The sequence below is a fragment of the Thunnus thynnus genome, chromosome 7 (assembly GCF_963924715.1).
Source record: "Thunnus thynnus chromosome 7, fThuThy2.1, whole genome shotgun sequence".
In the NCBI taxonomy this organism is placed as follows: Eukaryota; Metazoa; Chordata; class Actinopteri; order Scombriformes; family Scombridae; genus Thunnus; species Thunnus thynnus.
In genome coordinates, this window is record NC_089523.1 from 34,236,437 (window position 1) to 34,306,535 (window position 70,099).

At 41.7% G+C, this 70,099-nt stretch overlaps 6 protein-coding genes across 13 annotated transcripts in view; 4 read left to right on the forward strand and 2 right to left on the reverse strand.

Moving 5' to 3' along the window:
- Positions 1-19,950: 19,950 nt before the first annotated feature.
- mmp23bb (matrix metallopeptidase 23bb) lies at positions 19,951-32,349 on the forward strand. Its single transcript, XM_067595651.1, has 8 exons — positions 19,951-20,390; positions 23,365-23,486; positions 24,291-24,430; positions 24,534-24,701; positions 27,997-28,161; positions 29,556-29,666; positions 29,898-30,024; positions 30,530-32,349. Exons 1-8 carry the CDS (start codon positions 20,304-20,306, stop codon positions 30,720-30,722), a joined length of 1,113 nt encoding a protein of 370 aa, XP_067451752.1. The 5' UTR covers positions 19,951-20,303; the 3' UTR covers positions 30,723-32,349.
- A 1,670-nt stretch (positions 32,350-34,019) lies between these two features.
- On the reverse strand, positions 34,020-37,860 carry LOC137186604 (stress-associated endoplasmic reticulum protein 1). Its single transcript, XM_067595653.1, has 3 exons — positions 37,635-37,860; positions 36,165-36,237; positions 34,020-34,696 (listed from the first exon to the last, which is right to left on the reverse strand). Exons 1-3 carry the CDS (start codon positions 37,716-37,718, stop codon positions 34,656-34,658), a joined length of 198 nt encoding a protein of 65 aa, XP_067451754.1. The 5' UTR covers positions 37,719-37,860; the 3' UTR covers positions 34,020-34,655.
- Positions 37,861-39,666: 1,806 nt separating this feature from the next.
- Positions 39,667-53,372, forward strand: eif2a (eukaryotic translation initiation factor 2A). Of its 3 annotated transcripts, XM_067595654.1 has the most exons (16): positions 39,668-39,773; positions 41,196-41,265; positions 41,626-41,697; positions 41,845-41,963; positions 43,032-43,131; positions 43,425-43,507; positions 45,106-45,179; positions 45,275-45,419; positions 45,495-45,611; positions 46,493-46,649; positions 46,782-46,866; positions 48,836-49,168; positions 49,973-50,086; positions 50,287-50,400; positions 51,119-51,184; positions 52,589-53,372. In XM_067595654.1, exons 1-16 carry the CDS (start codon positions 39,746-39,748, stop codon positions 52,652-52,654), a joined length of 1,743 nt encoding a protein of 580 aa, XP_067451755.1. In that variant the 5' UTR covers positions 39,668-39,745; the 3' UTR covers positions 52,655-53,372. The 3 variants fall into 3 exon arrangements, with proteins under 3 accessions (XP_067451756.1, XP_067451755.1, XP_067451757.1); XM_067595655.1 differs by lacking the exon at positions 52,589-53,372 and having other exon boundaries at positions 39,667-39,773; positions 50,287-50,457; positions 51,119-51,180; XM_067595656.1 differs by lacking the exons at positions 39,668-39,773; positions 41,196-41,265; positions 41,626-41,697; ... (1 more) ...; positions 43,032-43,131; positions 43,425-43,507 and adding an exon at positions 44,086-44,290.
- Positions 53,373-58,122: 4,750 nt separating this feature from the next.
- Positions 58,123-60,030, forward strand: LOC137186816 (olfactory receptor 8U3-like). Its single transcript, XM_067595851.1, has one exon. It carries the CDS (start codon positions 58,415-58,417, stop codon positions 59,345-59,347), a length of 933 nt encoding a protein of 310 aa, XP_067451952.1. The 5' UTR covers positions 58,123-58,414; the 3' UTR covers positions 59,348-60,030.
- Positions 60,031-62,251: 2,221 nt separating this feature from the next.
- tsen34 (TSEN34 tRNA splicing endonuclease subunit) lies at positions 62,252-65,082 on the forward strand. Of its 6 annotated transcripts, none has more exons than XM_067595659.1 (6): positions 62,252-62,467; positions 62,590-62,748; positions 62,955-63,253; positions 63,327-63,474; positions 63,604-63,894; positions 64,148-65,082. In XM_067595659.1, the coding sequence occupies exons 3-6, from the start codon at positions 62,966-62,968 to the stop codon at positions 64,333-64,335; spliced, it is 915 nt and encodes a 304-aa protein (XP_067451760.1). In that variant the 5' UTR covers positions 62,252-62,467; positions 62,590-62,748; positions 62,955-62,965; the 3' UTR covers positions 64,336-65,082. The 6 variants fall into 6 exon arrangements, with proteins under 6 accessions (XP_067451760.1, XP_067451761.1, XP_067451762.1 ...); XM_067595660.1 differs by having other exon boundaries at positions 62,593-62,748; XM_067595661.1 differs by having other exon boundaries at positions 62,596-62,748.
- A 39-nt stretch (positions 65,083-65,121) lies between these two features.
- mindy4b (MINDY family member 4B) overlaps positions 65,122-70,099 on the reverse strand; it is a 7,929-nt gene continuing 2,951 nt past the window's right edge. Inside the window, exons 5-11 of the mRNA XM_067595731.1 lie at positions 69,447-69,612; positions 69,252-69,317; positions 69,014-69,084; positions 68,558-68,630; positions 68,219-68,395; positions 65,491-65,671; positions 65,122-65,415 (exon numbers count right to left, since the gene is read on the reverse strand). Coding sequence (XP_067451832.1) covers positions 65,273-65,415; positions 65,491-65,671; positions 68,219-68,395; positions 68,558-68,630; positions 69,014-69,084; positions 69,252-69,317; positions 69,447-69,612 — 877 coding nt within the window. The 3' untranslated portion in view covers positions 65,122-65,272. The remainder of the gene's footprint in view (positions 65,416-65,490; positions 65,672-68,218; positions 68,396-68,557; positions 68,631-69,013; positions 69,085-69,251; positions 69,318-69,446; positions 69,613-70,099) is intronic.

A 70,099-nucleotide genomic window follows, 5' to 3' on the forward strand; every position in this document is an offset into this window, starting at 1 on the left:
CGACTCGGTGAAGAAGCGTTTCTTCCGTCTCGAGGAGATTGAGGACGCTGGTTGCAGCAGCGGTCTCTCTCAGATCCGGGAATGTGTTCGGGTGAACACGGGCGAAGTCTCGTCTTGTCCGGCGAGGGGAGTCTTCGATGAGGGGAAAACACGTGCGTGGGGTACCCCCTTTAGTCAGCTGACTCACAGAGGAACAGCAGTTACCCCTAGCTCAGTGACATGGGAAAGGCGTGTGCTTCAGGGCCCGTTCAGTTTTTAAAGGGGCGGTGATGTCATGGCTGCGTCATCAGGACGCTCCGCTGTGCAGGAGCGTCTCCGCCAATGAGACTGTATGTTGACTGCTCCCTGCTGATGTGTGAAAATCGCAAAGCATCCTTGGAAATGGAGTTTGCAATGGACTCCCATTGTCTAAGCAGCATTTTTGGCGCTATTCCTTTATCTCGGGGAAAACAAAGGAATAAAGCACCTCGTGGTCAGGCCTCACAGGTTACATGAAGGCCTTCTTTGTGTGACCTCATGGTTTGAGGCCCAACATCCACCCTTTGGTCTGAGGAGTGGGGTGCTGGCCACAATCTTCAGAGCAACCCAAGGGCCGAGCAGTCCCTGTGGGTTAGAAGTAACCTGGTGGTCACACAGTCCATGTGCTCCAGAGATAGGTGGAAGGCTGGAACAGTCCGTAATTCCTGAGAACAAGAAAGGGGTTGAAACAGTCCATACAGTTCACAAAGTTCAGAGTTCAGAGTCTTGTCTGGGCACCTACTGAGGCAAAGTCTGAGGCAAAGTCTGGGGCAAAGTCTGAGGCAAAGTCAGGCTAGTGACAGAGGCAGAGTCTGGGCAGTGTTCTAACAGACCTATGTACGTTCAAGTATTAACCAACACATTCCTTTTGCTGCTCTTTGGTTATCACCACTAAACACAACACAAAGGTCATGAAAGAAAAGAAAAGGAAAAGGGAAAGGTGGTTAAATGAATAGGCTTACTCCTGAAGGAGGCTGGAGTTAGCCAGTGGACTGGCGCAGACTGGCGTGCTGGATGGAAGGAGGGAGTCTAGTCTGGCCTGTGTGTTGAATGTACCTGTACAAGATGTGTGAATCCTAGTTGCAACTGGATTTGAAGTGCAATGCCAAGACTATATGTCAGATGTGTTTGTGAAGGTTGCATAGCAGTAGTAGTAGCAGATCTAAGAACTTAGTCTAACTTACATACTCACCTATGTTATACTTGACCTCAAACCTGACATAATATCTAAGGCATGCAAAGGTTATGGAGAAACAAACTGCAAACTGACGGTAACCATGGTAACGGAGGGAGTGGTAGTAAGCGTTAGTGCATGCTGGGTTGTGGGTACAGTACACTACGCTCCACTGGAGGGGACACTACCACAATGGCTCCACCCCCCTTCGATGTGGAGGCTGCTCCATGCATCTAGGGAGTGCAAATGGCTGAAAAAGCTCAGTCAGGGGGAAGGTCTGGTCATCACCCCTGTGGTTTTGTTTCCCACCCTGCCGGCGAGGTGGTCGGCGCCTGTGAGGTCCTGTTCTGCCATCCGTCTTGGCGCGAGGCATCTTGTTGCCTTCCAGCGCTAGGTTGGCATTTCCTGAGGTGTGGATCCACAGGACTCTGGCGTCGTCTCCTTGCCTTCTAGCAGGGCGCGTGAGGTGAGGTGACTCACCCTGGTAGCGTTCGACTTCCCGGAGATAGTTGTCGATGTCTGAATCTTGACTATCAGAGTCGAAGCGTTCGACGTCGCTTGTGAGGGACTCGAGCTGTCGAGTGCGCAAGCGTTGGCGTCGATGTGGCGGCGGGCTGTCTGCAACATCAGAGACTCCAGAGTCGCTCAGGTCACCAAGGCGATGAGGACGACTTCTTCCTCCTTCTGGTGGGGATGGAGTTCTGCTGAGACAAGGGTGTGAGCTCTGTGGTATGGTCAGCTCACTGGTCAAGGGGGGCCTGGAGGCATTCACGCCACTCTCATCTGTGGGGTGATCCTCCCTCCTTCGATCTGAACATGAAGGGGTGTGGCTGAGGATTGAGAGGGGTGCACCATCGGAGTGAGGGGCACCTGCATCCATCAGGTGGGCTGATGGAGGCACCTGGCAGTCATCTGGACTGTTGAAGTCGGGGACTGCATCACCAGGGGTCACTAGGCTACTAGCTTGCATCTCCTGGTGGACTGGGGTCATCTGCTCCTTTACCTGTAGGGCTTCTTGGGGCAGGCTTTGGCTGGTGGCGCCGGGAGAAGGGACCTCTTCGAGGTCAGGAACATCACTTGGTTCCTGGGTGGCCATGTCGACAGCGGTGCTCGTCTGTCCGGTCTGGCCTTCTTCGCCTCTGTCCTCTGGTCTCATCTGAAGAGACTGGATCTGCGCGCGCAGGGTTCTGTTTGCGTCCTGTAGCCAGATTATCTCAACACCTGAGCGTAGGCGGTCTTGACGCAGCCTGCGGTTCTCCTCTAGTACAGCCTGGTAGCTGTGTTGCAGCTGGCTCCGTTGTGCTTGGCTCTCTGCAGCTAGCAGCTGGGCTCTGCGCTGATGGAGGAGAAACATCTCACCAAACAGGTCCGGGATGCTGCGCCTGGGCTTCTCGGCCGGGTTGTAGGCGTACTCAACTCATTCCTGTAACAAATAATAACAGTCGCTAACACTATAGCAGTTGAGATTCTCTCGCTCCTTTCTGGAGAAGCGGAGGAGGGCAGTGACGACATCCTGCATGTCTTGGTCATCTGGCCTCTGGGGAGCTACGGCTCCGGCCACGTGGGGTACCCGGTGACTCATTTTACTTGTAGTAAATGCACAGTACACAGTACATGGTGGCTCTAACAATTGTTGTGGTAAAACTGCTAATGCTGCACGAATGCACAGGTGAGAGGCAGACCTGTGACTTACACGGTTGATTACTCAAAACTGCAACCTATCTTGTCCTGACAGGACCCTAATGGTGACTCTAGCACCTAGGTGAGCAACAACCAGTTAGTGTCTATGCTAATTACTCTACTACCTATCCTATGAAGGTGTAAGTGAGGTGGCTTCAGCACCTCTGCTCTGGTGAGTAAAAGCTGGTTACTGTGTTAGGGGGGTAAACAACTAGCATGCAAAATGCTAACAACTCTCTGCTAACACAACCACTAATGCACACTGCACACAATACAAGACCACACTGGATATGCTTGGCAGAGCACAAGAGAAGTCAAAATTTCAAAAATTGAAATTTTGGAAAAAAATATTAATAATTCAAAAATTATTAATTATTGATTATTGTGCATAAATATTGCAAAAGGCAGATATCTCAGGAGCCTCACACGGGGCACCATTAATGTTGGGACGGGCAGTAGTTCATTTGGTTATTAGCAATAATTCATAATTATCATAGATAATTATTATCTATAATTATTAATTATAATTATTATTTTCAGAATTCATAATTATCATAGATAATTATGAATTATGAAAATAAGATATTGTTAACCTTAATCAATAATTTGGGCACCAACTGTTGGATCTGTGAGGAACACAGTTGATTATTGGCAATAATCATCAATTATCAAGGATAATTAACTAATTATGACAATTAATACAATTATTAATATGAATTAACAAATACGGGGCACCACCCGGAAACCGGGACCAATAACCAAACAAGGTAGTCTTATAAATGGGAGTTCACCTAGAATGTTAATATCTGAGAGATATCAACATTCAAGGATGAACAAAGAAGGGTGAATTCGAGCTCTGACTCCTTCAATCAGCCACTTTTCACAATATTACACACAATAATGACAGAAGAACTTCTCTTTAAAGATGTAACAGTGTTTATTAAACTTAGCAAAATTAACAAAGTTAACAAATGCTTCATTCAATAAACAACTATCCTAAAATCTAATCCTACCAAACAAACACAACAGCTATGTACAGGGTTGGACACATGCAGGGGAATGCATGTGCGTGCATGTGTGTGTGTGTGAGCGTGCGTGTGACAAGATGGCGACGGGGCCTGACGTGATGACGTCGTCGGTCTGCGACGCGGACGTGACTATGGGAGGAAGTCACGTCGCGCGAGAACCAGATGGCGGAAATGTGGCGGTGTTTTGGTTAGACAGAAGCAAGACGGCGCCGCCTGGTGGACGGCGTCTCGCACTCACCCACTTCTGTGAAAAACACACGTGTCTGATGGCGGATAAGGAAAGACAAAGCGAAGCTTTGTTCGACGTTATCTGACCATCAGATGTGCAAAAGATGTCGGTGCGTGTATGTGTGTGTGCGCGTGCGTGTATGTGTTAGTCGGAAGAGAGAGGGAAGAAGGGAAGAAAACGATCGTGAGAGGATGAGAAGCGGCTTTGTCCACAGACAGTGCGCGTACGGATGGCAGTCTGTAACGCACGTTGTCTGGTTTCTAATCGATAAAGCAACTTACTTTCTGACTCACGATGGCACAAACACAGTGGTAGTCCCAATCAGGACAAACACAAAACAGTCTAGCGTGGTGAACACAACTAAACAGGCAGCAAACTTAAAATACTCCTAAGAGTAAACAGAGAAAAATGGACTCGGCGGTCCGTCAACAGCACAACAAAACAATAGCAATAAAGCTAAAAGCTAAATGCTATACAACAGCAACTGATGCTGATAGAAACACACAATTAACACTGCCTCTGCCCAGACTTATGCCTCTTACTTGGGTCGCTTCAGAAAGCGAGCAGGGTTTGTGTGTAATCCGTCGTTATGTCTGGCTTTGTCCTGGGCTCGGATGCAGACAGTGGCCGTTCTCGCACGGTCGGCGAAAAGCACGGCAGCTGGCTCTCGGCGGCGTGGCGGAGAGAACAGCAGAGTCGACTCGGTGAAGAAGCGTTTCTTCCGTCTCGAGGAAATTGAGGACGCTGGTTGCAGCAGCGGTCTGTCTCGGATCCTTGAATGTGTTCGGGTGAACACGGGTGAAGTCTTGTCTTGTCCGGCGAGGGGAGTCTTCGATGAGGGGAAAACACATGCGTGGGGTACCCCCTTTAGTCAGCTGACTCACAGAGGAACAGGAGTTACCCCTAGCTCAGTGACATGGGAAAGGCGGGTGCTTCAGGACCCGTTCAGTTTTTAAAGGGGCGGTGATGTCAGGGCTGCGTCATCAGGATGCTCCGCTGTGCAGGAGCATCTCCGCCAATGAGATTGTATGCTGACTGCTCCCTGCTGAGGTGTGAAAATCGCAAAGCATCCTTGGAAATGGAGTTTGCAATGGGCTCCCATTGTCTGTAAGCAGCATTTTTGGCGCTATTCCTTTATCTCGGGGAAAACAAAGGAATAAAGCACCTCGTGGTCAGGCCTCACAGGTTACATGTAGGCCTTCTTTGTGTGACCTCATGGTTTGAGGCCCAACAATATCCACATACAGATCACATGTTAACAGCAGGTGGGGATGAGTCCTATAATCCACAGAGACAAACATACAGCAGGATGTGTTTCTCCTAAAAAATATTAACTCTGATTGTAAGGAACAGCTTCGTAGAATTAAGAGAATGAGAAAGGTTTCATGATGAGAAAGTGTCTAATTCACATAATACTGCTGTAACTGTGTCCAAAAAACCCATCAGCATGATGACAGTTTGCTTTATCTGTCAGTCACATGATGAAGCAGGTCAGGGTGGTTACTGCTAGCAGCATCCTGTCAGAGAGGTGAGACTGACGTTAGACATAAACACATGAAGCTGATGAAGAGATAAAGGATGGAAAGTAAACACCACATATGAGGGATGCCGTGTAAAGATGACCAGCTGCTGCAGAAGGCTAACAGAAGAATCAGCCTCTTGGATGAAACAGATGGACATTCTCTCATCCTGTTTCATCGACAGCCTCATCAGCCTCTGCCTCTCTAATTGCTAGAGCTTGGAGAGGTACAGGTGAAGGTGAATTTAAGGAGACAAACAGTAGAGAGAACAAAATTTCAGTCTATCAAACCCACAGTCAAATATGGTGGTGGGAATATTCAAGTCTGGGGGGGGGGGGTTTGTCTACTCTGGAGTTGGACACCTGCAGTGACCTGACTCCACCCTGACCGAGGAGAAGTAGCTCTCCATTCCTCAGACATGCTGGACCCTGTAGGAGAACCAGTGCCGTACCTTAATTTTCAACTGCTAATTCCTATGAAAGCCAAGGAAGGTCCAGGCTCAATCAACGATAACCTCGAACTTCAAGAATATGGATGTATATTCAACTTCAGTTTGGAAATTCCTTCAAAGGTAAACTGAGAGTCCTGTCTCAACATTAATGTGTCAGTTTTGACTCTTCCCAGGATAATCCCCTCCCATCCTACCTCCAGAGACCTCCCAAGTGAGATTTATGACGGACTAAAAGAGTAGTTACATTCGTCATCAACTCCTCAAGTCAGAAACACTGGATTAAAAGAGAGAGACTGTTTTACAACAATTTAATCTCTCTCTCACACACACACACACACATACACACACACACACACACAAACACAAACACACACACACATACAAACACACACATACAAACACACACACATACACACACAAACACACACACACACACACACACATACAAACACACACACACACACACACACACAAACACACACACACACACACACACACTTATTCTTCCCCATTTGTTTGTCTCTCCAGTGTGACTTCAGATAAAAACATTTGCCAGACGCCAGTCATTAATCAAGGGAAGGTTTGGCTTGAGTTTCTTGTGCTTCTTCAGCCAAAGTTTGATTCAGTGTGTATTAAGGATATAACCGTCTTGTAACTTATATATTATTGGTCAAAGTAACGCTGATTAAAATGGTCTAACTCTGTATTTTCTGTGATAAAATATAGCTAAGATACTCATGTTTAGATTAAATTATCACTCATTACGTTTACCAACACTGCCCCCCAGTGGTCAAATTTTAGCAAACCTTTGAACACTGAAGCCTCTTCAATAAAAATACAAGACTTTCTGGTAGGGATGCACGATATCATCAGCACGTCATCGGTATCGGCCGATAAAAGCTCTAAAATTAAATATCGGCATCAGCAAATTCTGCAGATTATGGGAGGCCGATATGTCGCCTTCCCCTCCGCCGCCTGACTGTGCTTCCCTCGATGGACTGTTTCTCCCTGACGGTCCCGGTGTTTCCTCCGCAGGCTGCACTTCACTCAGCTGCCCGTCAGACCCGCTGCTTCTTCCCACTTTAACCTGAATAACAAACCGCTGCTCGGTCCTCCGGTCGGATCCACATGGAGAGCCGGGACTAACGTTAGCTGAGAGGCTAGCGGAGGGTTAGGGTGGATCCAACCGGAGCACTGAGCCCCGGTTTATTACCTGACTCCACCCTGACCGAGGAGAAGTAGCTCTCCATTCCTCAGACATGCTGGACCCTGTAGGAGAACCAGTGCCGTACCTTAATTTTCAACTGCTAATTCCTATGAAAGCCAAGGAAGGTCCAGGCTCAATCAACGATAACCTCGAACTTCAAGAATATGGATGTATATTCAACTTCAGTTTGGAAATTCCTTCAAAGGTAAACTGAGAGTCCTGTCTCAACATTAATGTGTCAGTTTTGACTCTTCCCAGGATAATCCCCTCCCATCCTACCTCCAGAGACCTCCCAAGTGAGATTTATGACGGACTAAAAGAGTAGTTACATTCGTCATCAACTCCTCAAGTCAGAAACACTGGATTAAAAGAGAGAGACTGTTTTACAACAATTTAATCTCTCTCTCACACACACACACACACATACACACACACACACACAAACACAAACACACACACACATACAAACACACACATACAAACACACACACATACACACACAAACACACACACACACACACACACATACAAACACACACACACACACACACACACAAACACACACACACACACACACACACTTATTCTTCCCCATTTGTTTGTCTCTCCAGTGTGACTTCAGATAAAAACATTTGCCAGACGCCAGTCATTAATCAAGGGAAGGTTTGGCTTGAGTTTCTTGTGCTTCTTCAGCCAAAGTTTGATTCAGTGTGTATTAAGGATATAACCGTCTTGTAACTTATATATTATTGGTCAAAGTAACGCTGATTAAAATGGTCTAACTCTGTATTTTCTGTGATAAAATATAGCTAAGATACTCATGTTTAGATTAAATTATCACTCATTACGTTTACCAACACTGCCCCCCAGTGGTCAAATTTTAGCAAACCTTTGAACACTGAAGCCTCTTCAATAAAAATACAAGACTTTCTGGTAGGGATGCACGATATCATCAGCACGTCATCGGTATCGGCCGATAAAAGCTCTAAAATTAAATATCGGCATCAGCAAATTCTGCAGATTATGGGAGGCCGATATGTCGCCTTCCCCTCCGCCGCCTGACTGTGCTTCCCTCGATGGACTGTTTCTCCCTGACGGTCCCGGTGTTTCCTCCGCAGGCTGCACTTCACTCAGCTGCCCGTCAGACCCGCTGCTTCTTCCCACTTTAACCTGAATAACAAACCGCTGCTCGGTCCTCCGGTCGGATCCACATGGAGAGCCGGGACTAACGTTAGCTGAGAGGCTAGCGGAGGGTTAGGGTGGATCCAACCGGAGCACTGAGCCCCGGTTTATTACCTGACTCCACCCTGACTGAGCCCCGGTTTATTATTCAGGTTAAAGTGGGAAGAAGCAGCGGGTCAGACAGATGCTTCTAGACAGGAGGTGAGTTTGGAGGAGGTAACAGACTTTAACACACTAAAAGGTACTCTGGGATTATGACAGTTTTTGTCCCTGGCATTTCTGACAGCCAGTTGGTATTTATCCAAGAGATCCTACAGAATTTTGAAATGAGATCTGCAGTTTATCCCGTTTCCAACTCTGCTCTGCTCTTCTGCATGCTCTCCTTATTTCTCTACTATTACTGTTATTAAGCCATGGTGAGGCCAAAGCCTTTCGTATTTTAGTTTTGACTGATGCGACAGAGTCAAGGGTGGCTGAGACAGTGCTCTTAAAAAGTGAGACAAGCTCCTCTGTGCTCACATGGGATGGTGCAGTCATGATACTGGTGGTGATGGGAGCATCTCTATAGGCTTCTGCAAACCTAGTGGCAGTGGTATAATTTAGGATGTGGGAGCGTAGAAGCACAGGGCGGACAGGAGAAGCGTGTGGCATATTGAGATCAATAATGATCGCCCTTTGATCAGATTGGTGAAAATCTTCTATCACAGGGTTGGAGATAGAGAGACCTGAGGAAAGAACTAAATCTAGGGTGTGTCCTTTAACATGGGTTGGGCTGTTTGCAGTTTGTTGAAGATCAAAGGATTTAAGTAAATTTATAAAATCACAGGTCATGGCTTCAGAGGGACAGCAAATGTGGATGTCGAAATCTCAGAGAAGGAGAATATTGTCGTATTTCGGAGCATTGTGGGGGATCAGAAAATTCACCGATAAAGTCACTATTGGGTTTAGGAGGTCTGTGTACTAGAAGGGAAAAGACTGGTGAGGTGCTATCTATCACAAAAGCCAGAAATTCAAAATATGAAAAAGGGGCTGATGGAGATAATGGAGCACTTGATGGCATTTTTGTGAATTTCAGCAACCTCGCCACCTCATGCATGTGACCTGGGTTGATGAAAGTGAGAGCAGCCTGAAGGACTGGCTTCAGTGAGAGGAGAGAAGTCATCAGGGCTCAGCCATGACTCAGTGATGAAAAAACAGTTTACATTTTGGGATATGACACAATCTTGATAAATGACTTGTTGACAGCGATCTCACATTCGGCAGACCAAATTTGGAGGGAGGTGGCAGCGAGGGTGGAATCATAATGTGTTTAATGGTGGTAAGATTGTCTACCAGTAGATTTACGGTGGCAGTGGTTAACCAGCGCATAGTCAATGTTTGCAGAGAGCAGCCTTGCCCCGTGTAGGTTGAGATGAAGTCTGTCGGTCTGTACAGTTGGCTGTGGTTACAGAACCCTTGGCCATTTTCACCTCAGTTCGGTGCTTTTGGTAGCCATCCACAAGCTTCTGGTTGAATCTTTGACCACTCCACTTGATAGAACAGTTCAACACAGTCCACATGTTCTCAATGGGGTTTAAGTCAGGACTTTAGAGTTAGCCGTTCCTTTACCACTACTGATGTGTGTTTAGGGTCATTGTCCTGTTAGAACACCCAACTGCGTCCAAGACCCAACCTTCTGGCTGATGATTTCAGGTTTTCCTGAAGAATTTGGAGATAATCTTCCTTCTTCATTATTCCATTTACTTTCTTCAAAGCACTGGCAGCAAAACAGCCCCAGAGCGTAACACTAGAACCACCATGCCTGACGGTGTTCTTGATGTTAAAGGCCTCGCCTTCTCTCCTCCAAACATAGTTCTGGTCATTGTGGCCAAAAAGCCCAAATTTTGTTTCATCTGACCACAGAACTTTCCTCCAGAAGGCCTTTTCTTTGTCCATGTGATCAGCAGAAAGTTATTAACAAAATATAAACACGCTGATTTGCCATCCTTGAAAAATGTAACATAAATGGACTCAATTTTTTTTCCCCAAAAAGTCTCTGCACACCTGACAGGTGCATCGGAGGAAGGTGCAACTTGAAATCAAGTGTACCTGATAAAGGTCGGATGGACCGAAACGCTGTGATCTAATAATATTCCAGCAGTAAGCGAGACGGTGTGCAGGAATCACAATCATTGTTTTCAACATGAATAGACTCAAAAACAGTTTGACTTTAGAATTTTACAGTTCTTTTGGTGGTTAATCTGCAGGAAGTCACAGTTAATAGTTTGAGTCTCTGTTGTGTTTTGAAACATCAGTAGCGATCTGGAGGACATTTTCTTTTTGGGAGGGGGGGACTGCCAGTGGTTGCCGTGACGACCTGCAGCCTGTAAAAACAGACAGTGAGCGGTTTCTTTTCAGAGCTCCGCAAAAAACAAGACGAGGTGACTTTCTCTGAGATGTGGGAAACTGCTGCTGAGCGACCAGTGTGTGTGTGTGTGTGTGTGTGTGTGTGTGTGTGTGTGTGTGTGTGTGTGTGTGTGTTCAGTGTGTTATGTGTGTGTGTGTGTGTGTGTGTGTGTGTGTGTGTGTGTGTGTGTGTGTTCAGTGTGTTATGTGTGTGTGTGTGTGTGTGTGTGTTCAGTGTGTGTGTGTGTGTGTGTGTGTGTTCAATGTGTGTGTGTGTGTGTGTGTGTGTGTGTTCAGTGTGTGTGTGTATGTGTGTGTGTGTGTGTGTGTGTGTGTGTGTGTGTGTGTGTTCAGTGTGTGTGTGTGTGTGTGTGTGTGTGTGTGTGTGTGGATGGACAGATGAATGGACAGAGGTGTAATTAAATCCTCATCCTTCAGCTCCGTCTGAAAGTCCATCTCCTCCCTCCGTCTCGGGGGTGACACGCCGCCCGGAGCCCGACGCTCCGTCCTGAAGGTCGGCTGGACGGCTGCCAAGAGGCCCCTGGGAGCCCCGGCCAGAAACCCTGAGGCATGATGGGATACAAAGAGCAACTTCTACAGGAGGTGAAAGGTCACAGAGACGTCAATCACAGACATGAGTCAGGTAGTTCTGAGTTCTCACAGTGTCTTAAATCAGCCGTCTGGAAACCATGTTGGAATCAGAAATGAGGCTTTTTCATCCTTTTCGTCTGTCCGACAGACAGACCAGGTCAGCCTCTGTCTCTGTGACCAAATCACTTGTGATTTTGATTTGTTTACACATATGCAAAAGATACAAATTGATATACACAGAAACAACAGAAGAATGAGATGGAGAGGTGTGATTGTCCAGTGCAACTTAATTAGAAAAGGAGAAGAAATATTAAAAAGGGAAAGAGAGACAACAAAAGATAAAACTGAGCACAGTAGCAGTCATCCATATATACAAATACACAAAGTAAATTAAATTAAAATGACTTATTATTGGTTGGCAGTTTACAAAGATAGCCCATAAGGATAACACTGCAGAGATCAAATAAACCTTTTATGGCTTTTTTTAAATTGTGCAGGTGTTAAGTGTGAAATATGAGATGATTGAACCTCTGCAAATTAAAACAAAGTAAAACTCAAATACACAAAGAATATCCAGAATAAACTGAAGCCACAGACTGATGTACTAACAGATGTTATCTTGTCCTCTGGGTTTTGGATTTTATTTACTTTTTTATTCATTTGTTTTTTTTTTACTGTAAAACACTTTGTAAATTTGTTTTAAAAGGCGTTTTATAAATAAAGTTATTAAAGTGATCATTTTAGAATTATCCAGAAGATAAGATTCTTCAGGTTGTCGACTGAAACTTCCTCGTGTAGGTTTCTAATCGTTTCTGACTCTGTCCTCCACCTCTGAACTAAAGGATATTTGAAGTCAGACTTTTACTTTCTGTCACCATTTTCTTAAACATTTCTTCAAATATGTCCACTGGATTTTCATGAGAAGCTGACAGTAGAGAGCCTCTGCTTCATATTAAAGTCTGGCTTCATATTATAATCTGCTTCATATTAAGATCAGACCTCATCGCTTTAACTTTCTCCACTTCACTTCCTCCTGCTGGTTCTTTCTCTCTGCTGCTCTGACCAGACATACACAGACCAAATTTTATAGTAAATCAATGACGAAAAGTAACCAAACAAAGCAAAATAAATATAAACAAAAAGTAAAACAAGAGAAAACAAAACTTCATAAATCTTCCCTCTGTAGTTATTCGTCATTGTCATTAGAGATTAGAAAGACATTTATTTATTTGAACAATTCAGTATAATCCAGCTTCATCTGACTCTTCCAACGATGGAGGAGAAACCTGAAGTGACTCATCAATACTTTTAATCACTTGTTTCCAAAAAGGAGAAACAAAAGAAAATTCCCGCATTAAATGAAGAAAAGTACCTGCTTCTTTATATAATTACCATCCATGAGTCCCATTCTGTGAAGTTTACCTGATATAACAACATCTGGATTATTTCCAGGCTGGAAACGAGTCTCTAAAGACTCTCCAGCTGGTCCAGAATGCAGCTGCACGTGTTCTGCCTAAACTAGAAAAAAAGACCACATTTCTCCCATTTTAGCTTCACTGCATTGGCTTCCTGTAAAATCCAGAATAGAATTTAAAATCCTTCTCCTAACTTACAAAGCCCTTAATGGTCAGGCACCATCATATCTTGAAGAGCTCATAATACCGTATTATCCCACTAGAACACTGCACTCCCAGTATGCAGCTTACTGGTGGTTCCTACAGTCTTTAAAAGTAGAATGGGAGGCAGAGCCTTCAGCTATCAGGCTCCTCTCCTGTGGAACCATCTTCCAGATTGGGTCCAGGGTGCAGACACCCTCTCTATGTTTAAGAGTAGGCTTAAAACTTTCCTTTTTGATAAAGCTTATAGTTAGGGCCGACCAGGCTCGCCTTGGATCAGCCCTTAGTTATGCTGCTATAGGCCTAGACTGCTGGGGGACTTCCCATGATGCACTGAGCTCCTCTCTCCTCCTCCTCCTCTCCATCTGTATGCATTCATTTACCATTACTGCATGTTACTAACTTGACTTCTTCCCCGGGGTTCTTTGTGCTTTCTCATCCGCAGGAAACTACATAAACTGTGCCGACGTGTTGATGTCCTTCTCCTGCTGTTTGCTGCTGTTTGATGTTGCTAGTCATGTATCTATTGTTATTGTTGTTGTTGTTGTTGTTGTTGTTGTTTCTGCTTCTCTGTGTCCTCTTGAATTGAACCTGTGTATAATTTTGTCCTCTGTAGCCTCCATGTTTTCCATTTATCTTCCTTCAGATCTCACAGTTAGTGAACAGAGTGTTTGCTGTTATATTTTTAAGTGTATTTAAATGTCTTGTGTTTCTTTTACACTTTGTCTTGTAAAAGACAAAATGACGTCATCTGCTAAAATGTCATTATATTGACTATGAATATAATAACACCCATCCTATTTAAATGTTCTCTGTAGTGTGTTGTACCCTGACCCTGATAAAGGTCACAAGACGAAACGTGTTCGTCTCATAATAAAGTTCTTTATACTATAAGTGCTGCTGAAGTCTTGACCCCTTCAGGCTTCTTTCTTTCTTCATGTACCTTGGAAGTAGGTGAAGTTGTGCCAGAAATGCCTACTCTGAAAATAATATCCCTCCCAGTTTAAGTGAAACTGAACAGAGTTGCTGAGAATCCTGAAGCTGAAAAAGTATTTTCTGCTGATGTACATCATGAAATGCTGATGAAGACTGTATACACTAAATTCTGGTTGGCTGATGAAGACCATGTGACATTTACATTCTTTTACATCGGTTTTGTGCTCCAGTTTAATTGTCTGTCTTTGCCTTTTTTAATTTCAGTCAAGAGCTGATTCTCATCCACCAGGTTTTCATGGTGTTTCTTAATGTTATCTGGTTTCAACATTTTAAAGATAAGACAAACGCTGGTCCTCCTGCCTTTCTTTGGGCTTCCAGGTGCAGTGGTTAGTAAGCAAAGTACATTTACTCAAGTACTGTACTGAAGTACAGTTTAGAGGTACTTGTACTTTACTTGAGTATTTCCATGTGATGCTACTTTCTACATTTCAGAGGGAAATATTGTACTTTCTACTCCACTACATTTATTTGACAGCTTTAGTTACTTTTCAGATGAAGATTTGACACAATGGATAATATAACAAGCTTTTAAAATACAACACATTGTTAAAGATGAAACCAGTGGTTTCCAACCTTTTTGGCTTTTGACGTCTTACAAAAAGCAGTGTGTAGTCGGGGTCACATTTCACATGTCTATGAGTTGTTAACAGCTCCACCAAATAGTGATTTTTCCCTCTAAACTTCTCACATGCTTTCATTTCAATAAATGTTCAAATGATCCAATATTTCAGCAAAAATCAAAGATTAGAGAAAAAGTCCAAAAACTGAAAACAGATTTGTGTATCAGAACTTTGTTTTTTCTTCTTTCCTCTCCCATTAATCATCTCACGACCCCTCAGATTTATCTGCTGACCCTTTGGAGGGGCCCGACCCCTAGGTTGGGAACCACTGGACTAAACTAGCTAACTGTATATAAAGTAGTGTAAACTAGCTCCACCTCCAGCAGCTACAACAGTAACATGCTGCTCTAACACTGATGCTTCACTATTAATAATCTAATGATGTCATATATAATAATATATCAGTCAGAGGGACCAAACCACTACTTTTACTGCAATACTTTAACTACATCAAGCTCATAATACTTATGTACTTTTACTGCAATACTTTAACTACATCAAGCTCATAATACTTATGTACTTTTACTGCAATACTTTAACTACATCATGCTCATAATACTTATGTACTTTTATTGTAATAGGATTTTTCATGCAGGGCTTTTACTTGTAATGGAGTATTACTACATTGCTGTACTGGTACTTTTACTGCAATAAAGTATCTGAGTACTTCTTCCACTGCTGTCCTGATGGCAGCCAGCTGCTTTCATTTGTTTTGTTGCACCTGCGTTTGTAGGAGAGGATGACAGTAAAACTTAACTGTGAATCTGGTCTCATATTTCTGTCGAGTTATCGATCTGAGGCTCCGCTCTGCCAACGCACAGAGAGAGTGAGGTCAGAGCATTGTTGCGGTGCATGATGGGAGTCTGCCAGGCTGCTCAGCTGCCAACATTCAAACCTCAGTCAGCACACAATGCAGCTTTAATGAGCGCCGGGCTGCTTAACATGCACCATATGATGACTTCCTCTGAAAGATGCACCACAGGCAGTTTGAGAGTGTGAAGGTGACCGGAGCTGGATGGAGACGCAGAGTGTGGGCGGACAGATAAACAAGGCAACAATACAACAATACAGACAACATAGACAATAAGAAATCTGCCAAGAAAACTGTGGAGGGGGGTGGGTGGGGGGGATCAATGTCACTGATGAGGCTGCAAATAATGATTGTTTTCACATTGATCTTTTGTTGTTTTCTGATTAGTTTAATCTATAAAATGCCCAAAATAAATCTCCATTAGCAGTCTCCAGAGCTTGGTGTTCTCATATTGTACTGGAGAATTTACTTAAAGGGGACTTGTGATGATTTTCTTATTTTATGTCATATATATATAATGTTGCAATGTTGGATGTTCATATTAAACATGGCTAAAGTGTCAAATAATGAGGTAAACATATGCAGCAGTAATCCCTGTTAGCAAAAACCACCGGCTTCAGACTGCTCTCAACACTACTTTCCACTACTTTTCTACTACTTTCAGCCTGAGCCGACGTCGGCTGGTGATGGATTTCTTTATATGGTCATCTGCTCTATGCACAGCGTGCCAGTTTACTGCTCCGGTCCGTTAACATTACAGTGTTTTTCCATGCCGAGCCATGACTCCATTACCCAGCAGCAAAGTAAAATAAGTAGTTAACCTGTTTGAGGTGTGCTGGTCGTCTACAGTTCTTCATCAAACATCATCATCACTGTGACTGTTTCTGCTTGTACTATTCCTCCCTGCATTATTTCCAACTGATCTGCTCAACCAACAGCTCCAAATATGTGTTGTTGTTTCGACTGGTTTTTAGCGCCGCTAACGAAGCTCCACTAATTCAGTGAGGAACAGGTTTAATTTCCTGTAAATTCTTCACAATAAAAGTCTCCTGTTATTTAGTCATTTCAGAGCTTTTATTATGAAGCAGTAAAGCAGGAAATGTTAGGTTTCCATCAATGGTAACTTAACACAACTCTGATACAGCTGCTCCTTGGCAGGCTTCCTGAAGCTGGCCAATCAGAACAGAGTGGGCTCAGCTAAGACTGCCCGTTAGAAACAGAGGCTGAACTGAATGGCTGTATAAAGGGCCAGTATAAGATAAATAAAGAGTTTTTTAAAACTGTGAATCATGCACAGCTGCTCTAGTGGAGTCCCAGAATAAAAATATAGAGCTGCAACTGAGCATAATAGGTCCCTTTTAAAGCTGTACTATTCAATATTTTATATTAACAGTGAATGAAATGACTGTAATTAAAAGAGTATCTGGTAGTGACCATGTCCTGCAGCTCTACGGAGCTTTTTAGCTTCTTTTAGCTCCTCTTTTAGCCAATTTCTGGTCAAGTTCAGTCTCAATGTTTTCTGATAAACTCACTGTACACTACCTGCCCAGCAGCAAACTGCAGACACACAAAGTCAGGGACTAGCTTGTGAAGAAAGACAAACATCAAGCAGCTAAAGAGGCAGATATTTTTCTCAGGAGTTGGTGGAGACCAAATCAGAGCTAAAAGCAGAGAGAACCATTAGGCCACCAATGCCCTCTATAAGCTGATAGAATGCCCCAAAATCTATTAATGTTCCTATGACAAATCAATAATCAAAGTTGTCATTACTAATATTACATTGGCAGGTTAAACAGAAAATGCCAGCTGGTGGAGCGATGTGAAGGAAGAATGAAGGAGGTCCGAGCAGGAGGTCTGGGCTCCTGAATCAGCAAGCAGATACCAGATGGCCAGAAGGACTGCAGCTCCTGTAGTAGGAACAAAAACTAAAGTGGGGAAGGATTTTGGAAGCCATGAATGTTTGGTGGACCTCAAATTGGGTCTGACTAGAGGTCTTCATGGGTCGCCCTAGTTCCTTGCAACCGAGAGTCTGCCAGTCCAAAGGTACCAACCTCCTGATGACATTGAAAAAATGTTTCAACCAAAACAGTCCAACTATTTCAAGAATGTCATCCTGATGCTGTGTTGCAGAGCTTATTGATGACCTCAGTGACCAGAGAGCTGGGTAAAGCTTCCCTAAGTTCTGAGTAAGGCTTCCCTTGAGTCCTGGTTAAGTCTTCCCTCTTTTTTGAAAATTACTTAATGCAAGTCAGGTTTGAGCAGGTTGTCTATGGATCTTCTTCAGATCAGGTCCAACATTTTGGATAACCTAACCTTCTACTTCTACTTCTGAAAAACAGTAAGATTTGGAAATCTGCTTTCCTTGACTGGGGATACTATTGGATGATGAAAGGAACACTTTGAAGAACTCCTGAACCTGACTGATGCTGTCTGTGGAGGAGGCCATGTCGGAGGTTGAGTTGGTCGACTTGCAAGCAGAACATTTAAAGCCAGTTCCCATGCGACACCAAAACATCCAAGAGCACTACTGAGAAACCTGCCGCCACAGGTGGCCGAGGAAGTTGCAGGATTTTTCTTCTGTCACATAATAATTAATTTTTGTTGTATATTGTGAGCTTGCCTATGATGTTGTGTAGCGTTTCCTGTAGTCTGTCTGTATTGATCTGTTTTCCAGGAAGGTTTGTACAAGATTCAGACAGCCTCATAACACTCAAGTTCAGATTCAAGTTCAAAGTGACTCTGAGTCATGTTTTTCTTGTGGGTATGTGAATGCAGATTTGAGCTTAAATGAAACAGATCTGTAGTGCGCCCCAGTAACCTACTGGTAATGACACACGTCACATAACCCCAAAATACACAATTCCATTTTAGCCGCTATTTTAGCCGTTTCATGACGTTACCTGTCTCTCTCCCCTCATATCTTGTTGTGACTCTACTGTTGCTATCTAATAAACAACATACATAAAAAGATACAGGTTTCTGGTGACACCTGCTGGGGAATCTAAAACAGCAGCTGCAGAAATCAGAATCAGGGGCAAGTATATAGCCAAGTAGGTTTACATATACAAGGAATTTGCCTTGGTGTAGTGGCACATAAGAGTCAAAAAACAGGTAGAGAAAAATACCACTACCACAAAGATATAACTTATATAAATTATATAACTGGTGATATAACTATATAAATAAAATATACATAAACTGTATATATATGTCTGTGTGTGTGTAAATAAAATTGTACCATTAAAATGTGAAATATCGTAAATATAGTGAAAATATATTCTAAGTGAGACGAGCTATGAAACTGTACAAGAAATTAAGTGGGAATGTGTAAAAGTTCACAGTATAAAAAAACATCATGTCCATTGTCTTAGAATCGATCCTTGACTGTGTATAAATATGGACGACGCGTCTCCACTTCCTACCGCTACGCAAAATGAAGCCAAAATATTTCCTGGTGTGACGTCATTTGGACCCAGAGTCTTGCGCAGTAAAGTCGGGGTTAAGGCCAGCGGGACACGCCCCCTCAGCCTGACGGAGGTTTGAGAGCGGCTGTCACAGCTGTCAATCATGACATCAAACCCTCTTTTTATATCGTCAAATAACTAATTAAAAACAAACTTATCAGAAAAATCGGCGAGATAAGAACGACCTAAGATGACAGAAACCATCTTTGGGAAAAATGTATTTGACGTGTACTTTGATAGTTTGGCTCATGTCCCATCTGCTAACATGGAGGTGGCGGGACTTATGACGTATGTTATACTAAAGTCAATGTAGAGAAAATGAAAACATACAACAAAAAGTTAGAGATGAAGTAGTTTTGTCTCTACTCTCAGCCTGTTTTTTAGAGTTTCTCTCTTGTTGGTCGACTTTCTCTCTGTGTTCCAGTTGAATCACAGCAACAGGAAGCTGAAGGTGGATGATCTGCAGCGGCGGCTGTTTGGACAGATGGTCTGAACAGAGACAAGACAAACGCTGCACATCTGGACTGCTGTTAGTAGGAAAACACCTCGGGGTGGCCCTACCTGCGGCCCTTAACCCTGAGGGCCCCCAGGCCCTCCAGACCAGGTCTGAGTTTGTTTATCCACAGTTCAGATCCAGAAATAGCCTCAGCTTCAACACAGGAAAAATAAAATATAATAAACAATAAAATAATAAGTTTAGAAACGTTTCTTAGTGGATGTTCTGCTCATAAAATGCTTGTTATATTTGCTGATATTCAGAAGTCAGAGCGCGTGAGTAAACCTGAACCAAAAGGGTTAAAATCCACATTTATAGTCTTTGTGTAAAAGGACACCACTCATACACACACACACACACACACACACACACACACACACACACACACACACACACACACACACACACACACACACACACACACACACACCTGACCCCGCCCCTCCGGACCTGCCCCACTGCAGCAGCGAGCGCACTGTCCGGGAAGTTCCTCAGTTTGTTCCCGAGCCGAGCAGCAGGAGGAACCGGGTCCAGACTCCAGACTGTCCCACCCGGGTCATCCGATCCTGACACAGGGGACAGCGGACTGAGAGGAGACTCACGGTCCGGGTCTTCTCTGGTTCTGGATGATTTTCTCTTTTCATCGCGGTTGGTTTTACGCGTCAGAGTCGGTTTTTTTGGTCCAAGAAGGTGAACAGCTTTGCGCTTAGAGACGCGTCTCTTCTGTTGACGCACAGACTGACTGAGGCTTATTGATCGATCGATTGATTGATTGTCAGGCTGGTTTCGGGGTCATGTGTCGGACTGTGTAGATCTGTGGAGTCCAGCTCTGATCATGGACTCCCCGCTGCTGCTGCTGCCGCTACTGATGGTGATGATGATGATGATGATGAAGGTGAGCGGAGCAGCTCTGAGGCCGCAGGTCAGTGAGTCTGTTGTTCATGACTGAGTTTAATAAACTGTCATTTCATATTATAGTTATGGTCATATCTCTAGTCTCTATTCTATTTTTATTTATGCTGTTTATTTTTTTATATTTGAGTTTAGTTATTGTATATTATTCATTTCTTTTACCAACCTCACTGTTTTATGTCAAGTGACTGTTGTAACTCTTTAATTTCCCCATGAGATTAATAATGTACTCTATCTATCTATCTATCTATCTATCTATCTTTATATCATCTATCCATCCATCTCCAAACAACCCCTGCAGATAACTGTGACAAGACCTAAAAATGTTCTATTAATCTCAGTATTTTATCACTAAAAAATTGAGAGCTTTATAATATTTTAGCCAGGAAATTGTTTGTATTGATTAATTCATGTATTTCTTTATTTTATTAACCTGGAAAAAAAAGCAGATTTTAGAAGTCTTAAAAAAATATTAGCATCAGTCAATAAAAACTCTGCCATGTGTAACTTCAAATTATGACGTACATAAACTGCACTTCAGGTCTTAAAATTCACAGAAAAAATACCAAGGACATGACCTCAGCGGCCTGCTGCAGAGGGTAGACGGGACTACTTTTGTCTCTTTAGTTTTATGTAACTGAATCCCTGAGTTTTCTATTTTCGATGTGTTAAAGCTGCACTGTAGTTTGTTCACTTATTTTAGTTACAATAAATTCATTTGTTTTTTCCTCTGTGGTGTCTGTGTGTTTAGAGACAGGACATGTTCTTTATGTGCTAAGCTCTGTTTTAAATAAAGCTTTATTGTGAGAAACAGTAAACAGTGGACTGTTTAATAAACTTTCTCAGTTCAGATGAGTGAAATCTGCTTTAGTTTTTGTTGGAAGATGGATGTGCGGGAACAGAGGAAGTTCATGGTTGAGTTCACATGTGGGTGACAGATATCTGAGAGCAGGAAAGATAGAAGGATCAAAGGAGGAACACATGAAAGAGAAAGAAAGAAAGAAAGAAAGAAAGAAAGGCAGAAGTGTTTCACATCTGTATGGAATCAGTCCGCTGCCACGTCTCTCTGTAAATCTGCCCCGAAACACTGTTCATGTGTACAAAAGTCTGTTTTTACATTGTTTTTCTAGAACTGTACCACTCTACAGAAACAAACTGCAGCAACTATATCTGCTCCAACATGTCACTGAAACCATGACTCTGACTTTTTGAGACTTTACTGTATAATAAATTGTTATAAAACAGCATATAAAATTTGCAGGAACTACAGTTAATGAGACATGACCAGGCAGTATGCACTGGTTGAGATGCCAGTCTGTGAATCTTTTGTGTTTCTTGTCCTTAATTAGATTCATCCTTGAAAACCTGGACTCTTATATGTATGTTGATCTGCAAATTGTCAAAATGTATATAGCGAGTCTTTTACAGTTTGGATACCGATGGACAGAGTGAAAAATGCACACAGTCTCTCCTCCCTGAACTTGGCTCTCAGGACATCGTTGGTCTGCAGCGGGAACATTTCCAGCTGGAATCTGCCCTCGTCGATTGCAGGCAGCCTTTGCTTCCGCTGGACAGCTCCCGGTGACAGCGACGGCCAACGGGTTGCGTACAAACAGCTGCATTCGCCCGGGTGCTGAAGTTGTCTGCCAGACTTTTCAGCAATAATATCACTGGTGACAGCACAGTGATATTTATAGGACGCAGTTTTTTTCCCTCTATGTCAGCCAGGAATAGGTCCAAATTTACCTGAAAAGCTTTCACCTTTTCACACAACTCTCCCACGTTCGCATCCCCACCTTTGAATTGCAGGTTGAGTTGGTTCAAGTCATCGGTGATGTCACATAGAAACACGACATGGACCGTGGACTCGTGATCTTGCATGAACGTGGACGGCTCCTCCACTTTGTTCGATTTCTGGCCGAAAAGAAATTCTGATACTTCTTTCCGCAGTAACTAGAATCGCTGTAGAACTCTCCTCCTCCTCAACCATCGTTAATCATTACGCTGCAGAAGGTCACAGTGTCGGGCCTCCTGCTCCTGGAGCAACATTTTGAAGCGCCGGTGCTGTAGGGTTGAGATTTCACTGGACAGTTTGGCACATAACACCATTTTTCATTGAATTGCCTGTTTTCATTGTCAACTGTTCGACGTTTGCTGTCCTCACTCATCTTTGCCAAGAGAAAAATCCAGTCAAAGCAGCCCTGTGCAGATCAGTTGTACGTGAACCTTTAGCCGAAATCAAGTGTCACTGCTTCTGCACACTGTACAGATCGCTGATAGGCTAATATGCAACTTCCCAAGTAACAGCCAAAGGACATTATTGAACATTTGGGTATAAAATTTAAAAAAACAAAACCCAGTGTGCCAACTGTGGGAATCACTGTGCTAAAGTAATCACGGGGACACATGATGTCAGTAACACCAACATGTGGTCAGTTATGAAATGTTTTATGTTTTCATATATGTGACGCGTAGAAGAAAAATTCTGGTTTTGGATTCCTTGAATTAAGAAGAGCACATTGATATAAGCCACACTCACTTGCGCCCATAAAATCTTCCATTTTCCCGCCGTACTCAGCTGCTTGGAGTCTGTAGCCTCACCGCTTCATGCCACCAAATCTTACATAGCAGTCCTTTAAATTATGTAACTGGACAAACATAAAAGTATCTTGATTGTTTCAGGTCTTATGTAAGGTCTGTGACAACGGGTAAAAATCTGCCTAAAAAAATAGAGTCAAAACTTGACACTCAGTGTTTTTTCTAGATTTAAATAAAACACTTTCATTTCTCCTCTCGTTTGTTAAGTCAAACACATTTGAGAACAAGCCCAGCGATCTCCTGAGAGCCGAACTTGTTTCCTCTTCACTTCAATTACAGTCAGAGTTTTTATCACAGCAGCATCTAGAGGACATTAGAGGAACTGAACACACCTGGTGGCCCCTGATTGGTTAAAGATCCTGGTTGTTATGTTTCGTCTCTTTCAGCCGTCTGGCAGCAGAGCGACGGAGCTGCTCGCAGATGGTTTGATTCATGGAGGGATGAGACACAAACGCTACGCCATCAACCCTCTGGGTCACAAGTGGACACATCACAACATCACATACAGGTAGAGATGTGCGTCTGTTTATATTCAGGAGACATCGAAGCAGGTAGATCACTTCAGAACATATAAAACTGGGTTCCTCAGTGTAATTGAATTTCAAATTTAATCCCTTACACTACTGTTACTGAAAAAGTAATAATATTACTGTAACATGTGAAGTGAAATAATGCCCTGTTAGCAAGAGAGCTAAGCTAATGGCGTTAGCGAATTGATAAGCCCAGAGAGCTTCGTTTTCCCTTTTCAGTAACCTTTTATCGAATTAAATGATGTGTAATGGTGAGCTAATGTCAGGGGGAAGTAAACAGAACAGTAGAGAGAAAATAGAGAAAAGCTGACTAGCATTAGCGGTTCACCAGCTAGCCCTGTGAATACTTTGAATTAACACATTATGTGTTTTATATGTTCGTATTCTACTGAACACCTGGTGATGAGTCACATAGGTGATTCTAGTTTTTATATCTTTTGTGTATGTGTGTGTGTGTGTGTGTGTGTGTGTGTGTGTGTGTTTTGAATAAAACTGAGAGACACTGAGGCTGAGTGAGCGGCTGTGTTGAATCGAACTGATTGGGCTGAATTGTTCCACTGAATGTTCTCTGATTGGCTTGTCTGCTTTTTAGTTGGAGGTATTTTTTTCCCTGAACTCAGGGATCATCCTCCAAAGACGTTTACCATCAACTCGGGCCCGACCAATAAAACACCTAAGAACAGAGGCGGTCTGTCAAACTCTGTGCAGCCTGAGAGGCTTCACTCAGGGCTACAGAACCCACCAACTAGAGCTTTATTTAACAAACTGTCTTTCTGTCTCAGGATCACAAAGTTTCCAAACACTCTGAACGTTGAAGACACCAGGAAGGCTATCAGCATCGCCTTCACAAAGTGGAGTGACGTTTCTCCACTGACCTTCACCGAGGTCACCGACGGCAATGCCACCGTTGACATCACTATTGGTAGGGGCAGAAGACGAGGGGAGGGGTTTAACTCACCGCCAACAAAAAAAACGAAAAGAAAAAGAGTTTGCCTTGAAAATGTGTGTGTGTGTGTGTGTGTTAGGTTTCTACACCTTCAACCACACTGACTGCTGGTGGTCTCCTCTCCACCCGTGTTTTGATGGACTGAACGGCGAGCTAGCTCACGCCTTCCTGCCACCACGAGGGGAAATCCACTTTGACAACCACGAGTTCTGGATTCTCGGCAAGTCCAGGTTCAGTTGGAAACAAGGTAACAGTACTGCAGTAACTACAAGCAGCAGTACAGGAAGTAGAACTCATTCCTCTGAAACAGACTCCCAGTTAAATTTATGATCTGTAGTCCAATGAGATGATCTGTAGTCCAGCGAGATGGTCTGTAGTCCAGCGAGATGGTCTGTAGTCCACTGAGATGATCTGTAGTCCAGTGAGATGATCTGTAGTCCAGTGAGATGGTCTGTAGTCCAATGAGATGATCTGTAGTCCAATGAGATGATCTGTAGTCCGGTGAGATGATCTGTAGTCTAGCGAGATGGTCTGTAGTCCAGCGAGATGGTCTGTAGTCCACTGAGATGATCTGTAGTCCAGTGAGATGATCTGTAGTCCAGTGAGATGGTCTGTAGTCCAGTGAGATGATCTGTAGTCCAATGAGATGATCTGTAGTCCAGTGAGATGATCTGTAGTCTAATGAGATGGTCTGTAGTCCAGTGAGATGGTCTGTAGTCCAGTGAGATGATCTGTAGTCCAGTGAGATAGTCCGTAGTCCAGTGAGATGATCCGTAGTCCAGTGAGATGGTCTGTAGTCCAGTGAGATGATCTGAAGTCTAATGAGATGATCTGTAGTCCAGTGAGATGATCTGTAGTCCAGTGAGATGATCTGTAGTCTAATGAGATGATCTGTAGTCCAGTGAGATGATCTGTAGTCTAATGAGATGATCTGTAGTCTAATGAGATGATCTGTAGTCCAGTGAGATGGTCTGTAGTCCAGTGAGATGATCTGTAGTCTAATGAGATGATCTGTAGTCCAGTGAGATGGTCTGTAGTCCAGTGAGATGATCTGTAGTCTAATGAGATGATCTGTAGTCCAGTGAGATGGTCTGTTGTCCAGTGAGATGGTCTGTAGTCCAGTGAGATGGTCTGTAGTCCAGTGAGATGGTCTGTAGTCCATGTGTTGGGTGTTCTGTGAGTTTTTTCTCTGTCAGAGTTTAAAACTGATCACTATTGAAAATACAGACATACTGCAGGTGTTGCAGTCGGGGAAACAGATGGACAACAGGATATATCATCATCATACAAATGGCACATGGTTTTATTGCTGCTAAAAAAAGAAGCTTCAATAAACAACATAAAGACAAATTCACACTAAGACTGCCAAAGACTTTTAGTCCATTTCCAATGCAGGAACTTTTCCAAGAACCTAAGTATTTTAGGAACTTCACCTAAGCTTTAAATCACAGGAACCAGGGTCTAAATTTAATATTATTATTAATAATAATAATAATAATAATAATAATAATAATAATATATGCAGCAGCCACACGTGAGACACACATCTCACGCATGGGTGTGTGGCTGCTCTAACCTGTCAACATGGGCGCCGAAATGAAAAGCAAGAGGTTCAGCGACGCAAACACACTGTTCACGCATCCTGTGTGTCCCAGAAGTTAGTTTTGGGGCATAATTGACAAAGGCTGCATTCCTGATTTTCTTTCGGTTGTTGCTGGAATCTCCAATAAACCAGCAGCAGATGACCGCAGTGTGCTTGAGGGCAGATAGTTAAGAAGGGAGTTAGTAATGTAGCTTGGTCATAGCCCATTAAGGGCTTTGTATATAAAAAAGAGGACCTTAAAGTCAGTTCTAAATGTTACAGGAAGCCAGCACAGAGCAGAGAAAACTGGACTAATGTGTTCTCTCCTCTTGGTTCTGGTTAATAGTCGAGCTGCAGAGTTTTGAATGAGCTGAAGTCTCTCAGTGTTTTTTTTCTGGAGGCCAGTAAAAAGTGCATTACAGTAATCAAGTTGGCTTGAAATGAAGTCATGACTCCAGCATTTTCAGCATCTTGTTGATTTATAAATGGTTGTACTTTAGCTGTTTCTAAGGTGGAAAAATGATGTTTTTATCACCTTGTTAATGTGGGACCTGAGGCTTACATCTGAGTCTAAAATAACGCCAAGATTTGTAACCTCAGATTTAATCCAGGGAGTTAATTTCCCCAGATTAACAGCTTTTCTCTTTTTGTTTTGGCGACTAGAAGGATTTCAGTTTTGTCCCTATTTAACTTTAAGAAATGATTTCTCATCCATTTATTTATTGCTAGAAGACAGGTAGTAATGAAATTTATAGCTGGAGCATCATTTGGTTCAGCGGAGATGTACAGTTGTTTGTCATCTGCATAACTATTGAAACTTACATTGTGCTTTTTGATGATGTCACCAAGTGGCAGCATGTATGGTGAGAATTTAGTCAATATATAAAGAAATAAAGTCAATTTAATCAATTTTAAAAATTTAATTTAGTTCCTGGTGCCAAAACAGTTCCTGGTTTAATAGTAGTACCTTCCAATGGCTCAGGAACTATCTGTGCAGAGTTTGCAGTTCTGAACATTGCTGGTCCGACACAAACCTCAGACTGCTATAACTGGTGTATATCTTCAGTATATTCAGTAAACACAGTAAACAGCACTGATATAGCTCTAATAACACCTCTAATATGAACACTGGGACAAGAGACTGTACAGTTGAGGTGACAAAGTCCAGTTTAAGCAGTTAATACCAGAAAGTGGTGCAGCAAAATGAATCCATTCGTCTTTGTGAAATATTTGGTTGTAGAAGTTTGGTGGTTTGGTCACTAACATGCTAGCCAGCCAAGCTAGTGCTAGTCAGTCACAACACCTCTCCAATATCCTCTATATATTCTCTCTACTGTTTACTTCAACCAGATATTTAGTTCTCCATTGTACAGCATTTCATTCAATAAAAATGTATTTAAAAGGGAAGATGAAGCTTGCTATTGCACAGTTGGTTAGCTTAACACGGCAGCTAATGGAACAATACTGTCACAGTTAATTCAAAGACTGTCATCAAACCATGTCTCTGTTGTGGTGTAGTCCAAAGAGGACGTCTTGATAGCGTCTAACTCTTTGCTGCCTCAAAGGTCAGCACAATCAAGATGATTTTTTTATCAGGCGATGGCCTAAATTTACAAGTCAAACTTCACCAAAGTTAAAATCGACATGAAAATTTCTTTCGGATTTACTTGTCTAATGAAAGTTCATCCAGTTTGACAGTGTAGAGCTGAGCCTGACAGTCTGATCCTGAAATGTCCTAAAAAGGCCACAATACAGAGGATAAATTCTTTAGACTTAGGTAACAACATGACCTTTCCTCTGGTGCCACCTTCAGGATGAATTTTACAGTTTTCTCCCCAGTAGTGGTAAAGTCTCTTCATCATAGTTTAGTTTTCTGTTGTGTGATGACCATTACAGCCTCAGGGGGGAGCTGTAGTATTTTAGTCAGTTGTTGTAGACTCTAGACATTGTACCACTGCAGGTGTGTGGCTGAACGACCTTGTCCAGGTGGCGGCTCATGAGATCGGTCACGCTCTCGGTCTGTGGCACTCCAGAGACCCTCAGGCTCTGATGCATCCCAATGCCACCTACACTGGCCAGAGGAACATCGCCCAGGATGACGTCTGGGGTATCCAGAGACTCTACGGTACTTTGTAAACACATGTAATAACCACAGCATTCACAATGTGACTACAAAAACACACTGTCAAGTAAATACTGATAAATTGGACAATATTAAACATCACAGTGGAACAACATCTGATTTAATTTACCAGAAACTACATAAATACATCCAGGAATTGATGATTTATACAGTAGATACTGTAAATCTGGTGACACTGGCAGTGGTGGAAAGAGTATTCAGATCTTTTACTGCAGTAAAAGTGCCAATATAGTGATGTAAAAATACTCTGTTACAAGTAAAACTCCTGCGTGAAAAATCCTACTATAGTAAAAGTACATAAGTATTATGAGCTTGATGTAGTTAGAGTATTGCAGTAAAAGTACATAAGTATTATGAGCTTGATGTAGTTAAAGTATTGCAGTAAAAGTACATAAGTATTATGAGCTTGATGTAGTTAAAGTATTGCAGTAAAAGTAGTGGTTTGGTCCCTCTGACTGATATATTATTATATATGACATCATTAGATTATTAATAGTGAAGCATCAGTGTTAGAGCAGCATGTTACCGTTGTAGCTGCTGGAGGTGGAGCTAGTTTACACTACTTTATATACAGTTAGCTAGTTTAGTCCAGTGGTTCCCAACCTAGGGGTCGGGCCCCTCCAAAGGGTCAGCAGATAAATCTGAGGGGTGGTGAGATGATTAATGGGAGAGGAAAGAAGAAAAAACAAAGTTCTGATACACAAATCTGTTTTCAGTTTTTGGACTTTTTCTCTAATCTTTGATTTTTGCACCAACAATTATTGAAACATTTATTGAAATGAAAGCATGTGAGAAGTTTAGAGGGAAAAATCACTATTTGGTGGAGCTGTTAACAACTCATAAACATGTGAAATGTGACCCCGACTACACACTGCTTTTTGTAAGACGTCAAAAGCCAAAAAGGTTGGAAACCACTGGTTTCATCTTTAACAATGTGTTGTATTTTAAAAGCTTGTTATATTATCCATTGTGTCAAATCTTCATCTGAAAAGTAACTAAAGCTGTCAAATATATGTAGTGGAGTAGAAAGTACAATATTTCCCTCTGAAATGTAGAAAGTAGCATCACATGGAAATACTCAAGTAAAGTACAAGTACCTCAAAACTGTACTTAAGTACAGTACTTGAGTAAATGTACTTAGTTACTTTCTACCACTGCATGCTGGTTAAAATCATGTCAACTACTGACCACAGTGCCGACTGGTTGATTTAGAAGTCGACTACACAACTAGTCGAGTTGTTGGTGAAACAGAGTTTTTATAAACAGAAATCTTTACAAACAACATAAACTGAGTGACGGTGAAGTAAAATAACAAGAAAATGACACAGTAAAGAAAATCCAGAGCTGCTGACGGTTGTTAACCTGTTTTTCTCCAGGTTGTCTGGATAAGAAGCGCGTCTGTGATCCTTGGGCTCGACTCGGCTTCTGTGAGAGGAGGAAGACTTTCATGAAGAAGAACTGTCCTCAGCGCTGTGACCTCTGCTACGGTGAGACAGTTAATAGGTGACCTCTGACCTCTGACACACTGAGACGTGTCATCTAGCATCAGTGGTGGAAGTCAGAAAATAAACACATGGTTGATGTTGGACAGTTGAGTCAGTTCACATGTCTTTTTACTGCTCAAACAGAAACCCGACTCTCTCTCTGAGGTTTGTGGGTTTGTCTAACCGTCTCCGGTATGACACTCATTTCCTGCCCGTCTCTCGTTCCTGCCGCAGAGCCCCTAGAAGCTGTTTCCACACCAACACCGCCTCCCGCCAACGTCAAGATCAAGATGGTTCCCCGAGGGAAGGTGGTGGGTTTCCGCTGTGGAACCAAAAACCCCCGGTCACCGCCCAAAGTCAGGTCAGAACACAGTTGATCAATATATATTGTTATTATCTGCACAGTAGTGGTAATAGCTTCCTGTTTTTGTTCACTCATTGTTTCCTGTTGGTTCTACTTTGCTGTCACATTAAAAGCCAACAAAGAAAGGGAAGGATTAAGGCTTTTAATTTGAAACATCTGTGCAGGAAATGTTGAGTTTTATTGATAATAGCTGAACAGTGATTTAAAAAAACGGCAAAGTAGAAGCAACTGGAATTAATTAGTGAACGAAAACATTACGATTGTTAACCAGAGACATGAGGAGTAAAGGGGGGCTGCTAGCGCCCTCTAGAGGCTGCAGTGTTCATTACAGTCTCAGTAAAAATGTGCTGGATAGAACAAACATCCTGATGATTTATTTATTCTTAGCTTTACCAGTGGTGGAACTAAAAATTGCATTTTAGTAAGGTAAAACAGTAACATTTGTCCTGAAGGTGGCACAAGCCCAAAAATATCTCTTTTCTTTCATCTCTGTTTTCTGCAGCTGGTATAAAGACGGCGAGCAGATCCTGACCTCCATCCCCGGCTACATCGTCATGAAGGACCGAGACCTCCGCATCGTCGCCAACGAGTTCAACGAGGGTGTTTACACCTGCCGCATCCATCGCCGCGGCGACATAGTGTCCGCTAACTCCTGGGCCATCCGACTGAAACCAGAGCAGCCGTCTAACAGCTGAGGACGTCGACAGTGACGGAAAGATGGAGGACAAAACAACACACGATGTGATGACAGGAAAGTGTTTGTTTGTGGAACGACAACCACATGAACTCTGAGTGGATCTGTTCAGGTGCACAAGAACAAAGGTGTTAAACTGTGAAAACAGACTTTAAATGGCGTCATGACAGATCTCCTGACGGGATGACCTGTAGGACGTCATGACCCTGTAGTCATCCCAGCAAAATATGATCAGCTCAATATTATCACAACATGACATGATGCCATGTACCCACAATCCTGTAGAACGTCTTGTATGAATCATGGCCTGATGTCATGTCCTCATAATCCTGTATGGCATGATGATGTCCCCGTAATACACAATAGACCCTTTACTGCAAAAACAACCAGAAACTTGCTTGTTTTTATTTTCAGGTTAATCAGCTGATAAAAGTGTAAACTTTAGGCCTCCTGCTTTGCCAAAAAAAAGATAAATGTGATTAAAAAAACAATGAAATATTATCTCAAAAACAAATGTATTGATCAGACTGTTTGACTTTTCACTGTTTTGGTTACCAGCAGTCACTCAACACTCATCTTTGTGTTTCAGTCATAAAAACAGATCTGATATCTGCTGGTTGTCTGAACACAGATATTCAGATTCTCTGTTTTCAGATTGTCTGTGTTCAGATTTTTCAGATTTCATAGTCTGACTCTGCTGGAGTATTTCAGGAGTATTTCAGGAGAATTTCAGGAGTATTTCAGGAGTATTTCAGGAGTATTTCGGGAGTGTTTCAGGAGTATTTCAGGAGTATTTTGGGAGTACTTCGGGAGTATTTCGGGAGTATTTCGGGAGTACTTCGGGAGTGTTTCGGGAGTGTTTCGGGAGTGTTTCGGGAGTATTCCAGGAGTATTCCAGGAGTATTTCAGGAGTATTTCAGGAGTATTTCAGGTGCTTGTTGACTGTTTTGCTGCTGATTGGACAGAATCTGTGACCTTTTGTTTACAACATACACGTCATTTTCACGTAGTTTTTTTACATTCCACTGTGTTAAAATAAAGTACGCTACAGTACGTTTCAGTACGGTGTGACATAATTCTGTGTAACAGGGGTTGAACTCACTAAACTCAGCAAACCTTTAATCTCTCTTCTCTCTTTGTCACCAGCAAAGATTCATGTAGAAACATTCAGGTAGAAGTTGTGTTGGATTGATCATAACTACGTTTCTGTGTTTGTGTTCAGTTTGTTTTCAGGCTGCAGCTGCTGTTACTATTATTACAAATAATCCAATAAAAACAGCTCAGTCGTTTAGTTTTCCCCTGACTCCAGTATCCAGGAATTACATCCACACTGGACCATTCAGCACCTCATAATTCACGTCGAGACCCGACGTTGTGTGTCGTGTGTTTGTTATGTGAGAGCTGGAAACGGGTTCGTTTGTCTTTTTTATTAACCTCACTGTAGTTAACATGCAGATATTGTAGAAGATGAGAACTTTAAAGATTCACTGGACGTAATCTGGGCTTTTACATCCAAAATCTACCTTCTGTGAAAGGGTTTTACCCATAATGCATCGCTGTTTCTGTCCTCCTGTCTTTTTCTTTAAACACTTTGAGTTTTGTGATACAAATAAAATGATTCTTTTAAATTCTGTGGTTTTAACCTGCACTGATGAAAATGTTTTTGTTTGTTATGATGATTTCTCATTAATGTAATAAATTAATTTTTAAATGATCTTAGAGACAAACAAGTTTGTCGATTTAAATGTTATTTAATTATTTCATTAGTCTTGAAATAGAACTCAAATACATTCATTAAATATATGTTCAAGCTGAATCACATCATATAAAACATGTAACAATGTGAGCGTCTGTTCTGTGGTTTCATGTTATTTCATATGTAGACGTCGATTTTCAAACGCTGTCAAATTAACAAGATAAAGACAAAGAAAAGGTGTTGAAGTGCATCATCATATTAAAACAAAAGATATAATGAAGATAAATGTTTTACAATGAAAAATAATTATAATAAAATATAGATTTAAATTATAAAAATACAGAAATACCAAAAAAAAAAAAAGAATAAAACTAAAATGGGATAAATAATAAATAAAAAAGAGAAGAAGTGTTTGCTGCACAGAGAGCAGATCAAACATCACAGCAGTGAACAGAATGAGACATGATGGAGGGAACACTGATCTTCCTCCAGATGAAGACAAAAGGGAGCAGAACAAAGAGCGGCCTGGTTTTAACCGCTGACCCAGATCTGATGTTTTCTGTCTGACTGCATCCACTGATGTGGGTCAAACCGGCTCCGTCCACACAGGGACTCCAGATCTGGATCCGGTCCAGACTGAAGGACAGCAGAGGACAGAAGAGAGGAGACGGTTTTAAAAAGAAGCACCCGAGGACCTCAGATGAGAGGAAAACAAACTAAATTAATTATAGGAAAGAATATTTAATGAAGGCAATTTTTGTGCCCAAGATGCTTGATATGAAGTGAAATAAAACGTCTCATGTGTAGAATTAGTTATAAATACTTGTCTTCATGAGCTGGAGGAGTCTTTGCTATTTGGAGCTTGTTTGTGAGGATTGTAGACAGAATCTTGGCTCGTAGTTAAGGAGGGAAACTGCTGTGAGGGTCCAGTTTTAACCAAACAAGCGCAGCAGCGAGCGCAGAAAGGCTGAGTGAAGGTGAATATAGATCAGCAGGTGTTGTGATTATTAAATACTCTCTCAACCAATCACATCGCTGCTCTCATGGCTCGAACGGTGGTGTGTAACCGTGCTGCAGATTATCAACACATCAGTCCTGCTGCCTTCAGAGACTCAGCTTCTCATCCAGAATAACCAGCTGTGGACAGAAGATACCGTCAGAATCAACAGACGGTTTCTACAGCAGGAAACTGGTTTATCTTCAACTGGACCAGTATAAAACTGGTTTATCTTCAACTGGACCAGTGTAAAACTGGTTTATATTCAACTGGACCAGTATAAAACTGGTTTATCTTCAACTGGACCAGTATAAAACTGGTTTATCTTCAACTGGACCAGTATAAAACTGGTTTATCTTCAACTGGACCAGTGTAAAACTGGTTTATATTCAACTGGACCAGTATAAAACTGGTTTATCTTCAACTGGACCAGTATAAAACTGGTTTATATTCAACTGGACCAGTATAAAACTGGTTTATCTTCAACTGGACCAGTATAAAACTGGTTTATCTTCAGTTGAGTTCTAATGTAAGACAAACAGATCAGGAACAACAGGTTTGATCAACAATATTCATCTTCAGACATGAAAACACAAACACAAGAGTCCATCTTCAAAATGAAACTTTATTATGTGAACACGATTCTTCAGGCGACGCTGCACACAGTGCAGACACACCTGTCAGCACCTGCAAACCTTCTGATTCAAAAGACCTTCATCTCATCCATCTCATCTCATCTCATCTCATCTCCACAGCGGCGGACAGACTCACATCAGGAATGTGAAGCCAGTAAAGACTCATCAGATATTTAGAAAACCAAGAAAATCAGTTTGGGAACACTGGAGCTGTTTACAGGAGCAGGTTGGACTATGAGCCCCCCCCGCCCCCCTCCTCCTCCTCCTCCTCCTCCTCTCCTGTGTATACTGATAAGGTGTAATCGGTGGGGGCGGGGTTTAGGCACGGCAGGTGAACAGAGAAAGGCACAAGGCCGAGCCGACACGTATGGCTTGTTTACAGGCAGAAACTGTGAGAAGGTCAGCGGGCGGCGACACATTAAATCAACACAGATAAAGGAATAAACGCTGAGGGGGTGGGGGGGGGGGGGTCGTTTCTGGTCAGGAATGTCAGCTGGCAGAGGTCAAAGTTCAGGAATGTTTTGGTTGGTTCAATTTGGGGGCGGGAACACGTCGGTGTGCTGCAGCCACTCACTGTGGTAGCCCCGCCCCCTGCTGGTGACATCACTACATGCCCATCCTGATGCTCTGGATGATCTGGAAGATGGCTGCAAAACCAAAACAAGAAAAGACGAGTGAGAGCAAAGTCAGACAGATGTTTTTATGTTTTTATGTTTCTACTTGTTGCATCTTTTGTACGAGTAAACTTTTATTAACTATTATCATCTTCATCATTTTTATTTTACTCCAAACTCACATATTAAATTAACTATAACATGCTATATTTTTAATCAGTTTGATTAAAAAGTAAATGAATATCGTGCTGAAGCTCAATAATAAACATATTTGACTTATTATGATGCTGCTGAACAGCTGCTTCAGCTGAATATGGATCATAAACGCAGTCGGTCTTCAACTCCTCGTTAACGTCAGCTGTATTTAAATGTTTATGACGTCGTTACAACACGATAATCCTCATGTTTGTAGTCGATGATTGAATCTGTTATCGTCTCTGCTTCTGTTCACTTTTGTCTCCCTTTATGGGATCAATGTTTATCTTATTTTCATAAATCAAACATATAACTTTACATACGTCTTTAGTTCTGATCAATAAAGAAATTAAATGTTTGAATTACAAAATGTAAGAAGTAAATATGAAATGACGTGTTTATGACGGTAAAACAGCAGGAACAAGACGAGTAACTTCAGTTTTCTAACAGGTGAAATAATAACCTGAGCAACAGCTCTTATTGATATTCATAATTAATCAATAAAACATTGATAAACAACTTATTAAGAATTAATAAATAAATCTGTAGTGTTACTCTTTATATTTATTTGTTTATTACTTTGTTTTCACTTTTATATTTTGGATTCATTGAGTTTATTTCTTTAGTGAATCATTTATTATATATATAAATATTATATTATAATAATGTGTAAAGCCTTCATAAAGGTGATGTAATCACGTCTGCTCAATAATTGATCTTTGTCACTCAAACAAAGTCCAGGTTATCTGAAGTCCCCGCCCCCCATCAATCAATCAGTTTGCCAGAGTCAGACTGACATTTAGAGCGGGCAATAAGCCCCGCCCCTTGTCATCTGACGTCATCGGGGGGGCGGGGCTTCTGTTCAAACTCAGAGTATCAAGTTTCACCACATAAACTGGTTTTTCTATCTTTTACATTTGATTTTTCTATTGATTCATTATTGTTTATATATTTATTTTATTTGTTCCTGTTATTTAATTTGGTTATTGATACTTTAATTCTTTAAAAGTTTTAAAATCTCTATTTACAGTAAACATATAAACCTGCTGTAATAATTAGATGATATTACAGATGATATATGAACTAGTTGTGTGCCAGTCAGGAAGTACAACACAAAATATTAAAGAAATAAATACATAAATGTACATTTTAAAATAATTTGATCAAATATTAGATTTAAGCTGTTAAACTGAAGTTTAACAGAACGAAGCAGCAGAGAAGAAGAACGTTGAGTTTTATGGTCGGTGTGTGTTTGTGGACGTTAAAGAAGAAGAAGAAGAAGAAGAAGAAGAAGAGGAAGACTCACCTGATCCACAGACGACGAAGATGAAGAGCGCGAGCAGCCAGGGACCGACGCCTTTCTCCTCCATCACGTTCCTCTGAAACACGCAGTCATAAAACAATCAACGACAGTTCACCAATCTTTGAAAAAATTTGTTTTTTTTTTCTTTTCTTTCATCTCAAACTTTATTATTTCATTTTGTATTTATGTATTTTGAAGTTTTATCTGTAAATTGACTTTTGCTGGACTGTTGAAACAGTGAGAGTTACTGAGTGAATCTAATCAAACTGATTGATCTGTTGAGATGATTATAGATACATTCATTAGTTGGTTTCTATCACAATAAACTGAATATTTTGGGGTTTTTTAAACTGTTGGTTGAACAAAACATTCTCAGATGTTTTATCAAGCAAACAATCAATCAGTTATATGAATTTATAGACAGCAGACTAATCAATAAGGAGGATTTATTTCCTCATTTCTTATGCCTATAAAGTATTAAAAGGTTTATTATTCCCTTCAAACTTTGCTTTTGAGACCAGGACATTAATATTTTCACATTTAACTATTTCTGAAGGGAAAAACAGGTGAATTTGCTCGTTTTCATTCACATAAAGACAGAAAAGCAACACATGAATCAGAAGCAACATGTATTTATACTAAAGTTACACAACAGATTTAGAAGCGAGCGGGTTTTATTCAGATTTACGATGATACTGTGAATCACTTTCATCTCCCATCATTGTATCCGGTGATTCATATGTTGTCTTTTCTGACTTTACGTGAATGAAAATGTGTAAATTTGCCTTTGTCAAAATATCACTGTCCTGGTCACAAGAGCGATTAGAGAATAACATTTACTACCCAGGAACAGCTTCATTAATCTGAATATGAACAGCTTGTTGATCAGATTTGATTGATCTGAATTAGGTCAATATATTGATATTATATGAATGTGGTGATATGAGAGTGTGATGTGGCGTATACGTGTTGTCTGTTCCTGCTTTTAAAGGCTGAAGTGAGACTGGCCTTTAACCTTTTACTCATTATATCCACATTATTGATGATTAGTAATCAAAACAGTCATTTCTACAATATTATCACAGTATTGATATCGAGGTATTTGATCAAATATATGGTGATATTTGATTTTCTCCATATCCACCAGCTCTGGTCTGAATGATTATTGATTAACTGAAAGATTCCTGTCAATCGATCACAGAACATTTAAATATTTAATCGTGAAAACATGTTAATGAACTTTAACTGCTGACTTTCAGCCGATAGTCACCAGTTAACACGGTCGCCCGTTAAACCGAAACACCGGCTCTCTGCGGCTGGTTTCTGGGTTTTCGGGCTTCTAACTGGTCCGGAACGAGAACCAAACCTGCTCAGTTTAACGTGGGTCTCAGCAGGACTCTGAATGTGTCTCTTGATGCTGGTTTGGACAGTTTTCTGCGGGTTTTAAGCAGTAGAGAGAGAAGCAGCTGTTACCGTTGACTTGGCCACGTTCCCCCGCTGAGTGATGTTCTTGCTGTGCTTCTCGTTCGCCATGCGGATCCTCTGTTTGGCCACCATCTTGTCTTCTTCTCTGGAGGGTTTTTATCAGATTTATTTCGCTGGTTGGTCAGTTTGAGGAGAGTTTGAGCGTCTCTCAGATGTTTCCTGTCGGTCTGGCAGCGGCTCTCTCTTGTCTACGTACTCACAAAGATCAAGCCCCGCCCCCCCGACCGCTGCCGGAACTGCCGCATCCCGCGTCAAGTTACCGCGTGTCAAAATAAGACTTCCGGTACGCTCTTTCAAAGTTAAATTTGGTGAAATTCGGGACAGGGGAGTTGGGGGCGTGTTCACGGAGGGCGTGGCTCCCAATACGTAACATTCAGTGTCAATGAACAGTAAAACACGTGAAAGGTAAAACTTTATGCTAAAATGTATTATTTTTGTTCCTGAAGTCAGCTGACTGTCATTAGAAACGCAATGACTCTGTCGGATACATAGACCGTAGCCAGCATGACGTCACCCATTGGTTTGTAGAGTCCCGTTTGGTTTTGAGGCGTCCAGGCATCTTGATCGTCGCCATCTTGTGTTTTTGAAGTGACCATATTTGGATGAGAGCGTGGAGAAGCTCCTCGGGGTCCAACCACAGCACCTGACGCACTGGCATGGTAGCGACTTGTCAATCACAACGTAGCCACACCATAAAGCATACGCTACTTTATCATCTATTGTACACGGAATGGGACCATAATTTGTCAAATAAACATCATGCTGTATTAAAGAAGATTTGAAACTAGCAACTGAGACCATAAACTCATTAGGAAAGTGTTTACTGAGGTAATAAATCCAGTGAGAAGTGAGGTCATTTTCTCATAGACTTCTATACAATCAGACTGCTTTTTGGAGCCAGTGGAGTCGCCCCCTGCTGGAGAGAGAATGAAGGTTTAAGGCACTTCCACGTTGGCTTCACTTTTCAGACCTGGTACTACCCGCTTGGTTGTATGTAACAGTGTGTAAATCATAATCTGTTAAATAAAATTCATTTGATTTTATTCATTTCATCAGGATGGTTTGATTTCCCTCCATAAATGTTTTAATTCAACAACATCATCACTACTGTAGACGGTGAAAAAAACTACAGCACCCATAATTCATGTAAGCTACGGACATGACAGTGTCCGTCTGTGGGCAACACCCAAAGAACGTTTCACAACCATAAGTATTTAATGTTTTATTAAGCTATGACAAATCTTTTATTAACTCCAAAAACTATTTTTGATTGGATTTTACTGTTAGAGCAAATCTGTATATATAAATTAAAAGTTTTGTTTGTTGAAATTGTCTAATTTTAAGGACTCATTGAAAGTAATAACCTGCACAAAACATCACATAACATCTCTGTTGCTCTTTGTTTAGTTTAATTTTATTTATTTATTTATTTGCCAGTTCATTATTATTTGACTTATTCATTATAGTTATTTTTCTACTTTATTATTATTATTATGATTACTACTACTATTTCATTATTATTATTTCATTTGCAGTAGTTTGATTTGTTGTTTTTATTTTGAATTTTATTCTAATATTTAACCCCCTCTATTTTTGTCTCTGCTGTTTTTGTCCTTTTTACTCTTTATTTTCTGTCTGCTGTTTTTATTCTTCAATGTTTTTTGTTGTGTTTTGTTGAGTGAAGTTTTGGGGAATTGAAGGGACACAGAACACAAATCAATATTTAGAGGATTCATTGCCACAACAGGGTTTAATTTGATATTTAATATGAAGATGTGATCTTTATTGATCTGTACACACACTTTGAAAACGGAAGTCTTCTCCCTCAGCGCTGCTCTCCGGCAGCTTGACGCAGCTTTAAAACTCAACTCCAACCTGAAAAATTAATAAAAACAAATTTTATCTTATTTATTGATAATAATACATCCTATTAACAATATAACGACACAGGTAATTTCTGGTTAACGAATTAAACACGTGTCTTTGTTTAAATACGTGGTGAATCAAAGGAGTGTGCTGATGTGGCACTGCACGCCCCGCCTTCCGCTGCCTCGACGCATTTCCGGCCAACTGGATTCCTTCTTCCTGCACACGTAAACATGGCGCCCCCCATCCCGCTGTTAGCAGGTGGGTAATTTCAGAATTGTGTGAACTGTGTTTAAATATTTACATCGACGTGTTACCGACATGTTACCGACCAGCTGCAGCACCGACGGTTAAAAATCCCGCGCTCACCCGTCCGATCGGCTCTAGTTTTGCGCCAAATTCCGTTTAAATCTTCCGATGTTTTGATGATTTGCTTTTAGCAAACACATGTTCATCCATAAAGAAAAATAAATACACACTTGTCTTAAATCAGCAGTTTATTTGTTGATTTTCGGCATAAATTTAAACCGATCAGTGTCTCTCAGGTGAAATTAATCAAGTTGTGAAGCTTGTTCACGCGGTATCAGAGACTCTTTTTCATTGTGGGAATAACTGATGATCCGGTCAGAAACTGTTAAAATGCACCAAGTTAACGGCTGTTTGAGAGATAATATATCAGCCGAACTGCAAAGTGACAGCTGCAGATTCACAAACTGTCTTGAGTATAATAATATGTGCTGAGCTGCTCAACCGGTGAACGTGGACACCTCAAATTCATAGATTTCTCAATGAAGTTTGGCCTCCATCGTCATTGTAAGAGACCTTGATTCAATGTGCCAAACTCAGTTCAAGATCTGGTAATTTCCTGTTGATTTGAATTTGGCAAACTGGTTTAATGTAAAATAAAAAAATTTAAAAAAGCTTCAGATTTAATTCAGAATAGATTTTTGGTTCATTTGGCATAAATAAAACCCACAAGTGTCTCTCCAATAACTGATCAAACCTGCTGTCAACATTTCACGATCATTAAAGTAACTGACGAGCTGAACATGAACGTTCAAAAAACACTGATGTAAGTGTTGAATGAGAAATTACATTTATGCAGAATTAAAAAAGTGACATTTTAGGTGTCACAGGCAGTTTTCAGTATAATTTAATGTGCTGAACTTCTGAGCCGATAAACACAGAAACTTCAAATTAACAGATTTCTTAATGAAATTTGGCCGTCAGATTCCAAATAAGAGCTCTAAGCTTCTCTCTCTGTTAATCTAATATCTTACGTGCTGTGCTCTGCAGTTATGTTGTGTTTTACATTTAAAGTTTTTTTTTTTTTTAACTAATAAAATGTATTGTTATTATTGTTATATTACATGTTGGTAAAAAGATCCAAACCCGCTGAGAGTGAAAGAAGCAGTGATTAACACTGATTGAATTGATGCTGAAATAATGAATTACTCATTTAAGCAGAATATGAATTGATCAGTTTGATAATGAGGTGTTTTATATCACTTCTCCAGTAAAAACTCTGAACTGGTTCCAGTTTTTCCAATGTGATCTGCTGCTTTCCTCTCTTACTAAATTAAACAGTTTGAGTGTTTTGGCCATAAATCTGTAAAAAAAAACAAGATTATTGATCGATTGATGATTATAGAAAATAGAGGATTTACTGTGTGTGTGTTTCAGTGCGTGGATCAGACGGTACGTCTCTGCTCTGCGGTCCTCCAGGCTGTGAACAGCATTCAGCCTTCCAGAGGTAAAACACCTGACGACATCATCATCATCATCATCATCATCATACAGCCTCACAGTAACGTCCCCATAAAGCACATTCATCAGTATGTGTGTGTGTGTGTGTGGTCCAGGTATTCCTGATGTTTTGGGGACTCGCCTCCCTTATGGGGACAAAAAGCAAAAGTTCACTTAATGTAAATCATTAATTTAAGGGTGAAGACTTGGTTAAGTTAAGGTTAGTTTATGGTTATGTTCAGATTAGGGTAAGTCTCCATGAAATGAATGTAAGTCAATGTAATGTCCTCTGAAGTGATGGAAACTGTGTGTGTGTGTGTGTGTGTGTGTGTGTGTGTGTGTGTGTGTGTGTGTGTGTGTGTCTCAGGGACTCTCGGATCAGCAGGTGCGTCACCTTCAGCAGAGATGGGACGCTGTTTGGTTGGTGCAACGGACAGAGGTAATTAATTATTACAAAATCATTAAAGGACCAATTCAAACAAAATTACAAAAACAAACATTCTGTGTTTGTCAGATATCAAATCGGACCTTTACAGACTCGGAGTGTTCTTATGGTTTAAATCTGTCCTCTCTGTCCGTCCATCAGCGTCTCTGTGGTGAAATCTTCAGACGGCTCCATCGTGACGACCCTTGACCTCCCGAAGACGGCTCTGCTGGCGTTCTCTCCTCTCAGCAGCGTTCTGGTCACCTGGCAGCCCTACAGCAGTAAGACCAGAGACTAAACGAGATTAGATAGAAAACACAAGATGAAAGAGAAAAAATAAGATTAGATGGGACGAGATAAGTAACAACGACACAAAATGACGAGATAAAACGAGATGAGATTAGATGAAATTACAGGAGTCAACATGAGATCAAATGAGACTAAATGACACAAGAAAAGATGAGATTAGACAAATTTGTACGAGATAAATTGGGGACGACAAGATAAAATTAGATGAGACAAGACGAGATTTAGTGAAATGACAGGCGACACGAGATTAGCATTGATTAGGATGACAAAAGAAGAAACAAGAATATTAGATGAGATTATCTGGATAAACTGCAAAATGAGCTGGAGAGGAGACGACAAAACAAGAGCTGTGTCTCAAATCACATACTTCTGTTAGTACACTGTGTACACTATATATTACTGGTGTAGTGCGCGAATTTGGACAGGCTAGTGTCGTCTCAAATCAAACACAGCTGTTGTGCACTTACCGGAAATGAGTCGCAAATTGGCATTAGCTAACGTTAGCATTCACGTTATCGTTCGCGCTATCAAATCATTACAGACTGCTAAATTAACCCAAAAAACATACTGATGGCTTATATCTGACAACAGTATAGTGGTGCTTAGTGCTAAAAAAACACACGTATAACTCACATTTATATAATGCGGTGATGTTCACCGTTGTAACAACGTACTCAGCCGCCATTTCCAGTTTGAAAAGTGATCCCTCCCCTTCCGTTTCCGGCCGTTTTGAGTGCACCATCTGGGTTCTCACAGTGCATTTCCCATACTTCTCAGTGTGAACGCACTTATGCACTCAATTGTTAAGTGTAAGTAAAGAAATATGAGATTTGAGACACAGCAAAGATTAGATTTGCAGATATGAGACGAGATAAAATAGAACGACACGAGAAAACACGTTGAGATAAAATGAGATTAGACGACAACTGAAGTTAAATCCTGAGATTCTAAAATCACATTTATTTTATTCTAGAAAATCAAGATGAGCGAGAAGTTAATCTGTGTGTGTGTGTGTGTGTGTGTGTGTGTGTGTGTGTCAGAGTCTCAGGACTGTCCTCAGGGTGAAGCTAACCTCCAGCTGTGGGAGCTGCCGAGCGGCCGGCTGATCAAAGCTTTGTACCAGAAGAAGGTCGACAGCTGGTCAGTTTCAGCTCACAGCAGATCACACGTTAAAAGTCTTAAAAACCACTGAACCCAGTTTCCTCAAAGAAATAAAAGTCCTACATTGAATTATTATGAATTGTTTTTAAACTTGTATTGTGGAACTTTTACATATAAATGAACGTTTGTTACATTCAAACACTAGATGCCACTAAATCCTATAAACTTTTAAAAAGTCTTAAATTAAAGCTTCAGTGTTCAGGTGCTTGTTGTGAAGCTGTCTGTGATTGGCTGCAGGTGCTTGTTGTAAAGCTGTCTGTGATTGGCTGCAGGTGTCCCAGCTGGTCTGAAGACGAGCACATCGCTGTGAGGAGCGTCAACAATGAGCTGCACTTCTTTGAGAAGAACGACTTCAGTAAGAGTTTAAAGTCTGAATTGAGGCTAAATAGCGTTAGCTCAGCTGTTAGCGGGCTTTAGTTAACATGTATTCTACATAAAACTAAGCTGCTGACTGAGTGAAACTTGTTTAAATAAATTATATTAATCTAAATAAGTGATGACAGCAGCATTACATTACATTTAGTGGTGAATCTGCTGCCATAAAGCCATCGGCATCTCAGAGAGCTCTGCTGTTATTTATAAAGCTGCATTCACACTAGTGCTGTAGTCCGCTGGTCGATTAGTTGGTCGATATGCTCTCATCCAACTAAATTCTCATTGGTCGAATAATCTCCGTGTTATTTTCATAAGGAGAAAAGTGCTACATCAACAGCTTTCCATGATTAATCCATTATTTCCTGCGGCGGGGGGGACAGACTAACAAATTGCTTGTGAAAACAACGGGGGTGTATTCAAAACACCCCCGTTGTTTTCACAACTTTGAACTCGCCCAACCTGATGGAGCCTGCTGGGTCTAACTGTACTCAACGTTTACTGAACGGTTACTGAATCTGTGTTTCTCCAGAATGACACAACGAGAACCCCCGCCAGGCCAAAAAATATATTTTTTTAATATTTGATATCCGACAGCGTTTGGGAGTCTCTGAGCAGCGCTGCTCCGGTACGTGAGTCAACCTCTGCGTCGTTGCCTGGGAAACCACTGGTCGCGCGGCTCCGTTAAGGAGTATGTTTGCGTAGCGAGCGGGAAAGAGCGAGGAGCAGAGAAGTGACGGTGGATGCGAGCGGAGCAGAGGAAAAGGTTAGTAGTAAGTTGTCAGTCTGGCAGTAAATGTACAGCACAGACTACAGTGTGTCAGTTAATAAATGCTAAAAAGTCACGTCTGTTGTTTCCCCAAATGCTGGAAAAGTGAAGGAGGTTAGCTCAAAGTTAGCAACAATAGGTTAGCCTAGCCTGAAGATGCTAAACAGAGAAATACAGAACTTCCCTTCCACCTTCCTGCAGGGTTGTGAGGAGATGTCGGTGTGTTATTTTGTGCTTTAGAACGTAACAGCTGTGAAACAATCAGAAAATAATGGTTTATTTATCCGGTTCGCTGCTTTGTTCTCGCTACGCTCCCTCTCTCCATTCACTCTCTAGCTCGCTCGACCACCGCTGCGCTCTCTCTCTCTTTTTCTCTCGTCTTTGTTAAAATGAGTCAGGAAGCCGACAGCAAAGCTTAACTATACTTGTAACGTTAAGAGAAATGTCCTCCCCTTGTGCTAGTGACGTCTTTGTACCGCTGATCGCCGGCTCACGTTATTGGCCACCGCAGTGAGACGTCGGGTTGCGTTTCTGCAAAAGTTGATTCTGGTTCAACTTCTTCCCGCAGGGCCACTGAGGTTTTTTGCAGCACCCTATTCGGTCCACACTCCTGCACCCTTAAACACACTAACCCCCATTCAAATCAATGAGAGGACTGGAATTTTCCCCACAACGCCTGATTGATGTGAATGCAGCTTGAACTTTGTGGATGGTTGCCTCCCCTTCTCCGTTAATATTAAGATCAGATCAGCTGTTATTAGATCTTGTTTGACAGCAGGTATCTGAGGTCCTGAGTGTGTTTCTCTCCTCAGACACCATCGCCAACAAGCTTCACATGCAGAAAGTGTCAGACTTTGCATTGTCACCCGGAGGTCAGCCCAGCAAGGTGAGAAAAAACCAAAAACCTTCAACCAGCAGTGTGTGTGTGAGCTCCGGTTTCTACTCTAGCAAGTCTGTCTCGGTCCTGTTTGTCCCCTGCAGGTAGCCGTCTACGTGCCGGGCAGTAAAGGAGCCCCATCATTCGTCCGTCTGTATCAGTACCCGGTGCTGGGCGGACCCACCGCCGCGCTCGCCAACAAGAGCTTCTTCAAGGCCGACAGAGTCACCATGCAGTGGAACAAGAAAGGTGTGAGAGCCCAGATACGAAGCCGTTTATAATCTCATCAGACGTAAACATTAATCACCTCCTCCTCTCTCACAGCCTCGGCCGTGTTGGTGACGGCGAGCACTGAAGTCGATAAAACCGGAGCTTCATATTATGGCGAGCAGACGCTGCATTACCTGGCGGTTAACGGAGAGACAGCTCTGGTTCAACTGCGTAAGGACCCTTTATTATACATATCACACACTAATGTTTATTATGAAATACATCAGACACGAGGAGAGGCATTAAAACTATAGTTGCTCTATGCTGTTTGAACAATGTGGTGTTGAAATTAAGACGAATAAACCAGAAATTAAAGTGTGGATTCCACAACTTTAGTCTGTTTGACCAGAACAGGTTTGTTCTTCACAAACCCACATTTCAGTCAAACAGAATCGGTGTGTTGATGCCGTTTCCCCCTCAGATACAATCCTTAACAGCGTTTTAAATCTGTTTTATTCTGAAATGAATGAGAAGAAATAATAATAAATAAAAGAAGTATAGACCTGTGTTTCCACTGCACCAGGTTGAATCTAATTGCTCCCTGCTTTATGTATTTGTTTGTACATTAAAAAAAATACATTTTATAAAAGATTTAAAGATGTGATATGCACACAAAGACATCTTTACCATCAGCTAAATATGAATTTAAAGTAAACAAACTTGCTTGTGCAGGAAATGTTTATACAGAGAGTCAAGACAAGTTAAACAGAATTACATTAAATAAAGAACGTAGCCAATCAGAGCTCTGTAGGCTGGACTCCCATCACAAGAAGGAAACTGAACCTGCAACACGAACAACATATTAGACAGAACATCGTTGGACTATTAGGGTAAGAAAAGCCATCAAAACTTTATAAGAGGAGTAAATATTGAATTCCAGCAAAATAATTATTGACTCTCATATCTCTAAAAACATGTTTTAGCTTTTAATAAAGACGGAGGAACAAAATGAGAAAAACCTCTGAGGAACAAACTGTAAGTGAGGCAGGAAATGAAGCAGGAAACGTCTCGCCGCTCGACTCAACGTTTCTCTGTTTTCATGTTGGAAACAGTGAAAAACGGGCCGATCTACGACGTGTCGTGGAGTCCGAACTCTACGGAGTTCTGTGTGGTGTACGGCTTCATGCCAGCCAAGGCCACCATCTTCAACCTCAAATGTGACCCGGTGTTCGACTTTGGGACTGGACCGCGAAACGCCGCCTACTACAGGTGAGAAACTGAACCCGATGCTCAGGTTTACTGACGTGTTTGACTTTCCGTTCATGAATCGACAGCTGCTGGATGTCAGTGATCGGTAGCCAGTTTGATAAAGGTCTTCTGTATCGTCTTTCCTGTTTCCAGTCCTCAGGGCCACATCCTGGTCCTGGCCGGCTTCGGGAACCTGCGGGGCCAGATGGAGGTCTGGGACGTGAAGAAGTACAAACAGGTGAAGAACAGTAGCACAAACAAACACAAGAGCTGATTTTAGTCTACAGACTGATTTTGTCCCCTGATCTGATGGCACGTTAGGAAAAAGACCATCCGAGAGGAGCTTTAAACGACCAGAACACACGACTCACGTTTAACAAAGTACTGAATCAGAACGTCAGACTGACGTCTCAGTCACTGTCCTCACAGTCTGAGTCAAGGATCAACAAATCACATAATTGCCTCCTTTAAACAACTACATCCAATGTTTTTCTTCTTTGTGCACTGAAGGAACACAGTCTCCTCCAGACATGTTTAAGATGTGTATAAAATACTCTACTTTGGATGATAATGTGTGTCTGATTAGGTTTTTCCGCAAAAAAAAGTTAAATTATCTTGTTAAAATCTCCTTCTGCCTCATTAAATCTACAAACTCTATAAACGTGATGTTTTCCTGCAGGACACCAGATGTCTCCTGCTTCACTGTAAAGTCTTTGTGCTCTGGAGGCTTCAAGTTTTCTCGTCAGACTTTATAATCAGATTTTCACTGAGCTCAGAGAAACTTTCCTCCTTCAGCAGATGAATGAAAACAAACTCTGCACAGAGAACAAACATCCAACTGAAGGAACCAGAAGAAAAACATGTTTTTGAGTGGAGCGGGCCTTTATAAATTCTACCCTAAACTGAAGCATCAGAGTTTGTTTAAAATGCACCAAAAGGCTTTAAAACCAAAGACCCCAATGATGCTGATGCACATGTTGAGTGTGAGAACATGTCCTTCCCTCTGAGTCTCGTCAGATCATCCGTCAGACGGACAGTTTGTAAGCTCTCTGTGCCAAACAACTTTCCTCATGGTATAAAACTCTCTTCTTGTGACGCAAAGTTTAAAGAACTTCAACATTTTCAGCAGTTGAGTTGTAAACCACTCATCTAATCATTGATTTGTTCAGTGCATTTCCAGAGAGAATCTACAGGACAGAGAGAGATAAGTCTGAGTGTCATCTGCATATTGATCGTTTATTTTACTGCTTTGCGTAGTTTGGCCTGATGGAGGCATTTAGAGGAAAGAGGCCCATGCGTTGAGCCTTTGGGGAACGCCACAGGTCACTTTGCTCCACTTGGATGATAGATGATTTTGTATCAAATTGTTGCAGAAAAAGGTACCAGAGCAAAAAACTCTCTCTTGAAAATAAAAAGGGAGTCAGAGGTCCAAGCACCAAAGTGTTCTTTAATGCCGGCAAAAAAGGGGAGCAAGTAGCACTTTTACAAAGAACCAAATCGCTCCAAAGGTTTTTTCTTTGGGGTTCATTGTTTTTATGTCCTTGGGTCGGCTTAGGTCACACCTTATCATCCACCCTCCCTAATTTTTGACCAATTATTATCTTTTATCTCCGTCACTCGTTGTTGGTCAAAACTCTTCAAAACAGGTTTTGAGGTGTTTGAGGATATGTACTGGCATATTCAATTCTACCTGATTATATCCAATTTTTATATATAAGTATTGGGAATCATTTTACACCATTATTGCCAAGTTGTCTTCTGGCCTCTTATTTTTTTTATAAGTTATTCTAGTCATTTTACACCCTTATTTCTTGATCTCCTCCAGAGAGTATTTTTGAAAGGTGAAGACTTTAGCAGACCCAAGCAAAGTGACATGTAATACAAACACACTCAAATTTCTCCAGTGTATGATTATGATTCTTCTGCCGTGCCTCTATACGTACAGTGTGATTAAATATGGTTCATGAGATTATAACTACACCAATACAAATTGTATCACACTAGCCCTTATCGCTTATAAACTTATAAAATCAATCTGCATAGCTTAATATTGTCTTTAAGCACACCAATGACTTTTAATGAAAATACACCACAATGAGAGAAGGAGTTCCTGTCCCTGATTGGACCTGAACGTCTTTACTGGTCAGCTGTGTCAGAGATCCAGCAGGACGAGGTACAAGTTAGTCTAACCTTTTCTTTCCACTCAGGTGTCCAAACCTCAGGCTCCAGACGCTACACACTTCTCCTGGTGCCCCGATGGCGAGCACGTCGTCACGGCGACCTGTTCACCACGGCTGCGTGTCAGCAACGGTTATAAGATCTGGCACTACACCGGTTCCGTGCTGCACAAGTGGGACGTGGCGTCCGGCTCCGAGTTATGGGAGGTCCGCTGGCAGCCGTTCCCCGACGGCAGCTTCCCTGAGCGGGCCATCAAGTACCAGGCGGCGCCCAGCGAGCTGGGAAGCACACAGGCCACGCCCACACAGGCCTACCGCCCGCCTGCTCTGAGACACCTGCCGGCCACGCCCAGCTCCAAACTGGTGAGGAGACGGTTAATACCTGACAGGTTTATCTCACCTGAAGAATAAAACACAGGATATTTATAATAATGACGCCGTGTCAATAAAATGGTTCAATCCTGCTTTTTTCAACTCAGGAACATTACAAAAATCAGACCATTACTGTCAGTCTCTGACCTAGAGCACATCGTTCATGCCTCGGTTACTGTAACTCCCTTTTCACTCGCCGTAGCCGAGCTGACCTGTCACGTCTTCAGCTTGTATAAAACGCAGCAGCGAGGCTACTAACCAGGACCGGCTGCAGATCCCACATCACTCCTGTTTTAGCATCGGCCGCCAGTGAAGCTCAGGATTGATTTCAAGATTCTCTTAATCACTTATAAAGTCTTACACGGTTTAGCTCCTGCATATGTATCCCAGCTACTAAGCCCGTTTACTACCATGTGGTCATGTAGGTCTTCCAACCAAAACCTGTTGGCCGTACCACGCGCCAAACTAAAAACCAAAGGCGACTGTGCTTTTGTTGCCCTGGCAACCAGACTTTGGAACAATCTCCCTACTTCCATCAGATCAGCTGAAGCTGTTGACTGTTTAAAAAAAACACCTAAAAACCTCCTTTTTTAGAACAGCTTTCTCGTAACATTTGATAAATCCAAGTGTGTGCTCTGGGTGATGACTGTATGCTCGCTGCGTTCGTATGTGTGAGATGTCTGAATGTGTCCCAACGTCACTGTAAAGCACTTTGTAACCTGTGTTTAAAAAAAAAAGGTGCTATATAAATAAAGTTTTACTTACTTATTTACTCGATGTGTTTCTGTCCGTCAGCACGAGGAGGAGCCGCCACAGAACATGCGACCGGGTGTTTCAGGAGAGAAGAATCTTTCTAAAACTGCTCTGAAGAACCAGAGGAAGCGAGAAGCCAAGAAAGCAGCTAAACAGGTGAACCGCCGCGCTCACCTGTTTCTCTGCTTCCCAACTGTTGCTGTCAGGATTAAAATATATTTATAAGACAGGAGGTTACTTCCTGCTTATCACATGTGACAGTATTTCACAGACTCAGCCTTCATAGAAATGTTTTTTTTAAATGATTATAATATAAAGATATTTATATGTTGTGACTCATTTCTTTCATTCTGCAGGAGGCGAAGCCTGAACCTGAACCTCCATCTAACCCCGCCCCTGTCAGAAACAGCCAATCAGAGCCGACCTGCGGCGACCCGGAGATGGACAAGAAGATAAAGAACGTAAAGAAGGTGAAGAGCGGTTCGTCTTTACTGCGACGGGTCACATGATCTGTCAGAAGGAATGAGGTTATTAGATTCATCAAAATAATTAATAACAGAGATAATGAACAACTTATATAACTTAACCTGCACACACACACACACACATTAAAGACAATCATTTACTAAAAAATAAACAAATTCCATCAGTTTTCTGGACCCGACCTTCATTTCAAACCTTTTTGCAGTTCTGCCTCTAGAATAAAACGGTTCCTAACAGCCAGAAAAGTCTTAAAAGTGACTTTTTTTTAGCCAATAAGTAAATAAAACATGAGACGGCTTCTTGTATTTTCTTAAATATGTGACTATAAATTATTATTTAAGGTAACAAAGTACAAATATGTCGTCTCTTGATTTCCACTTGAAGACAAAACCAGAATAAAAGCTTCATATTATCATTACAGAAACATGATGATGATTTGTCTTGTTTTAATTGTAAATGTAGAGTCTTTGCTCTTCTGTCCAGAAACATTTCTTCACAGCAAGTTTATGAGAAGTTTCAAAGAAATCATTTATTATTTTTATGGCAGGACGTCACGCGTGCATTCTGCTGTTTTAACCCTTTGTTGCCGTGTGTACGGGACTGCAGGGAGTCTGATTATATCTAAATCTTTATTATTAATGACGTCATTTTAAAAATGATCCCTTTGAAGAAACAACAGATGTCAGTGATGTTTGTGTGTTTCAGAAACTGAAGGCCATCGAGGAGCTGAAGGACCAGCAGGCGTCTGGAAAAGTCCTGCAGAAAAACCAGGTGACTTCACGCACCGTCAGACACATCATCATCATCCTCTTCAGTTCTTTTAACATGTTTAAAAGTTTTTAAAGTTGTGTGAAAGGACGAGAACGACCAAACAAAAAGTCAGTTTTCATTTCACAGCAGACACTTTGACATGTTAAAGCAGGAGAAGCAGCAGCAGCTGCAGGTGAGACTAAGTGGTTCAGATCCTGCAGATTAGCTGTTAAAGAGCAATTAATGATGTCATTTACTGGAAAAGATGCAAATGTCTCTGTAATGTTAAAGTTGAGGCTTCTGTCACAGATCGCATCAGCTGTGATGTGAATCTAAACTCTGTGATTCAAGTAATAATACGTTAACGAGCTGCCTCGTTATCTCAAACATTCAGTCACAATCCTAAACGTGAACACAAGGAAAGATACAATATGCACATATCCAAAGTCACCTCCTGGTTTCTTACTGCAGGACTAACCAATGACTGCATGAAGGCAACAGCTGCAGTTAATAATAATAACATTAATTATGGCTGAAACACGTTTAGTTTTTCCACATCAGTGACCTCGGTGTCATGTTATTCCTTTCTTTTGAACATTTAAAGCTATAATCTGTAATTATTCCACATTAAATGTCTAGAAACAACTAGACCTGTGTTATATATGTTGTTGAGTTGTGTATTTTCAAACTCAGAGAAATCTGTAATTTAATCAAAGTAACGGACCGTTTCATTTGGTTGCCTGTCGATGACGTCATACCTCCTCTACCAAAGAGTAAACACGCACCAGATGCATACGGCGGCGCTGTGTTTGTCCGCTACAATGGCGTCTACCAAAGAGTAACTTACACACATACAAGATAATACATCGGCGTTGTGGTTGTTCCACACAAACTGTTATAAATGGACTTTTATTCATTATTTAAGACACATTTTCATGATAAATTTAGGTGGTTTTTAACTATATCTTTTAGCCAGAAGAAGGATTTTAGTCATTGGACGTCTGGATCTTAAGTTATCAGAGAAATAAACTGGACAAACGTTAGCAGCAGCTCGGCTAACAGCCCCTCCAGGAAGTCCGCTGGTCACCAAACATTGTCGGAGAAATATTGATTTTTTTAGGTAAAACAGCTTTAATTAGTATTTTAACGATTTTAATCTGCATGTACGTTTGTTCTGGAGAGGAGGAGACCTCTGCGGGTAAAAACATCCCGAATGATGAACACTGGAGTAATCCTATCCCGCTGAAGCTGGTTATTTAACAACGAAGACAACAACTCCCATGATCCCTTGCTGCTTCACACCATCATCACACTCCGTCTGTTGTTATTGTTTTGATTGAGACGCCTAGCGGCTGAAATCACATGTTGTGTGTTTAATCATGACAGAATAGTTTCATCCTCTGCATGTTGTGTTTGTTCTCTCAGCTGGAGAAGATCCAGAAGGAGGAGCAGCTGCTGAAGGAGCTGGAGGAGCTGCAGTTAGGACAGTAGGAGGCGCCGCTGGAGCAACAGGCCATGCCTCCAAATCCCACAATGCATCACACACACAGAAACCACATTGGAGCTGGTGTGTGTGTGTGTGTGTGTGTGTGTTTGTGTGTGTGTGTGTCAGAAACACTGTTGACATTTTTGTTGCACTTAAACAGACTGAAGGCTGCATCTGTCTGAGTCTTTAGTGCTGAGCTCGTTCTTCCTCACCTGTCAGTCACCTGATGACAGGTGAGGAGAGGGGGGCGGGGTTTTATCAAAGAGGTGTGGCCACAGTCATGAACTTGATTGGATGTTTAGTTTTCTGTTTTTATTCAGCCGCTTGTGACTGAAAACATCAAATTCATTCCTTCCTTTTGTCTTTCTGAGAATGTCAAAAAGGCATTCTGGGAAACGTAGTCCTGAAAAAGGACGAGAGGAAGCAGAGTGAGGTCAGATAACAGCTGAGTGTTGAACATCGCAGACAGGAAACAGGAAATATTCTTCTTTAAAGGAGCAGTCTGACATTTTGATTTCACTAAATGCTGGAACGTACGTTAACTGTGTGATCAGCTGATTCTCCACTCTGACATCAAATTGAAATCAGTCCATTGAAGCCCTGTTGCTATGCAACATCTGTACAGATGCTGAAGCCTTTGACAGTGTTACTTTGAGAATAAGAGCCTCATTGCCATGCTTCACTGCTTACTGACGACAGCTCTAATAAACTCTTTGTGATCGAGTCGTGATGTTTATGAATCGTTACTGTCTGTCAATCTGAAACACAGGAAGCAAATAACATGTGATGTGTCAGGTGACTTATTCATATTCATAAAGCAGGATGTTGTTACAATAATGATAATACGAGTAAACCAGTCATATTTAAGAATTTGAAAGATTAACAATTATATTTAAGTTAAAAATAAACTTGTTTTAGCGAAAATAACTGCAATAATGTTATCACAGGGCTATATGTTATACATTTTAACATGTATATTAATTTTTACATTAAATTTTAGTGATTTTTATTTAAATGTTTAAATTTTATGTAAAAAAAAAAAGGTCAGCTACAGACAAGAAAGCAACACATATATATGTATATATATACACACATATATGTATATATATGTGTGTGTGTGTATATATATATACATATATATATGTGTGTATATATACATGTATATACAGTACAGACCAAAAGTTTGGACACACCTCATTCAAAGAGTTTTCTTTATTTTCATGACTATGAAAATTGTAGATTCACACTGAAGGCATCAAAACTATGAATTAACACATGTGGAATTATATACCTAACAAAAAAGTGTGAAACAACTGAAAATATGTCTTATATTCTAGTTTCTTCAAAGTAGCCACCTTTTGCTTTGATTACTGCTTCGCACACTCTTGGCATTCTCTTGATGAGCTTCAAGAGGTAGTCACCTGAAATGGTCTTCCAACAGTCTTGAAGGAGTTCCCAGAGATGCTTAGCACTTGTTGGCCCTTTTGCCTTCACTCTGCGGTCCACCTCACCCCAAACCATCTCGATTGGGTTCAGGTCCGGTGACTGTGGAGGCCAGGTCATCTGGCGCAGCACCCCATCACTCTCCTTCTTGGTCAAATAGCCCTTACACAGCCTGGAGGTGTGTTTGGGGTCATTGTCCTGTTGAAAAATAAATGATGGTCCAACTAAACGCAAACCGGATGGAATAGCATGCCGCTGCAAGATGCTGTGGTAGCCATGCTGGTTCAGTATGCCTTCAATTTGGAATAAATCCCCAACAGTGTCACCAGCAAAGCACCCCCACACCATCACACCTCCTCCTCCATGCTTCACGGTGGGAACCAGGCATGTAGAGTCCATCTGTTCACCTTTTCTGCGTCGCACAAAGACACGGTGGTTGGAACCAAAGATCTCAAATTTGGACTCATCAGACCAAAGCACAGATTTCCACTGGTTTAATGTCCATTCCTTGTGTTCTTTAGCCCAAACAAGTCTCTTCTGCTTGTTGCCTGTCCTTAGCAGTGGTTTCCTAGCAGCTATTCTACCATGAAGGCCTGATTCACACAGTCTCCTCTTAACAGTTGTTCTAGAGATGTGTCTGCTGCTAGAACTCTGTGTGGCATTGACCTGGTCTCTAATCTGAGCTGCTGTTAACCTGCGATGTCTGAGGCTGGTGACTCGGATGAACTTATCCTCTGCAGCAGAGGTGACTCTTGGTCTTCCTTTCCTGGGGCGGTCCTCATGTGAGCCAGTTTCTTTGTAGCGCTTGATGGTTTTTGCGACTGCACTTGGGGACACTTTCAAAGTTTTCCCAATTTTTCAGACTGACTGACCTTCAGTTCTTAAAGTAATGATGGCCACTCGTTTTTCTTTACTTAGCTGCTTTTTTCTTTCCATAATACAAATTCTAACAGTCTATTCACTAGGACTATCAGCTGTGTATCCACCTGACTTCTGCACAACACAACTGATGGTCCCAACCCCATTTATAAGGCAAGAAATCCCACTTATTAAACCTGACAGGGCACACCTGTGAAGTGAAAACCATTTCAGGTGACTACCTCTTGAAGCTCATCAAGAGAATGCAGAGTGTGTGCAAAGCAGTAATCAGAGCAAAAGGTGGCTACTTTGAAGAAACTAGAATATAAGGCGTATTTTCAGTTGTTTTACACTTTTTTGTTCAGTACATATTTCCACATGTGTTAATTCATAGTTTTGATGCCTTCAGTGTGAATCTACAATGTCAATAGTCATGAAAAGAAAGGAAACTCATTGAATGAGAAAGTGTGTCCAAACTTTTGGTCTGTACTGTATATATATATGCTATCGTTAGCGTGAGCTTGCTATATGTAATACCTATAAGTCCAAAAAAAAAATCGTATTTAATTCTTATAAAGAAAATCAGAATCACCAAAAATCCAAGCAAATTGCAATCGATGCATCGTTAATATTAAGATGAAATCACAGCTGTGTCGTCTTTGTTTATGTAGACCTTCTTCATCTGTGTGTCAGCTCTTTGATGGTGTCAGAGTGAAACACCATCGACTACAACACTGGAGTTTATATACTGCTTCACCCCCCCCCCCCCCTTCTGTTATCTCAGTCACTTCATTTCTTAGGCTGCACATTTTAGCCCTTTCCTTAAAAACTTAGTTGAAATTAAGATGGTGACTTAAATTGTATCTTCCAACCTTTTTATATGCGTCACAGTGGTGAGTGTGATACCTGCCTGCTGTCATGAACTGAATGGTACTGTGGTAGACCGCGTCCAGGGGTTTAAGGGTGGTGTCAGCAGCATGAGCGTACAGAATATTTCTATAATACAATATGAACAAAATGGTAGATTGTATAATGACTTTTCTGCTTTAAAAAGAGAAACAAGCTCTGTTTATATACATATATACATATATATATATATACACGGCATGTACCACCGACAGAAGTGGCTGATATTAAGAAATCCTACCAGTGGCTGGAAAAGGCTGGACTGAAGGACAGCACAGAAGCACTGATCATGGCAGCACAAGAACAGGCACTCAGTACAAGATCAATAGAGGCGAGGATCTAACACACCAGACAGGACCCCAGGTGCAGGCTGTGCAAAGATGCTCCTGAGACAGTTCAGCACATAATAGCAGGGTGTAAGATGCAGGCAGGAACAGCGTACATGGAACGCCATACACCATAGTGTACAGGAACATCTGCACTGAGTATGGGCTGGAGGTGGTTGAGAATGACCAAGCCAAGATCCTGTGGGACTTCCAGATCCAGACTGACAAACTGGTGATGGCTTACCAATGGGAACAGAAGAAGAAGGCAGCGGTGATAGACGTAGCGATCCCAAGAGACAGCAACATCAGGAAGAAGGAACACGACAAGCTCGAAAAATACCAAGAGCTGAAAGAGGAGCTAGAAAAGATGTGGGGAGTGAAGGCAACAGTGGTGCCAGTGGTAATGGGAGCACTGGGGGCTGTGACCCACAAACTGGGAGAGTGGCTCCAGCAGATTCCAGATACAACATCTGAGGTCTCTGTCCAGAAGAGTCCAGTCCTAGGAACAGCTGAGATACTGCACAGACCCCTCAAACTCCCAGAACCAGGATATTTATATATATATATATATATATATATATATATATATATATATATATATATATATATATATATATATACAGACGTGGCTGAAATTATTGATCCTCTTGCATTTTATTAAAATGATGCATTATTCTCCCTGAACAGTGTTGAAATTAAAAGATATTTTATTATCAGTGTATGTCTGTGTTTGGTTTGCAGTGAAACAGAACAAAAAAGTGAATTCATGTTTATTCTACAAAGACATTATAAAATAATCTGGATAAAATTATTGGTACCCTTTAGAAGTTGTAAGAAATAATTGATTTGTAGTGATACTTTAAGCAGACTATTGTGTTTTAATTAGTATCACAGCTGTTTTCAACCTTATAATCACTCAGCAGCCAGTTTAAACGCAGAAAGTGACTCATTCTGCTGTTTGTGCATCACACTGAACTTGGAAAACAGAAGAAAAACTAGAGAAGGTCTGAAGACATTAGAAAAAAGGTAACAGCCAAGTACAGTCAACATAAAGGTAAGAAGAGCATCTCCAAACAGCCTGATGCTCCTGTGATCACTGCTGCTGATATTATTAAGAGGTTTAAGGCTGATGGAGCTGCAGCCGACATGATGTATCCCCTTCAATCAGAATCTGTTTTATTAGCCGGTGCAAGCATACAAAGGATGTGTCTTAGCATTTGCTCCCAAAAAAACACAACACAGAAGAATAAAAATAGACAAAATTAAGGTAATATTAACAATAATGAAATCAACAAAGTAATATTAAAATTAAATTGAAATTTTAAACTGATTGCAGGATGAAGGTAAGCTAGTTCAGCTAGCTTACTATGTGCTGCAGCAGCTTCGTGTTTCTGTGGTGAAACATTTCAAGGGTTCTGATGTTGAACTGATCAGTCTGATGATGCAGGTTATACTTCAACTGAGTATTTCCTTCTACCAACACTAACAGTGAGAGGAAGGCTCAGACCAGATCATTGACTCGGCCCCTGATATCAGAGCTACGACGATATATATCAGTCCGCCTCTTTATGTTTTTGTTTATGTAAAAAGAAAAGATTACTGGCCAACGTATTATTATTCGATTTTTCAGCATCATTCAGACTTTGCTACATATTTATTATGTTAAGCGATGCAAACATATGTACACGTTATACACTGTATGTCCAGTGTTATGTGTAATGTAGATTTTTTCTCCACTATTTTGTTAAGTAACACTGTTCATATTATTTATCTCACACATTTAATCAATTCCAATTGATTAGCTGGTGCAGCAGTCGTCCTCCTTTGTATCTTTTAAAGGTTTGTTCTTAGTTTAAACTGATAATCAAAGAGTGTTGATCAATAAACTGGTATCTGCCTTCATGTTCATATGGGGGGAATGTTGGGTCGTCTGCTCTATGTGAAAAGAGCCCTGAGATGACTTTTGTTGTGATTTGGCGCTATATAAATAAGAGCTGATTGATTGATTGATGTTGAGGCGGGGCTGGCCAGTCGGGTTCATCTGAAGAACGTATAAAAAGCAGCAGATGTTTCTGCAAAGCAGTCTGTAATACAGCACAAATGCTTCAGTCAGTGAGGGCAGGGAGATGGTCAGCTCAGCATCCTCGTGTTTCAGTTTTTTATCTTTACACTTGATTTATTTTGGGGTCAATAATTAGAAGCAAACTCGATGTTTTGTCTCTGAAAAAAATTATGGTGAATTCAACTTTATCTTATTTCATTCTTGGAGCTTATATGCATGTTGGAGGTTTGAAATATTTCTGTTTCATGTTGACTGCGATGTTATACGTTGTTATCATTACTGCCAACACATCACTCACCGTGGTTATCTGTATGAACAGAAGCTTACATGAACCTATGTACCTTTTTCTGTGCAGCCTGTTTATAAATGAACTGTATGGTAGTACAGGGTTCTTCCCATTCCTTCTGGTTCAGATCCTCTCTGATATTCACACTGTTTCTGCTTCTCTCTGCTTCCTGCAGATTTTCTGTTTGTATACGTATGCAAATATACAGTTTAGTAATTTAGCCATCATGTCTTATGACAGATACCTCGCTATCTGTTGTCCTCTACAATATAACACACGGATGACGTCTAACAGGTCAGTCATCTTTATTATTGTGATATGGTTGTACTCATTTGTGAAATTTCTTATTACTTTATCCTTAAACATCCGTTTGACATTGTGTGGAAACATCATAAACAGTTTGTATTGCAATAACTACTTTATTGTTAAGCTGGCATGTTCTGACACCAAAGTCAATAACATTTATGGGCTTTTTGACACTTTTCTCTCCGTCGTAGTACCTCTGTTTCCAATCCTTTTCTCTTATATGAAAATTCTTAAAGTTTGTTTTTCTGGTTCTAAACAGACCAGACAGAAAGCCGTCAGTACCTGCACACCTCACCTCGCTTCCCTCCTTAACTTTTCTTTTGCATGTTTGTTTGTAACACTTCAGAGTAGATTTGATGTGAGCAGTGTTTCCAGTGTGCTGAGAATCATTGTGTTGGTTTATCTGCTGATCATTCCACTTCTGAATCCTATCATGTATGGACTGCAAACGTCAAAAATACGAAATCTGTTCTGTTCTAAGATGTTGGCCGGTCATAGAGATACTATGTAGATGTGATGAGAAAAGAGTCAGTAAATCATTCATTTGTAACACTTTGCATTGAAACATTTAGTGATTTGAAAAGTCCTGACAGTGTCTCACTGCCAATGAATAATGTAGATTGTGATGTATTGAAATAAAGTTCCAGTAATTAATTTAAAGAAATTTAAGAGGTCAAGGTGGATGGTGGACATTGACAGACATTTTTGTATTAAACCAACATCATGATCTTTCCCTCACCTTAACCAAATGCTGCCAGAGTCTAAACAAACCCATAAAACTGTTTGATAATGATGCAGTCACTACAAGCTGATATTGGACTGCAAGATCAGATATTTTGGCAGGCAAACATTCCCGTCTCTATTCCAGAGAAACACGACTGTCTCGTGAGAGAATCCCCTTGTAGCAAAAATGCTCGATATTTGCAAAACATGGCAGATCCTGTCACTGTGGACGACAACATTTCAGCATTGAGAAAAACACACCTGTGTATTTTTATTGCTTGTACCTGCTGTATGTATATAAAGTAACTTATCATATTTTACCCGTACAATATTTATTTCAGCACTCCATCTGTATCCTGTTTACAGAAACAGTTTCACCTGTCATAGAGATACTATGTAGATGTGATGAGAAAAGAGTCAGTAAATCATTCGTCTGTAACACTTTGCAGAAGTTCATTTGAGATAAAAGAAGATTTAGTGAGAAATGGTGACTTTGACATTTTGAATTTTATACACTAAATCCTAAAATTACCCCTAAAATGACAATATAACTTATTATAATATATTAACTACGCTGTTTAACTCGTTTATAATTGTGATTCTAATAAAAATTTACCAACATGCATCTCAAAGTCTCAGAAGAAGTTACTGTAAGAGTTGATCAATGTGCATGTGTGATGTCACTGATGTTAAGATGTGTCACCTGCACAAAGCAATAACTGGGAAAACAGGAGGAAGAAATGGGTTTACAGTTAAACCTGTCATAGAATTATAACCTGGAGAAATGGAAATATTTTTAAGAAAGTAAACACACAATACAAACAGAAGTAAATATGAACTGTCATTTATTAATATTAATAGTATTAGTATACGAGTATCAGGCAGTAGATGAACTTATAGAAGAATCACAGTAAACTCAGTGGTTTTAAATTTGCAACTCTGAACTTTTTCTGTTCTAAATGTTCTGAACGAAGGTCGACTAACTGTTCCCAGAGCTTTTGACTGTATCCCATGGCCTTCTTCAGCTAAAGCAACTTGCTCGTTGAAGAAGCCGTTTAGAATATTTACCAAAAATGTGTGTTGAACATCAAATATGAATCTCTAATATTTTTGTTTTTGACTTTGTTTTGAGTATGCAGCTTACTGGTGGTCCCTACAGTCTTTAAAAGTAGAATGGGAGGCAGAGCCTTCAGCTATCAGGCTCCTCTTCTATGGAACCATCTTCCAGATTCAGTCCGGGGTGCAGACACCCTCTCTATGTTTAAGAGTAGGCTTAAAACTTTCCTTTTTGATAAAGCTTATAGTTAGGGCCGACCAGGCTCGCCTTGGATCAGCCCTTAGTTATGCTGCTATAGGCCTAGACTACTGGGGGACTTCCCATGATGCACTGAGCTCCTCTCTCCTCCTCCTCCTCTCCATCTGTATGCATTCATGTAACATCAATGCATGTCACTAACTTTGCTTCTTCCCCGGAGTTTTTTTGTGCTTTCTCATCTCACAGGAAAACCTGAGTCCCGGGCCGAACCTTCGCGGTCCTTCACAGTCCCGATGGCATCCTTCCCTGTCTGTTGATACTTGTGCTTGTTGTTGTTTGTTGTTGTCATTGTTTTTCTTCTGTCCCCCCTCCCCCTTTCCCTCTCTTTCTCTCTCTCAACCCAACCAGTCAAAGCAGATGGCCGCCCACCAAGAGCCGGGGTCTGCTTGAGGTTTCTACCCGTTAAAGGGGAGTTTTTCCTTACCGCTGTCGCCAAGTGCTGCTCATGGGGGAATTGTTGGGTCTCTGTAAATTAAAGAGTACGGTCTTGACCTGCTCTATGTGAAAAGTGCCTTGAGATGACTTCTGTTGTGATATGGCGCTATATAAATAAAAATTGATTGATTGATTGATTGATTGATTGATTGATTGATTGATTGATTGACTAGCTAACAGCGACTCACTAAAAGGTGCATTTCACTATGATGCGGATGTCCTATGAGATCATATAAATTATATTAAATTAGCTCACAGATTAAAGGGCTGGTTTGTGTTGTATATAATTTCATAACCCCTCCTGTCTGATCTGGATCTAAAACATCAGCAGTTCCTCTCCAAGCTTCCAAACAGCGAGCCAGGACGTGGGAAGGAAGCTCATTTCAACCAGTTTTATCTGTCATGTGACTCCTTTCGTTAGCTTGGCTGGAAAACTGGGCCTGAAACAGAATTTGCAGTCTTAGCGGATTGTTTTATTTGTGTTTCACACATCATCTAAAATCATTAATGTTCACTTTCTGTTGAACTGTTGAAGTTTTCAGACTATTCCTGCAGCTTATATGATGTCAAAGAAATGTCAGATCAAATTATATGTGTGTGTGTGTGTGTGTGCTTTTAAATGTATCAGTTGACAAACTTATCAATTGAGACGATAAAAATTTAATAAATGAAATTGTTTAAATCCAGACAGAAACGTCACCAGTGAGACTAAACTGAGGTTGAACCGTAGAAGCAGTTTACGGCCTTCCATTGGTTGATCCTGCTGCCAATCAAAGGTATCTGCGCTCCTATTGGCTAATTTTACTGCCTCCTCCTCTGTTTTTTTCTCCTGTATGCGCTCCTTCCTCTCTCTCGGGCAGTTTAAGTGAGCGGGGCGCGTGCCTTTGTCCCGCTCACTCGCAGCCAGAAACCAGAAAGCCCGCCCCGCCGTGACGTGACGGTGTTTATATCAAACACACCCCGCTGCACTCAGACACGGAGATGAGCAGCTCGCTGTTCGCTTGTTTATTCAAAGTTTATAAACGTGTTTAGTGTTTTTGGTTTTTGGTGATGATGTTTTGTAGTTTAAATCGTTGAAGTTAAAACTACCACCGGACCAGTTTACGGCATGTCGTGAAGAGGAGCGCGAGAGGAGGAAACCAGTACACGTGCTGACAGGTTGGTAATACTCTTTCTAGCTGTTTGAAGCAGGGATCGATCATAGATGTAATGTGATCGATCATCGATCGGTTCCGGTTATGTCCCAACTGCTTTGCAAGCTAACTGGTTTCCGTTCCCAGCAGCAGCAGCAGCAGCAGCTGTGGTCCGTCACATCTGATTGTATAAGTCAACACTAAAAATACATTTAAGAAAATATCGTCTTTGCAAGACCTCGAGCTGGATTTGATCTCAGCAGAGCAAAAGTCTAACCGTGTATCAGCGTTCACCTGTCCAGCAAGGTGAGCCGTTCACACTTTACACTCTCGTTTTCCGTCACGTATTTCTAAATGACGTCAGCATCCACGTGACATTTTGCTTTGTGTTGACCCAAAACAACTGGTTACCTTGAGCTTGTCTAGAAAATACCTGAGCATTTATATCAAGGTCTAATAAATAAATGAATAAATGTCTGGTACCAATCACTGACTGGTTTCCTGTTTCCCAGAGACTGTGGTGATGGCTGACCCTCCCTACAGGGAGGAGGAGGAGGAGGAGGAGGAGGAGGAGGAGGAGTCTTCATCCCCGGTGATTGGTGTCGGTCTGTGTGACTCGGCCCCCCTGCTGTGGAGGGTGGAGGACCTGCGGACAGTGAGGTCTCAGGGTCTGGTGGGGGCGCTACTGGGTTCACTGGCCCGAACCCCCCGACAGAACACCCGACTGGGCCGCCCGCTGCTGCTGCTGCCGGAGGAGGAGAGACTGCTGACTGAACGCCACGCTGCCGCCGCCCTGCCACCTGGACCACCGGTGGGTTTATTTACCAGAGGGTGTGTTGGATTTGTTTGCAGAATCACAGAGGGTGTGTTTGATTTGTTGTTAGTGTCAGCAGGATGGAGGAGGGGCGGAGCTCCGTCAGCAGGTGGATAAGTACGAGGAGGACCAGCAGAGGAGTTATGAGGAGCAGAGTGTCCTCGCTCTGGAGGACAGGAAGTCAGCGCTGCTCAGAGCCATGAGCTCATCACACGCAGGTGAGAGCGAGCCGTCACCATGACAACCATTCTGCATGTCTCGCTGCCTCCAAAGTGAAGTTGATGGTTTTCTACTTGAAGCTGGTCTGTTGCGTGTGCAGTCTGATCTAACAGTCCTGGTCCTCTCAGGTGCAGAGCCTGAAGCTGAGACCGCAGACGGGGCCCTGAAGGGCCGCCTGGAGGCCCTGGACCGAAGCTTTACCTTCCCTCGGTCAGGGTTAGCGGTCCAGCTGAGCACGGCGAGGGCGGGGCTATCCTACTGCCCCGAGGCCCGGGCCTTCCTGCAGGCCGATTTGCCAATGAGAGGGCTGGACGACCCGCACTGCGACGCCAGGTACCAGGTGTTCAGAGACCTGAGGGGGCGGGGCTTCTACCTGACCTCAGCGGGGAAGTTCGGAGGAGACTTCCTCGTCTATCCAGGTCAGTGTCCGACTCATCACTGTTTGGTTTTAGACAGTTTTATTTTCAAAATAATAACCATTAACAGTTCATTATGAGTTAAACTGTTCGTCTCTCTGTCATCTCTCTGCTTTCACCACATTTTTGTTGATATGAAACAACGATGTCAACCTGCTTTAAAATCCCACCTGATAAAACAAACAACACAGCGTCATCTCACGTTTAGATCAACAGATTAAACAGAACAGAAAACATTTGCTGTTGTTGACTCCAGGTGACCCTCTTCGTTTCCACGCTCACTTCATCGCTGTCTGTCTGTCTCTGGACGAGTCCGTCTGTCTGCTGGACGTCCTCGCTGTGGCTCGTCTGGGGTCGAACGTCAAGAAGACCGTCCTGCTGTGCTCGCCGGGGACAGACGGAGGAGTGGCGTACACGTCCTTACAGTGGAGCGGGATGGTTTAAATAACCGACCAGAAGGACTTCGTTGTTTGTTCCTGCTTGTACGTCCTGCGTTCAGGAACGTGACACTCTGAGGAAAAGGTTCAAGCTGTCACTTTGTTGAGGACTTCCAAGAGCCTCTTTCAGGACCCCTGCAGGTCCCCGGGCCTGGGTTTGGGAACCACAGCTGGAGGTCAGAAGCTGTTAAAAACTGAGAGACAAGAAAACACTGAGCAGGTTTTACTGTGTGGAACCGACAGTGAAACCCAGAAGACAAACAACAAGTCAACATCAGGATACACACAACGAATAAATGAATGGTTCATATTATCACATACAATATGAACAACATAAAAGCAAAGAGTGAACAATACAACTGCATTTAAGTACACAAATAGTCGTAAACTGCATGAAAAACTGATTACTGGTTGTTCTCTGGGACTCACAGATTCTATGTGCACAATGTACCCGTATGGAAGATTAAGAATGCCAAAGAAATAAAGTGGAACTCATGTTGTTACATGTATTTCCTTTTCATGTATTATGTAGAGCTGCAACAGTTATTGTTGTCCTCGTATTGCCTGTTTTGTTCAACCAAAACAAGTAAAAGCAGAAAATTCTCACATTTCAGAATCTTGAAACATCAAATATTTTGCATTTCTGCTAAAAAATTTTCTGTCAATCAGTTAATTGATTAATGGTTGCAGCTCTACAGTCTGTGGTTGATCCTTTAAAACCGTGATTTGAAATAAAGTTGCACCTGAGTCTTTATTTTTGGTCATAAAATGTATTGAGATTGAAAAAAAAAAATACAGCACTGAAAATGACTTTTATTTTGTGGGTTCATGAGAACTTTGTGACCTAAAAACACAGTTATGGGGCAGAGCAGGGATCCGACGTCCTCTCTGGATCCAGATTCTCTGCAGTCTGATCAGGTCTGGTATGTGGATCTTCTTCCTGCTCAGTAGAAAGGCGAGGTGCCGTTCCAGTTGATGGCGGCTCCGTCCCACTTGGTCCTGACGGTCATCTCCAGTGAAGGAAACCTCTTCTCCGGGTCTCCGCCTGAGTTCCTGGGCGAAGCCTCCCAGTGGTGGGAATGAGTATCTACAGAAGACGACAGACGCCGTGTTAGAGACGCACAGACGGCAGCAGGTGATGGAGGAGCAGAGCGTGACTCACCGATGGTCAGTCTGGCTGTGGTTTTCTGGGAGGGCTGGCCGCTGTAGAAGTAGAGGTGGAACAGATGCTCCATCTTCCAGTCGGACAGCAGCGAGCGGTTCAGACTGAACAGAACCGAGAAGCTGCTGTTGATGCAACAAACCCAGACTGGAAACCTGGGAGTCTTCAACATGCTGCCCACCTGCACACAAGAGAAGATAACGATTATTATTATCTCCACCAGGTGTAACCCGGGAGGGGGTCATGAGTTTGGTTGTGTGTGTTTATGTCTGCAGATAAACTACTGGACACATGAGCCGTTATGACTCAGGGACCTCTCGTGATGTCAGTGATTGGTCAGCTGTGATTGGAGGTTTGAACTTCTCTCACTTCTTTTTTCATTCTTGACACTATTTCTGTCACTTTTCATGTGAACAACAGAGTGCAACACTGAATGTCTTCCAGGAGAGAAAATACGCTCCTTTACAGGGTCGAAAGTAACTGAGTACTTTACTTGAGTATTTCCATGTGATGCTACTTTCTACATTTCAGAGGGAAATATTGTACTTTCTACTCCACTACATTTATTTGACAGCTTTAGTTACTTTTCAGATGAAGATTTGACACAATGGATAATATAACAAGCTTTTAAAATACAACACATTGTTAAAGATGAAACCAGTGGTTTCCAACCTTTTTGGGCTTTTGACGTCTTACAAAAAGCAGTGTGTAGTCGGGGTCACATTTCACATGTCTATGAGTTGTTAACAGCTCCACCAAATAGTGATTTTTCCCTCTAAACTTCTCACATGCTTTCATTTCAATAAATGTTCAAATGATCCAATATTTCAGCAAAAATCAAAGATTAGAGAAAAAGTCCAAAAACTGAAAACAGATTTGTGTATCAGAACTTTGTTTTTTCTTCTTTCCTCTCCCATTAATCATCTCACCACCCCTCAGATTTATCTGCTGACCCTTTGGAGGGGCCCGACCCCTAGGTTGGGAACCACTGGACTAAACTAGCTAACTGTATATAAAGTAGTGTAAACTAGCTCCACCTCCAGCAGCTACAACAGTAACATGCTGCTCTAACACTGATGCTTCACTATTAATAATCTAATGATGTCATATATAATAATATATCAGTCAGAGGGACCAAACCACTACTTTTACTGCAATACTTTAACTACATCAAGCTCATAATACTTATGTACTTGTACTGCAATACTTTAACTACATCAAGCTCATAATACTTATGTACTTTTTCATGCAGGACTTTTACTTGTAGTAGAGTATTTGTACTTTTACTGTAGTACCGCAGCTCTTTTATCTCTGTATTTAAATGATATCCTGTCTCACATCTCTATAAGGTTCAACGTTTCCTCCAGAGGAAAACTCGGATGTAAACACAATGACTTGGTGCATGATGCAACTTGATCATGTGTAATACATCCATCTAGTGTTATCAATGAGTGAAATTAGACGCTGAACTTTGATGCGAGTGTCATGCTGGAGGCGGGTCGCTGTGCGCTGTGATGCACAAGTAATTCCACCTTAACAACAGCCAGGTTTCCATCCACGTTCAGCAGAATTCTATCTGAATTCATCCAAAGCAAATGTGAATGTTTGTTTCATCCTTTGCTGTTGAGTGAATATTAACAGATTCTCCAGTCGGTGCCATTAAAGCGCTGCAGAAGAAGAGACACAGCGAGATGACGTCATTAAAAGAGCGACAATCAAAGCCCAAACGATGGAAAACATGATGGAAATATGACGTTTCTGTTGGTTTCATGTATTGATGTGAGGAAGGTTACAGTCTCCTCATCGTCGCTCCACACAGATCTGATGTTTTCAGCTCTTCAGTGACGTTTAAGTCACATGATTCATGATGTCATAATTTACCCAAAGATGGCGCCTATTCAGTCTAATAAGAATTTCTCGGCTTGAGCAAATGCCAAAAAAGTTTCCAGCTTTCGGGTTTGCTTCCGCGTTGTGCGGCCCAATGAATATGCGCAGTAGTGTTTCCCCCGCTGGCCCCGCCCACGAGTCCCCGCTCGGCTCACAGACTTTACATTCTGATGACGTCACAGATTTTTAAATCACTTTTCTCAAGTTGAGGAAAGTTTTACACATATATAACCTCCATGGATCACAAATTCATGATAAAATGAGTCATAATTGATGTTGTTGGCAGTTCGAGGCGTCCTGTCAACCGTTTTACAGGCGTCTCTTTTTTAATGGAGGTCAAAGGGGAAAATAGTTTACGGGCTGCAGGAGGATTTTTTGCTGCAATACTGCAAGTGACCACTGGGAGAAACCGGAGGTAAGGCTGAGCAGCAGCGCCGTATCCAGCTCTTATTATACATCCATTGTTTACATTTGGTTTTTCTCTACACAACTACTTTTACACCTCAGACAAGCATAAAAACGTCTCCCAATATTTCAAGATTTTTCTGAGTTTTCACTCAGGTGTTTTTATGCAAAAAATACAGATGAAAACAGGTGGCTGGACAGACAGCTACTAACAGTAATAGTAGTTGTAGTGTAGTAGTGGTAAACTGTACCAGATTATTTCTCTCAACCAGGTCTCTAAATATTAGTAGTAACATCAGTAGTAGCACAAAACAGTTTTTCTTAAGGCTTTTGTATCTATACTTTTAGCAGCTGTCCTAATTATTTATTGTTATTGGTTAAGAATAAATTGGTTAAAAAGCAGCAGCAGTAGAAGTAAGAAGGAAAAAGGTTGGACCTGTGGCAGTCTGCCTCGCTCCATCTGCTCTCGGCTCCAGTGCAGATATCCCACATCGCTGCGAGTCAGGATGCCCTGCAGGGGGCGCTCCAGAGGCCGGCCGTCCTCCCCAAAGTACAGAGTCCCGTTGAAGACGTGAGGACTGGCTCTGCCTGTCAGCAACAGGTTCAGTAAAGCCTGCAGAGATGCAGGAGCAGAGACCTGCAGTTATTTACCTTCAAGTCTACAACCTGTGAAGGAACCCCGAATACTGCAAACTTCAAGTACTTCTCACCAGTATCGGTGCATTTATTTCTTAATTAAAGCATAAACACAGAACGGGGAAGGTGAGCTTCTTACCTGACGACAGACGAAGTTGCCCAGACTGATGTACAGCAGGTGGGAGGTGGTGGAGTCCAGATCCTCCCTCAGCCTGACAGGAAGAGGAGGACAGATTTTGATTGTATGGACTGATCGCATGTCCTGTTTTCCTCTCAGTAAACCAGACAGTTGTTGTCTTTGTTAATGCAAAACAGAAGAATTTACACTCTGTGTGTTGTGTTTACATCACATCTGTTGGTGGAAATAATCAACAGGATTATCTGTCCAGTTGTATAACGAACATCAGCTCCAAGTAAACTGATTAAAAACTATTTCTTGCAGATTATTTCTTTAACAAATCATGATGTATAACGTGTTGCCACATACTAAACCATAACATTGAACATCTGTGTAAAAGTTTCATATCGTCAGGTGTAATGATCTCTGCAGCCTGTGGAGGACGCTAACGTCATCTTAAGGTTTCAGTGTAGTTACCTGTCGACTGTGCGGGAGCAGATGAGGCTGTACAGGAACAGGATGACTCCATGACTTCCCTCCTCTTTAAACTACAAAAAGAAAACAAGTCACCATCTAAAACTGTCTTATATACTTATTTATTATTTTAAACTTTGGCCTCATTTTATTTAATTTATTTAGTTTGTATGCTGCCGAAGAAATTCTCACCACTTTAGACGCTGATAAGAGTCGTTGATTTAGTGATAAATTTACTCACACACTGAATGTGATCGAGGATGAACTTTCTGACGTCGTCTTTCTTGTTAAATGTGAACAGCTGCAGCTAAAAGACAGTCGACAGTTCCTCCATGATGACAGACTGATAACAAAACTATCAAGCCTCTAAAGAACATTTTAAATCTGCATCTTCAACTGTTAAACTCATGTTAATCATGAAATGCCTGTCCGGTACCCTCTCTGTGAAGTTGTCCAGTTTGTAGTCCAAGTGAGGTGTGATGCAGTAGTCTTCGGTTACCAAGGTAACGGTGGCACTGAGCTCCTGGCCGGCCAACCAGAGGCTGTCAGACAATGCTGCCGCCAACGCCCTCTCCTGCTCCCTCTGACCTACCTCACACAGACTGGAGACATGAGGTACATGACGGGGGGGGGGGTGGACAAAATAACAGAGATACTAAAACAATAATACACTGTAATAACAACCCTGTGAAATCTGGGAATACGGTGACATCACTAAAAAGAAGTCTGACGGAGCGAGAAACAGAAGCAGTCAACAAAAACAACCAGATTATCTAAAGAATCAAGTTATAACAGCCAGGATTTAATAAACAAAGCTGTGAACGTCCAGACTGACAGTTATTTTATGTTCCAACTCTCAGCTGTAGTCGTCACCTCTGAGTAGTGACAGATACAAGCGAGTGAAGTGAGTTTCCTTCACAGGTTGGCTGGGCTCAGCTCTAATCCTATATTATACTTCAGAGTAGCTGTGAAGGTCTGCTTGGGTCACCATGACGTACATTTTGTCATCTATCATCTTCGTCATGTCCACGAGGATGTGCTGACCAAATTTTAGGACCCCACCAAATGTAGAATAAACAGATCTGCGTC

Coding starts and splice junctions, on each gene's coding strand:
- mmp23bb (XM_067595651.1), top strand. CDS start 20,304: ATGGACTCCCCGCTGCTGCTGCTGCCGCTACTGATGGTGATGATGATG. Junction 20,391..23,364: donor GAGCAGCTCTGAGGCCGCAG/GTCAGTGAGTCT, acceptor CGTCTCTTTCAG/CCGTCTGGCAGCAGAGCGAC. Junction 23,487..24,290: donor CATCACAACATCACATACAG/GTAGAGATGTGC, acceptor TTTCTGTCTCAG/GATCACAAAGTTTCCAAACA.
- LOC137186604 (XM_067595653.1), bottom strand. CDS start 37,718: ATGGTGGCCAAACAGAGGATCCGCATGGCGAACGAGAAGCACAGCAAG. Junction 36,238..37,634: donor GGAACGTGGCCAAGTCAACG/GTAACAGCTGCT, acceptor TGCGTGTTTCAG/AGGAACGTGATGGAGGAGAA. Junction 34,697..36,164: donor CTTCGTCGTCTGTGGATCAG/GTGAGTCTTCCT, acceptor TTGGTTTTGCAG/CCATCTTCCAGATCATCCAG.
- eif2a (XM_067595654.1), top strand. CDS start 39,746: ATGGCGCCCCCCATCCCGCTGTTAGCAG. Junction 45,612..46,492: donor GACAGCTCTGGTTCAACTGC/GTAAGGACCCTT, acceptor TGTTGGAAACAG/TGAAAAACGGGCCGATCTAC. Junction 50,401..51,118: donor AGATAAAGAACGTAAAGAAG/GTGAAGAGCGGT, acceptor TGTGTGTTTCAG/AAACTGAAGGCCATCGAGGA.
- LOC137186816 (XM_067595851.1), top strand. CDS start 58,415: ATGGTGAATTCAACTTTATCTTATTTCATTCTTGGAGCTTATATGCAT.
- tsen34 (XM_067595659.1), top strand. CDS start 62,966: ATGGCTGACCCTCCCTACAGGGAGGAGGAGGAGGAGGAGGAGGAGGAG. Junction 63,475..63,603: donor CATGAGCTCATCACACGCAG/GTGAGAGCGAGC, acceptor TGGTCCTCTCAG/GTGCAGAGCCTGAAGCTGAG. Junction 63,895..64,147: donor AGACTTCCTCGTCTATCCAG/GTCAGTGTCCGA, acceptor TGTTGACTCCAG/GTGACCCTCTTCGTTTCCAC.